General features: G+C 44.3%; 3 protein-coding genes across 8 annotated transcripts in view; 2 read left to right on the forward strand and 1 right to left on the reverse strand.

Moving 5' to 3' along the window:
- Positions 1-13,028: 13,028 nt before the first annotated feature.
- si:dkey-246i14.3 (ephrin A4) lies at positions 13,029-45,471 on the forward strand. Of its 2 annotated transcripts, XM_047599840.1 has the most exons (5): positions 13,039-14,197; positions 32,286-32,584; positions 37,921-37,989; positions 43,322-43,348; positions 43,635-45,471. In XM_047599840.1, exons 1-5 carry the CDS (start codon positions 14,073-14,075, stop codon positions 43,721-43,723), a joined length of 609 nt encoding a protein of 202 aa, XP_047455796.1. In that variant the 5' UTR covers positions 13,039-14,072; the 3' UTR covers positions 43,724-45,471. The 2 variants fall into 2 exon arrangements, with proteins under 2 accessions (XP_047455797.1, XP_047455796.1); XM_047599841.1 differs by lacking the exon at positions 43,322-43,348 and having other exon boundaries at positions 13,029-14,197.
- Positions 45,472-55,302: 9,831 nt separating this feature from the next.
- Positions 55,303-62,539, reverse strand: flad1 (flavin adenine dinucleotide synthetase 1). Its single transcript, XM_047598196.1, has 10 exons — positions 62,175-62,539; positions 60,764-60,852; positions 60,008-60,176; positions 59,109-59,486; positions 58,206-58,314; positions 57,425-57,608; positions 56,999-57,097; positions 56,713-56,902; positions 55,757-55,830; positions 55,303-55,666 (listed from the first exon to the last, which is right to left on the reverse strand). The coding sequence occupies exons 2-10, from the start codon at positions 60,769-60,771 to the stop codon at positions 55,531-55,533; spliced, it is 1,347 nt and encodes a 448-aa protein (XP_047454152.1). The 5' UTR covers positions 60,772-60,852; positions 62,175-62,539; the 3' UTR covers positions 55,303-55,530.
- A 976-nt stretch (positions 62,540-63,515) lies between these two features.
- shc1 (SHC (Src homology 2 domain containing) transforming protein 1) overlaps positions 63,516-71,560 on the forward strand; it is a 22,720-nt gene continuing 14,675 nt past the window's right edge. For 2 of the 5 annotated variants that reach the window (XM_047598226.1, XM_047598228.1), the window contains exon 1: positions 70,156-71,560. This exon is cut by the window's right edge and continues 4,047 nt beyond it. Coding sequence is in view for 1 of the 5 variants with exons in the window: in XM_047598229.1 (XP_047454185.1) it covers positions 67,730-67,741 (12 nt within the window). In the remaining 4 variants the exon portion in view is untranslated. Of the gene's footprint in view, positions 63,732-67,704; positions 67,742-70,155 lie in introns of those variants that run through there. The other 3 variants (XM_047598229.1, XM_047598230.1, XM_047598225.1) reach the window with 3 other exon arrangements.

The following is a 71,560-nucleotide window of genomic DNA, read 5'->3' on the forward strand; positions in this document are numbered from 1 at the left end:
CTTCTCTGTATTTAACCAAACCCTTAATATATACAGTAATAAGCCATTGGGAGTCAAGTATGTGACACCTGAGGAGCATGTTGGATGTTAGATGCTGGATCAAGGTGTAGGTGGACATGAGGGACCTTGAACCATAACCTCATCTCATCTCATCTCATCTGCTACTACCGCTTTTCCTCACTAGAGTCGAGGGGGTTGATGGAGCCTATCCCAGCTGTCGAACCATAACCTTATAATCTCAAAATCTGCCTCGGTAACTACTAGTCCACAGCTCCTCCTGCTATCCTATACTCTATATTATTGTTACTTCTTGGTAATTTGGGCGTCCTTCACATATACATTTTAATTTGTGTGCCCTCAAGCTACCAACGGTCAGCTGGGTCTCTGCCTGGGTCTACACCATCAATCTGCCCAGTAAAACCAGCACTGTGAGCATCACCTGGCTCTTTTTCCATCAATATCCATTGTGGCACATTCATAATTCCTCCTGGCCAGCACAACAGCAGCATGCTAATTTACTGTGAAACCAGCGTAGTGTGTCCCATCACTGCACCTCCTGTAATCCCTGCAGGTGAGAACGAGGGAGAGATGGATTCCTGAGTATCTGATTGAGCGGCTCGCGAGATGAATAATTGATATGTCGGTGCGCCATCCCAATGAATATACAGAATACACACAGATGCACAAACACCCACTGTCTTACAGCCCATGCCGTCACCGGTATCTCGGGCTAAACTAATCCTCCAGGAAATGTAATACGTGATTCAATTAGCAGCACCACAGAGTGCCAGCTACGTTCTGTGTATGACTTGGTAGAGTGTGTCCTTGTGTGTGTGCGTGTGTGTGTGTGTGTTCTCTAGGTACGGAGCTGAACTAAGTCCATCCATTAATGTAAAACCATTTATTAATATAAGGTGCTCTCCCACATCTATCCCAGATCCTCAAGCATGAAGAACAATTTACATGAAAGTACAGACACACACGCAGTAAATTGAAAAGTAAAAGGCCATCTAGGGAATGTAAATTCTAATGGCATGAATACTGAAACCAACTAAGTGATTTTAAAATACAGAAAATATTACCTCAAAAACTGATAGAAGCGCGAGAAGGAGTCTAGCAATGGTCTCAGGCTAATGTTCTCTCCAAATGATCCCTCTTTGCTTTTCCATTATTCATAATCTTGTTTTTTATGCGCTCACAGTTTTAAACGCTCACAGCTGCAGGACTGTGTCGCTGTCTTTCAAGTGTGTTTGTTGGGGTCAACTCCCGCCTCAGAACCCGCATTATACATATGCAACAAAAAGTGATAGGTTCACTGAAATCAGACCCAAGGGGGTAAACAGTAAAAGTGTATTCTGCTTTTAATTGCTCAGTATTTAAAGAAATAAAAAGTGTTGACTACAGACATTTACTTAATAAAACAAAAGCATTAATGTTTTATCACAAGTGACGTCGGTTTGTCAAAGTAGGGGTTTTAAGGTTCCATCAAACTTAAGTGTTTGCATGTCTCACAGTAAATGGCAGTCATGAACCAATGACAAATAAACCTGTACGTACTCATAATGGTATTTTTTGAAAAGCGGTTTAAAAAATGACAATGACTCATCCCGAACTCAAGGGCACGTACTCCTATATTGTGACCAATGAGTTTCTTTCTTGAATTTTCATGCGTCTGTCCTTCACACTGCCAGCTCCGGCTGTCGGTACAATGTGTGGTTTGCATCTGTTTACAACTTTGAAGCTGACCTATCAGAGCAGACTTGCATTGCTGTGGTTTTACAGGAAATGCACAGAAAGAAATAGCTCTCAGCTATGTAAGTCACATTTATGACCCATGACTGAGGTTTCCAGTCCCACCACAGTCTTGGTCTATTCGTTATATGCTGTTGTCGTTTTTTTTTTTTTTTTATCACCATGCCTTAAATTAGATCGCAGCAGGGCGATTCCTAAAGACTTCAACACTTTTAAACTACAAAGTGCGGCCTTTGGAGGAAGCTTGTGAAAAAAAAAAAAAAAAAATGACATAATTATTCTCAGTCCTGGCAAATGATAATGGCTTTTCTGTTTTTTAAAAAGTGTGTAGTGGAATACAGCCCATTTTATGGTCCGGTGAGGGAAGAGATGTAGGAGAGAGAACACGAGTGTTACTCTTTATTGCTCCATCTCTCTTTCACGCTTTCTGAATCTCTCTATTACCATGGAAGTCTCCTGAATCTCTGAAATGCACACACTAGCACAGTGTCCATCTGTGAGCGCGCCATAATATACGTGTAAATGAGAGTAATAAGTGTGTGTGTGCTTTCCAGTGTGTTTGTGGAGTTATGATTGATGTCTTTCTCCTCATGTTAGGCATTTAAAGACAAATAGCGTAGGGGAAGAAGGGGGGAAAAAACCCTGACGGTTAGGAGGGCCTCAACCATTTAACCATTTCACCTCAAAGCCCTCTCAATGTCAGGCTCAAAGTGGCTCCTCCGTCCTCTGTCTCCTCGATAATGCCTCATCTCAATTACACTTCACATCCACTTTATTGGCATGGGTATAATTGAGTATGGTATTTCCAATACAAGATTAATGATACAGAATTTAATTTAAACTATTACTATGCACCATAGGCTGCATTTGTACTATGGATTCATCCAATTTAATATTTTGTCCATGTGGCGGTGGAACGGACATGAATCCATATAATTAAGGCAAAGAGAAACTGTGTCTGTCACTAAAGTTACAGAAAGTTATTTCACAGCCAAGCAACGTTGGCTCATTCAACCATATGTGCCCCGATGCTGGCTGGGAGTTTAGTGACCCCAAAGACATTTCTGTTATGTGTGTGGTAATTAACTTTACCTTGAGCGGAATCAGTGAATCAAAACAGCAGGAAGAGTTAGCAAAGACTCGAAATTGAGGCAACAAGATTGGAATAGTGTGTTAAAGCCACTTCCTCCAGCAATGAATCGTGCCTCAAGAAGAAGAAGAAGAAGAAAAAAAGAGCTCTCAAAAGAGTTACCGTCAAGAATGTTTACACAAACGTAAGGGGGCTGCAAAGTAATCTCAAAGAGTTTAAATATTGATGAGGCCCCAGTAAGACACATTGTCTATCAATGGAGACATTCTAATAGTGTGGCTTTTCTCCCGGATAAAACCAGAAGGCTCACTGACGTGGAAAAGAACCCCAAAGTAATAGCTAAATGCTAAAAGGAATCTGTAGAGACGGTTTACATCGCTGTTGATTCGACCATACTACACGGAAGAAACCGCTTCTCTCTAAAGTAAGAAAACACTTCGGCATAAAGGAGGGTGCGATATAATAACCGGCAAACATCATCTCAACAGTGAAGCATAGTGGGAGCAGCATCATGTTTTGGGGCTGTTTGTTGCCTCTGGGCGTGGACAGCTCCCAGACATCACAACGTTTATCAGCTGTAGTTTTGTTACATTAAGCCTCAAACAAAAAGAGGTCAAACAAAAGAGCTGTTCCCACCAGACATCAAGGGAATGAGATGGAGCAGCTCTGTGTACAAAAATTGTTGTTTTGCCTTCACCTCCCGCTCTCAGCTCCTTAATATTGTACATCCTGAATGATTAGAAGCTAGTTATGAAGTATACACAGTCCACGAGCATATACATAAAAGAAATGACAGATCTTTGAGGCAGATTTACTGCAATCTATCACACAAATTAACAGGAGGATCACGGCTCCATGGCACGACACAAACTTTAGACAGCGGTGAGGTAGAAAGGTAATTCATACAGTATAGTACAGCTTTCTGTTTGTGTAAAATAGTGTTTATTTTTGGTATGTAACTGCAAAAACAAAAATAACTTAAACATTAATCAGCACACACCATATACTAGTGGGTTGCTAAGGGACCGAGCATCTGTTTCCTTTAGGTTGCTGTACATCCGTTTCCGCAAGTGTCTTGAAGGTGTTGGCGCTGCTTCATTTCTCTCCCACTATAGCTTCGTCTGGTTCAGATTGCATGGGCGATGTGTCCCGATGCCGTGTCGCATCCAGGTGATGCCGTCTGTTTTGCCGTCATCTTCCAGCAGTGAGGCCCGACGCCGGCTTCTAAGCATCCCCCACTTCCATTTATCAACACTTGGGCTACAAACTGTGGGAAAACATTTCTAGCTGCCTCGAAAATCAGCCACTCACTGACTGACTGATTTGCCGTGATGGTGAATTAACCCTGATTGGCCGGCCTGTCTGTCTGTAATCAAAGTGGATGAGGAGAGGGCAGGCATCACACCAGCCGGATGAGACTCTCATTATTTTCCTCGCTACTTTCTTCTCCTCTCATCCTCTACATCAATTTATAATACCTCTCTCTCATTGCGTCTCCTCTCCCTCCTTCCCAAGCCTTCTGCTCATCAAATCCCCCTCCTCGACTTATACATTCCCTATTTTTCATTTCCATGCTCTCTCTCTCCCTCTCTCTCCCCCTCTGTCTCTCTACTTTCTCTCTCCCTTGGATATTTAGTTTGATTTATTGCCTCTTGTTGGAAAGGTTGGCGTTTTAATAACTCAGCTCCTCCTCACCCCAACGAAGAGAGAGAGAATGTGCGAGAAGAAGAAGAAGAAGAAGAAGAAGAACTTTAGTAAGCACAAAATAAACGTGCAGACGGACAGCTGGGTTTTTCTAGTGCTTTCCTTTTATCTCCCCGGCACTCTGCGACTCTTTCATGTCTTCCGGTTCCTCTCACCGTCCGTTCACTCCGGCTGAGGATATAAAAGCTAAACGTGTGGCTGAAATGGATGTCAATTTGAGCTCCTCTCTGATCTGTGTGGAGAAAAATACACAGACGCGCACACACCCAACAGCTGTAATGGACCGAGGACGTGGAAACTGACAAGCGGATAAAAACGGACCATCTGGTGTGAGGTTTAGGGAAGCTCACACCCCCTCCAAAAAAAATATCCCGTATGACGAGGAACGGACATCACTGTGGCCGTGATACGCACTGAGATCACAGGTAGAAAATGTAGAAGTGAAGAGAAAGGTAGACGAAGGTGGAACAGGGTCAGTGGAGAGTTAACAAGAGTGAGATATAGATAGCAAGAGACAAAGTGGGAGATTTCTAACACCAAACAGAACCTTTATTTAGACGGTGATTATTCACGCTGGTCATTAGAGAACCATATCACTTTCCCTCATTTACTGAAAGACTGCGATAGAGGGGGGTGGGGGGGCCGAGGGGGGTGAGGAGAGAGACCAATCATTAGGAGGTATCGCTTTCACCCATGTTCTGATGAGGGGAAGAGCGGCTCGGCGGACAGATACAGTCAGAGACTCCACATCCTCGAGCAATAAGACAGTAACCAGCAATTAATAATTCAAATCACAAACCTCCAGTCAGTGGATCAGGAGTTACGAGAACCTGCTCCCCATGTCTGCATCGGAGGTAAATCTAACTGATCGCGGTTATTACAGTCTTAGCTATAGGCTGAGCATATTGTTTGTTCTTTTACAGCACCACTCCTCCAGGAGTAATTAAGTTATAGTGTGTGTAGAGTTAATTACAAAGCGCGAGGCGGGATTATTGGAAAACATGTGTGCGTTTCCCCATTTAATTAAAAGGTTTGCCGGTGTTTATTGTAAACCTGTCTGACGCTACAGTATGTTATAATGTAAGAACAGTAGAACAAAAAAAAAAAAGCTTTTTAATGATCCGCTCACAAGTCACTCTCACTCATTTTCTCTCTCTCACACACACACACAAAGCTAGTGTCTGATTCCGCAGTAATAACTCACAGGGAAAATCGTTGATGGGGAAAAAGTCATTGACAGGAACAAAATAAATAAATAAATAAATATCTGCATTTTATTTTTATTTTTTATTTTTTTATCGTCAGCCCCTAATTTTAAGTGGTCCGGCCCGCTTGAACATCTCCTCAGGGAACAATTAACTTGCTTTTAGTTCCTACCACATAAGCATGTCTGCCAAATCCCCATCAGATCACTGCCCACAAAAACACACACTGACAGACAGAGATTACAGACACCAACTGGAAAACATTTCGGCGTGCAGCCTTAATGAAGAGACCCTGCAAACAGCGGCGATACAGCGAATAAATGAGAGAATATACGGAGATTAAAACCAGTTTTGTTTGTATGGGTTCCATTTACGAACTTGGACGCTCTCAGACGTCTACTATTACGACTTGACAATGAGGTGCCATGTCACTGTTTTAGACCTTCCGTGTATGCATTGGCCTCCCTTTTCAAAGTGTCCTTGCAGCTGCCAAGAAAAGACTGATGTTCATTTACATTTTATTCTCTTATTTCATTCAGAGCCACATGACTGAACAGGTTAGGGATTTGCATCCTCCTCAAAGGCACTTTAAAAGAGCTTCAAAGACATTAATGAGACACTGGCTTGTCTACTCCGCTGTCTCCTCCGTGGTTGCGTTTAAATGGAAATACCTTCCTGACACTGAAGAGGATTGTTTGTTTTCGGATTTCAGAGCAGAAACCGTGGATGTCACGAGAGCACGGTGTATTGGCAGTGAAATAGATCAAGACGTAACCTTCAGTGCAGCGCTGGCGGGATGTCAAACTGCACAAACAAACAGTCTCGTTCATCTCAAAGTTAATTTGACTACAGAGGGTTCACTTGATCCATACGGGATGGACAGGGGGAGTGGCGAGTACAGTAGGGGACAGAAAGGGAGATGAGAAAGACAGGGAGAGGAGAAAATGCGGGAGAGGACGACTGCTGGCACACAGACGGGATGAAGAGGAAGCGAGAGAGGAGAAGGGACTGGTGAATAGAGGGAACAGAAGGACAGATGAATATGTAGAGGGGGACATGTGTCCTCTCCTTGCTTCCATCTGACTCTGCTAATCATCCGCAAATGCTGCATGAGAAAGAAATGAGAGCGAAGGAAGCGGGGAGGAACCTAATTGAGACAGGGTGTGAATGACAGCAGGTTTTGTACAAGAGAGAACAATATATAATAATGTTCTTCTACCCACTCTTCCTTTCCATTTACAAGAAGTCGGTAAAATGTTAAATGAAGCCACGCAAGAAGCCTGCAGTATCTAATTGTTTTATCGTATCATATTTTAAATTGCTGCCTGACTCGCTGTGCAATAGCAGGTTTTACCAGAATACACTTTGACAAGTTCATAGCAACAAAAGCTCAGGTGTAAATAATAAAAGGAATGCCGGCTGACTTTCATCCAGCTGCTTCAGTCTGCGGGTCCCAATATTGCGCCTGCTGACTCACCATCACACTAACGGGACTTAAGGGAGCACTTAAATGCAACATTGTTTTCCCTACTATGACAAGTCAAAATGTCCAAGGAAATCATATCGGTACAAGACAACACAATACAATACGGAACAATGAATACAGAAATACTAAATGAAAATCAACAGCTCTTTCAGCTATTTTGAACTATTGTTGAATATCATAGCCTGAAGCCAAGATTTAGCCCTGTTACACACCAATCATCCACAACATTAACACCACGTAGAGTAGAAGTAAATAACATTGACCGTCTTGTGACAATTCAATGTTCTGCTGGGAAACTTTTAGACCTGGAATTCATTGATGATGTTACTTGTAATGAACCACCCAGACTAGACCTAGACGCCCGGACTCAGCAGGATGTAGCCTGACACACACAAAAACATGAAAAACGGTGAAAGGTCTTGACCTGACCTCCAAATCCACTAGATCCCAAACTGACCAACTATATGTGGAATGCACTGGAACAAGCCTGATCCACAGAGGACACTCTTCAACCCAGAGGACTCAAAGACCCCAACAACATCCTGTTACCAGACGCCTGAGGACACCCTCAGAAGACCCATGTCTATTCTCTGATGAGTCACAACTGATTTGGAGGCACAAGGGAAACCTAAACAAAATTGATGGGTGTATTAGAGCACATTAATGTACCCAATGAACTGGCAAGTGAGTATATAGTAGTATTTTGATGTGTACTATCAACAGACGTACTCAACTGCAACCATGTTTCTACTGTGAAACTCTGTATCACAGTGAAAAGAACGAAGCTCCAGATTGGAAATCAATGATGCTTTTTTCCCCCATCATTTTTCTTGAACATTAAAGCGCATCTCGAGGACCTCGTCTCGTCTGGGACGTGGTTTAGGACGTGTCACTGTAACTGGGTGACCTACAGCAGTTGGACATTTCGTTATTAGCTGCCTTGTGTGTGTAGATTTGTTCCTAGCGCATAATGAGACACTTTGAGACGGGGGTAAACAGAAAAAAAAGAAAAAAAAAAAGAGAAAAGCCGATGGAGAAACAAAGGGGAGCAGATTGGACACCGTATCTGTGATGATGAGGAGAAAGAGGAGACACAATTGGATTGCTCAAATCTGAGTGTTGTATTCAGCGGGGGCCACTTACCGAGTCAATAGTAATGGATAGCACACGTCGTATCAGTACAATAAGACACCTTGCCTCTTTATCTGCTTACATGTAGTACATGGCAACAACAATAGCGGCGACCACTGCATTGAAAATCTATCCAGCATGCTCAGTCCTTTCCTTCACAAACGGCAACTATTAGTCACCAAAGAAGTTGAAGTGGCTCCCCAGATAACAAAAGAGAGGAACGAAATAAAGGACACAGATGACCACCAGCACATAAGAGCGGCAGAAATGAGCAAACACAAAGACAGACAGGTGGAGCAGAGGAAAAGGAGGGGATGGAAGGCAACAGGGTCTTGAGGGGAAGTAAGAAAGTGCGGCAAAAAGCATTCAATAAACACGTCTCTATAGTAACCAAGATGTAATTTGCCTGGTGAGAAAAAGAGAACGATGGAGATTGAGGGAGAGTGATGGAGAGAGGGGGAATAGAAAAGCATTTACCATCACTGCTTGAGTCCAGAGCTGTAATTACGGAACTGAGACGCAGCGACAGAGGGGGAGGAGAAGAGCGGCGGCACACAGCTGCACACAATGTACTTTTACAAAGGCAAAAGGTGAGGATGGAAAATACACACAAGTAAAGTGATGACCCCGTAAAATGGGCACCGCCGCAAACAAGTGTCGTGGGTGTGTGGAAGAAAAGGCGAGGGAGGGGAAAAAACAGCGGCAGGAAGTACAAAGTGGCAAACATGAGGGAGAAAGGAAAGTTTTGAAAAGGGTATCTTTTGTACGAATGCGTGTGTGGGAGTTCATATTTGTCACTCATTGTAGAAGAGGGATGGTAACAATTTTGTCTGGTCATTAAGTCACAAAAAAAGAAAGAAGATTAAATAGAGACACAAGTCTTCTGGTAGCAACGGGGTATTTAAAGGGATGAAGAGAAGGAAGATGTAGAGTAGACGAGAGCAACAAGCAAATATGTTAAGGAAAGATGTTTGAATGATGACTGATAGACAGGCTAACATTTGCATAATATGCAGGCATATGGATGATCAAAATAGCAAGAGACCAGAAATAGCGGGATTATGGAAAAGATAGAGAACGGGACCATTCCCACTCTGCGTGTGTGACAGAAAGAGTGATTGAGAAAGAGGAGTGTGCTCACGCTGTGCATGTGTCTTTAAGGAAAAGCGATGTGTGTGTGTGTGTGTGTGTGTACAGTATAGGGTAGCTGATTAAAGCTCTGGCGAGTGGCGTGGTGTCAGTCTGTGTGTGTGGAGATAACAGGATTAAGAGGCCACTGACACTACTGTACGGAGGCAACGGAAAGAGAGGGAGAGGAGAGAGGAGTGGCGGTGAGGAGAGGAAGAACGGCAACATTTAAATCGAGGGAAAAGGAATTTAAGGAACATTTCTTTGCCAAATGCCAGCAAAATAATGAGAAATGGGTTTCGGGAACATGCATGAAGGTGCAGAAAAAAATGTAGATAATTCCACACAGGGCGTAAGAGGTCACTTAAATGTTTCATGGGTAAATGCAACAGTCATTACAGTCACAAGATCTCATTCTAATTTATAAATGAAATTAATACCTTGTAGTATTGTAAGTGCCTTATTTCAGCTGAAAGTTTGGTGTTTTCCTTTCATTTTACACCTATCTGCACATGCGGCTGGAGAAAAAGCACCACATTTGATTCCCAAATGAAAACAGCCTTAAAATGATACATATAAATGTTTGGAGATGACACTAAAAACTAACTCACCTAAGGCAATGGAGAAAATCAACAAAGGTTTGGGCTGGAATTTGACATTCTGTATTTGTGAATCCCCTTCAGACTGGGTAGATTTGGTTTTAATGACCTGAAGTGACCTGACTTGATCTGTAATGGTCAGCCATAACATTATGCCCACTGTCGGGTGAAGTGATTCTCTCGTTATCAGAACCACATTAATTCTTCGTGGCATACTTTCAACAAGATGATGGAAACATTCCTCCGAGGTTTTGGTCCATATTGACATGATAGCATCACACAGTTGATGCAGATTTGTCGGCTGCACATCTGTGATGCCAATCTTCCGTTATACCACATCCCAAAGGTTCTTGGAGTACAGTGAACTCATTGTCATGTTTGAGATGATATGAGCTTTGTGACATGGTGCATTATCCTGCTGGAAGTAGCCGTCAGTAGAGGGTACACTGTGGTCATAAAGGTATGGACATGGTCAGCAACAACACTCAAGGAGGCTGTGGCATTTAAACCATGCTCAGTTTGTACTAAGGGGCCCAAAGTGTGGAAAGAAAATATCCCCCACACCATTACAACACCACCACCAGCCTGAACCATTGATACAAGGCAGGATGGGAAATCGAGACTCATCAGAGCAGGCAATGTTTTTTCAATCTTCTATTGTCCAGTGTTGTTGAGCCTGTGTGAACTGTTTAGCTTAGCTGATAGGAGTGGCACCTGGTGTGGTCTTCTGCTGCTGTAGCCCAACTTCTTCAACGTTCAACATTTTGTGTGTTCAGAGATGGTGTTCTACATTCCTTGGTTGTAACCAGTGGTTATTTGAGTCACTGTTGCCTTTCTATCATCTCCAACCGGTCTGCCCATTCTCCTCTGACCTCTCACATCAACAAAGCATTTTCATCCACATGACTGCTGCTCACTGGATATTTTCTCTTTTTCGGACCATTCTCTGTAAACCCTAGAGATGGTTGTGCATGAAAATCCCAGTCCCAAATCTCCAAGCAATTGAACAGGTGTATCTAATAAAGTGGCAAGTGAGTGTTTTTAAACAAAGTGAAGATTGGATGTCGGTGACTTTGTCAAACTGTGATGGCTAAACGACTGGGTCAGAGCATGTCCAAAACTGCATCTCTAGTGGGATGTTCCCTGTGTGCAGTATGCGGTATGCATCAGAACAGTGAACCAGTGACATCCAAGGCTCGTTAATGTACGTGGGGAGTGAAGGCTGGCCCATGTGGTCCATTCCATCAGATCCTGTAAATGTTTATGTTTATGTTCTGATGGAAAGGCGTCACAACATCTGACCTTTTGTGTAGCTGCCAATCAGTCTGACGGCAGTGGCCTTTTTCAGCAGGATATTGTACCCAAGCCACAAAAAAAAAAAATAAATAAAAGACTGTGACAGGAATGGTTTGAGGAACAAGATCAGAGTGTTAACTTGGCCTCCAAATTCCCCAGATCTCAATCTAATCGAGCATCTGACAGACAAGTCTGATCCATGGAGTTTGTGGCCCAACGTCTCAACTTGCAGGACTTAAAGGATCTGCAGCTAAAGGTCTGGTGGAGTTCATACCTCCACGGGCAAGGGCTGTGTTGGCAGCGTAAAGGGAATCTATGACACATTATTAGGCAGTTTGTTTTAATGGTGCGGCTGATAAGATATGCAGTCTACAAAAAGAACACTATTCCGCCTCGAGTCTTTTCCTGTTTTTCGGTACCTTTTCCTGTTTTTCTCCCTGGTCTTAACAGGGCAGCTTTGGGAATGTTTCATAACGTTTACTTCTAAGGACAGATCAAGGTTAGGGAATATTTCAGTCAAGCTATAGCCAAATTTAAATCAGATCAGTCCTTATGAAACAGATGAGTTGAACATTTTAGAGTTCAAATTGCAATTAGCAAAAGATACATTTCCTTTAAGTGTAAAACATATTTTAGAGTGTTACATAAACAAGAGTGTAATTCTGGGCGCAGGTATATGGGAAAGAAAAGCTCAGAGGATGTTTACTGAAATAAGCTGTGCCAAGAGACGGGGGGGGGGGGGGGGGGCACATATTTGACCAGTAATGAGAAGATCAATGGGAGTGAAGATGAGCATGGATGATGGATAGAGAGTGAGAGAAAAAGAGGAGGAAGATTTTGGGTAGAGCGCTGATAATGATGAATAGCAGACAGACAGGAGATGAAACAAATATTAAAGAGGGGAGAAGAGAGAGGGAAAGAGACATTTTTTGAGAGAGTGCCTGCGAGTTGATCTTTAAAACTACCGCTGGTGTGTGCAGAATTCATTAGCTGTGTAATCAACGTGGCTCTTAATGTAGTGCATAGCTCAGTCGGCGCTCCTAGCCTAATCTGAGTCGAGGGGAAATCTGGTCAATTTTTAGTGAGCAACAGATGCTGCAGGGCCACTGAAGACTTAAACTGTTCCGAAGACAATCCCCCAAACTGAAAGTTAGAGGGATTTTTGTTCAGGGAGAGGGAGGATAAAATTATTTTCCACAAAGCATTATCAACCCCTTGAACTCTTACAAAATTTGTTAGGAACTGTCTGGTTCTATGGATCAGTCAGCATGAGAGGGAGAGACCCCCGCGGAGTGAGTTACTCCTCTGTGGTCGGCCTCACGTTTGCTGAACGAGCACCGGCTCACCAGGGACAAATTAGCCACACAGGAGCACCGAGGCATCATGGGAAATTAATGATCAGGACCTCCAGGAAGTGAGCTAATGAGTTCCAGTGCCACACGCGCATGAACCACACACTTGCAAGGGATAAAAGATAGAGAAGGCTGCACCAGAGAGGGGGCCCTGGCAGGAAGGAAATAATCCAATGTGGAGTTTCTGCAGCTAATAACACAAAGCTATCAATGTAACTTTGTCTGGATGAGTGATAGCTCCAGAGCACAGGGTCAGTCTGACACACTCTCACACACAAGCACATTTAGAGAATCAGATAATTAGAGAGGACCACCACCGGCCTCCGTCTGTGGAGGCACAGTGATTACTGTCGCTACACCCTCCCCTGGGCCGGGTGACAACAACCACAGAATTAATACTCATCAGGACACACACACAGACACCTCACGCAGCCAAGTGTCGCTAAATTAAATGTGGTTCTTTCAGACAACAGTCAAAGTGCTGCTGTGGTCCCCTGCTGTTATTTTTTGCACCGTTTTATATATATAGTGTCTGCAGGCTGAAAGAAAGTTTACGGGGTTTTTTAACTGTGTGAACCCTGTGTGCTCAGAAGCACCTTGCTGTTGAAGTACCTGTGAGCTCCAACAACACAAGTTGTGAGTTCTATCACACCATACTGTAAATCACGCCATTCAGCTCCGGGTCGGTCATCTCTGTGAGGAAAAAAAAAAGTGTCAGGTTTTCCAGAAAAACAGCAAGAGTGACAGGCTGTCTCCCCACACCAGTGGGCGCACCTCACAAGGATTTAACTTTGCGCTACTGTAACATACATAACCACACCCTTGTGAACCCATTGGCCCAAAGTTTCCTCGGCACCGCCCTCGTCCGAACGCATCCGCCCTTCAGCGCTCCGCAGACTGTTGCTGCCAAACCAGCTGGCACTTTCAACTCATAATCTGACCTATCACTGTACTGGAAACCGTGACATTTAAACTCAGGCTTTAACTATTATTTTTCTTTATACTTAACAGTGAACATATCTCAGGTCTGAACCACCATGCGGAATGTGGACAAACTCTAATTAACTTTTCCCTGTAGGAGCGCACCTTCCACTAAAAAGACAGATTTTTTTCTTTTCTTTTTTTTTTTTTTTTTTTTTTGGAGCGACTTCAACCAGTTTACCTTCATGCATCATGCGAAACTGCAGTAGCGGATACCGCAGCAGTTTGAGCTTGTTCAGGAGTTGGTGAATCTGCAAAAGCTGTTCTCTGAGTTTCCTCTGTCGGGTCTCGTCACCTGGTTCGCGCACCACTCCCCTGCCGGTGCAGAAACTTTCCGCGGCGACCAGCATGGGCTCCCCGATGTGGACAGCGGGAGCTGTGCCTGTTTGGAAAGCCACAATTTTCCTCTTCAACATAATCTCAGCTGTTGTAGCCAAAAGACACGTCGTGTACTGGAATTCCACCAACGCCAGGTGAGAAGACTGTACGCTGAGTGATGCTTGTCTCCAGAGAAAGAAAAAAAGGGGACTTGTTAGTTCTTCTATCTGCAGGCCAAATAAGGGCTTAATGTTAACACTGAAATTAGCTTTAAGTCCTTTGAATGGAGCAAACATAGCTGGTCTGAACTTGCAGCCCCGCACTATTGCACAACAACCTCAATGATTCCAGCTAAATGACTCAGGCTTTGGTTGGTTCCAAGAATCTCAGCTATGCAGCAGATCACGTCTTTGTGTTCTTAATTGAAGGAGAGGTGCAGGGCAGGTACTGACTTTAAAGCTATCACAGTTGTATTTGCCTTGAATAAAGAAGCCTGAGCTCTGGGGACACAGTGGAACCCCAGGTTCATCTGACGCACAGTGGTCACGCCTTCTACCTGCTGCTGGTTATCTTTATCGCAATGACCACCCTCTAACCCTGGCTTTCCCCTGTCTGCTCCCGTTTGGAGTTAGTGATTATGCTCCTTATAGAAAGCCAGAAGTAAGGGTTTCTTCTTAAGTGTTTGTTCTGAATTGTGCCCTAGATAGCATTCTCGGGACACAGGTGTATATTAAAGTCTTAAGCGTTGCTGTGCATAAGCGAATATGTTGTCGGATAATGGGAAGGTGTGTGTGTTTGTGAGTGTGTGTAATGGGCTGATTGGGGCCATTAGCCGGGCAGAGTGAGGCTCACCTGCTGATCCAGGTGTTGCAGTCTGACTAATTGAGGGGTTGAGGTGGGAGACCTGCGGGGCCGGTAGGGTTACTGCCCCAAAAAAAACATCCAACCTTCCCTTAGCAGGTTATTTAAAGACTCTCTCTGCAAGGCCTGTTTCCCTCAAACACTGATTGAGATGAATGACCTTTTTACTTAATAATAGTTTGCCACAGAGACCTCTTTGTCTGTCACTGTTTTGCCTTGTATTTTACATTTGTGGGTGCACAATATGTGACGGAAATGTGACTCCTGGGGCTGTTAATTTCCCCGAGGGCTACTTTGTCAGGCCTGTAGGACTCCTCCTGAGCTGGAGTCAGCTAAGGTTATACCCAGTGTGTCCAGGCGAGTAAAACCCAGTCATGTAATTGGGATCCAACAAAAAGTGTGGCAGGGAGGAAGAGAGACGGGATTAGGAAGCACCTTCTTGTTCCCCAGAGGTTCAGGGATGAATGGTCACAGCTTGTGGCAGGGCCACACAGTTTGGTGCAACACCACACAATCACAATGCCATCAGCATCACGGTAGAAGGTAACCCACTGTGGTAGAGAATCGCTCTCATCAGCAACACAACCCAATCACAAAGCTATCAGTGGAGCCGCAAGGCTGCACCCAGGCCCAATCCCCCGGGTTTGCTGCTAGGACTCTCCTCTCCTCTCCTCTCCTCTCCTCTCCTCTCCTCTCCTCTCCTCTCCTCTCCTCTCCTCTCCTCCTCACTCTTCATTATCCCCCTTGTTACATCCTGCTCTCCATTTCATTTTTTTTTGTCTGCACTCCCCCCTCTCCTCCTTCGCCCCCTTTATCTCTCATGACTCCCTCCTGCCTGGTGATGGATATTGGCAGTGTGATTAGTTGAGCTTCAGTCATTTTCCCATACCATATTTTCCATTAGCTGCCAGCCAGACAGCCAGGTTGTCCCGAGGCCTGTAAACGTAGCCAGACGAGGGAAGGGGGAGCACGGGGACCTGGGAGTCGTGCTTTTGTTGGCTCGGTGCTTGGCTACAAGATCCAGGGATACAGATAGAAACCTAGATGACAGAATAACCTCATTTTACCTTTCGTTTTGTCTGACTGTTAACAATTTAGTGGTGATTCTTAAACACAGAATGCTGTAGCATCTACCGAGATGGCTCATATCTCCTAAGCTGTCTTTTGAGCACGATTAATGAAGAACACAAACCATCAAAACAAGTGTGTTGAATCCCACAAGGAATCGTTATCTGATTCTGGTTCTCCCCCTCTCACCAGTCTGTGGTGCCTTTTAGCATCTTTTGGTTGGAGATCAGCCTGGAGATTTCTCGTTTCGATTCATGTTCATCAGTTTCATCGGTATGTTTTCGTCATGAAATGGCTCAGATAAATCCCCGGCGTGCTACGTGACCGACACAAAAAAGCAGAGGCACAGAGTCAGTGACTGAGGGTGTTTTGAGATTTGGATTCACCTCATTGTGGGAAACACCGTTCAAATATCGTGTTCTTCCTTATCTATAACATTTTACCTAAACCAGAGCTGTGCAAGCTAACATCACGTCGCTGTTCATAAAAATCAGTGAATGTGGTTTTAAATATATTAAATGTGTTGGAATGCACTGGGAGGAGGCCGCTGATTTGCATGCATGCTTCCAGTCTTTCTTTTTTAATATATATAACTGATGCAGGAACTGATGGTTTTCTATGGGCGTCTGATCTAGAATTCTTTAAAAGCAAAGATCCTACGGATTGCATGGGTCCATTTATTCGTGTCGTCAGCTGGAGTAACAGCTAAAGGCTAGCGACGACTGCAGCCACAGACGTTACAACAAAGGCTCAAGTGGTACATAATATAATTGTAGCTGGCGAGAAAAGCGGGGTCTTTTTAATATGGATGACAGAAGACAGTCTCTGGCCGTCACCTTTCCTACGACATCTGGATTTATGGTTTTAATGAAGCAGGGGCAGTGAAGTGGAGACTGAAGGGCCTCTTTGCTCTGCTCTTCGCTGCGCTAATATGCTTGTAACAAAGGCTCAGTGAAACACTTTAACTGGCACACATTTAGCACCCTCAAGATTGAAAAATGGAGCTCTGAAACAGAAGTGATCGACTGACTGCAGGGTCAGTGTTGAACGTTGCGCAATCAGATACCCTAGCCCCTTTCTTTGTGGGGCTCAAGTGGTTCGATTGCCCTCTTTTATGACTTTATGAACAGAGTTTACGATCGTTCTCGATTTTATAACCGTGTTTCTCTCAGAGCAATACTTCCTTATTAGAAGAGAAATTATTCTTTACTTCCTGGAGCACTTAAAGGTTAGTAAAAAAAAACAATATCACCACAGTGCTCAAAGCTTGAGTGTGTCTATTTGTGTGTGCTGACAGTTTACCTCGGCTCTCCCCTGAGCAGCCGTGTATTGGCTTATTCAGCCCCTTTCTGTGTGCCGTGGTGTGCTTTTAAACCTGTTGGACCAAACACATTGACTGGCTTAGTTGCTGATACAACTGTGTCTGCTTCTTGTGCTGCATTCATCCTCATAAATCGGCTCAGGATCTGTCAGGAAGTTTACTCACAGCGCCAATGCTTTAAGGATTGAATTACATTTTTCTTTTGCAAGAGATGGCTTGAGAGATGCTTTTCCCATCTGTATACGTGCAACTCATACATCTGTAACAATGATAAATGTCGCCAGTGCCTGCGCCTTAAATCAGCGACTCCATTTCTTTGTCCTCTGACTTATTCTTGTTCTTGGCTCTCACCTGTGCTTTTGCTTCCTCTCGTATTCGCCGTGGGAGGGGGCAAACTTGTTGCAACAGTTCCTCTGGATCACAGCTTAAGCTACTCTGATTTTCAGCTGCTTTTCTTCCCCGTCCCACATTTTTTTTGTTTCTTCCTTGCAGGGTCTCAGATTAGCACGGTTTTAAACGGAGGTAACGGTGTTTTACCGTTCATGATCACAATAAGCATATTTGAACCAGTTTCTGTCACTTGTTTCCACGCTTGCTCGCATTTGAACCCACTCTGCAAGTTTGGACACAGACTCAAAAGCAGTTAAAGCTCCACAGCAGACCCCTCTGAACTCTCTCTGTCTTTCTTTCCTTCTTTATTTATCCCCCCCCCCCTCCCTTAGTCAAAGACTGCGGTTGAGATCCGAGCCAGTGGAGCATGTTTAAACGGTGCGTGAGGAGATGAATATTTGTATCGGCTCCCTGTATCTTTATTGAAAGCAGCCCTCATAAGTCCTCCGTGTAATCTCTGCTCTGTTTATGCATCATTTCCCTCTGTGTGCGCTTGTGAATGATCTGGTTTAAATACCAAAGTAAATCACATTCTGCATACCGTACGTTCACACGCGCACGCGCGCAGATCTGATCCGAGGGACTGTGTGAGCGCCACACATGTGTGGCAAAGTGAAGTCAGGAAGTGTTTTGTAATTGTGTGTCGTCTGGGAGTGCACTTTTTTCGTCTGAATTTTTTTTTTTCCCCTTTTTTTATTATGTCTTCACCCTGCAGTCTGTCTGCATCCACTCAGCAGTGCGTGTGGTGCGCGTGCATGCAAATGAATCTGTTTCTCTCACTGTCTGCTATCTCTTCTCTCTGTGTCTGTCTCTGTACTAATCTCCGTCTTCCCCTGGTAAATGATTAACATGGAGAACCTGGCTGAACTATAATCAACAAACCCACAGTGAGGTAATTACCACTTTATTCCCCGTCCTGCTAACAAAGCAATTTCTCTCTCCCTCCATATCTCTCTCTCTCTCTGTCTTCATCTGTCACGTAGGTGTGTCAGCGTCTCCCTCCCTCTTTTTTTTGTGTATTTCTGTGTCATTGTCTATTGTCTCGCTTAGAGACGCTGCGCCCGTGATCTGTGTAGAATCAGAGATGTGTTCGCGAGCCCAATTGTGTGCCTTATCTGTCTTTGTAAATGTGCTTTGCCTGTTTGTCCGCGGTGTTGAGTGTATTATCTGGAGGTAAACTGGGGATGAGTTAACGTTGTGTACACTTGAGCTCCTTCATCTCTGTCTGAAAACAATGCGGGGCAGTGATTTTAGTGATCTGTACGCCGGAGGACTGACACTCGGTGCCATTGTTGGTCAGCCTAAGTTCATATCGGGAACAATAGCTCCGTCAGGCAGGGGGAGTGTGTGCGTGTGCGTGCGCTCTTTGGAACTGACCCGCTGGTTTTTGCGTGAAAGGGAAGTCTTTGCTTCCTTGAGAAGAGATGGAGTGCGATAAATTTCAGTTCTGGAAAAACAAAACCCAGAAATGTACCAGGATACCCGGCCCTATTAAAACACTCAAAGTCCTGATTCATTTGTGGCCTTGTGATTCATGCGCTTTTGCTCGTTTTCAAACGCTCACAGCGAGTGCTCAACGAGGTTTTGCCTGGAAAAAAAATTCCGGCCCGGCGGTGTGCGTCTGTGGGAACATTTACCGACCGCTGCGCCGGCCTCTCGTCTAAATAGGTCATTGTTTTGTTTCCACTCGTTAGTTGATTTTAGGTGTGACAAAAGTGTTTGAGGGGAAAGGCGTGTTATTGCCTTTGGATGCTTGGGTTGTAAAGGTGGGGCATGCAGATAGAGTATTGTGCAACCGTGTCTTTCGCTATAAAATGTCACATGGCCTCATTTTCATGAACTATTTCAATCTTGAGAAAAGGCATTTGTAGGTGACCGCAGACTGGCACAGCGGCCTTCGCTTTTCATGCATGCATCGGTGTGAAATCACTAATCCTCCATTCCGCCGTTTAGTGATATATTACACCTTAGAATGAAGCCTGCGTAATCGTCGCACAACAAAAATAATCTTTGCAATTGAAGTGAAGGCTGAGATACACATGCACAGGAAGACTCGAGCACACTGTGTTGGAAATGAGGTTTGGGCAGTGGCCTAGCGGTGAGGATGTCTGTATTAAAATGGATCAGATAGTCACAGTGCAGCTTGGAGCCGCCGGAGCAGACATGGTGTACAGGCATGAAAGGACGGCCGCTCTCTCCTCCTGGTCAGGATATTTAGTCAATCGATACCAATTTAACACCCAGATATTATCGCTGGCTCCTCGCATTATCACTGGGCTGCATATGGACCTGTCCCTTTTCCCAATTTCTCTTTCCCCGCGCCGCCCCGTTTCTCTGTGTACACACATACATCAATATTAGGTTGCATTAAGCTGTAATAAGTTGTATTGTGCGAATGTCTCCAAGTGGGATGGAACAGCTGTGGAATGAAATGAGGTCCAGCGATGTCTGTAGCTCAGTTGGCACCGTGCAGCCCGGCTTTGGCACAAAATGGCTGCCTCGCTGTATGCGCCGAAGAGCGGGGTTACGGTGGTTGAGGGCTGGCGGAGAGCGCCAAGCGGGAGAGGGATTCATTCATTCGTGGCGCATAATGAGGGCGTCATTGTTGTAGGTGTCAGATGAATTATGTATTCCTTTGACATACAAAACAGCAATCAACTGAGAATATGCGGACTGTGGGAAACGCGCTCAAACTAATCTCGGCAAAAACGAAACTGCTCGCTCGATGTTTGGCCAGTGTGTGTGTGCGTTTTCACACGAACACACACACACACGTGAAGGGAGGCGCACACAATCACACGAACATTGAACCTCGCACAATTCTCTTCCACTCGGCTCTGAAATCCTGCCAAGAGGCAACCAGGGAATTCCCTGAGACAGAAATTGAATTAGTATTGACCCAGGCAGAGCAAAAGGCTGTAGCAGGAACCTGGATTATTGTACCAGACAAGGTCCTCGCTGCCAGGAGGACACGGAGAGATGTTTCCCATCGTACTTTCGCCTCCTCAGAGGTGCTCAGTGACAGTCACTCCGAAATATGTGCTTATTTTTTCTGACTGTTTGCTAAAAAACACTGCAAATAGTTCTCATATGCATGTACTGTTTATGGAATTTAGAAAGAATAATGTGCAGTGACTTTCTCGTTTTGTTCACTGAATGTGTCTGACTGTCAGTCCCTGCAGGGGAGGACACTAAAGGTTCCTGTGAATGAGTTAATCCTACGTTGTTTATCTGATTTGGGGATGCCTTTAAGTTGTTATTCAGTAAAGTAAATCTCTAAAAATCTGTTTTCGCGCTGTTCTCGCGTTAAGTAGTCTTGTAGCCAGCTGCCTAGCTGCAAGTTTGGGAAGTAAAATCCTAAAATTAAATGTCCACAGAGGTGATCTGCTTATCTGTTTGCGTAGCATTCAAATGTGTTGTCTTTAAAAGGGCCAGTGTGTCATATTAAAGCGAAGTCCGTTTAATTGTCATTTATTAAATATGTGAAGAAATGTTATAAAAGTACTTGATGTACCTTGTAAATATAATAATTATAATAATAAAAATAATAATGGGATCTGGCATGCTGCCACGGAGCTGCACAATGAAGGATACAAATAATCTGCCTTTAATTAAAAATGATTCTAATACGAGCCTGCGCCCCCCGAAGGAAAATGAAAAAAAAAAATGCTTAAATGGTAAAAAAGCAAAGAAAAGCATAAATTGTTTTGCTTATGTGAGCTGTTTTTGTTTCATCCGCCAACTCTTCACTTTTTTTATTTTCATTTTTTTTTGTCTTTCACCGCATATTATTTTTTGTACACATGGCAATATCATGTGTCTTGAGAGAGTTTGTTTGTATCTGGGCATCAAGGAGGTGCTAGACGTCACACTAGAAGGAACTGTATGCAGTGTAGGATTTTATACGTGGTGGTCATCCTTTGCTCTTTATCTAGGCGCAACAAAGCCACAAATACCTGACAGGGTGTGAACATGTGTGTGTTTAGAGGGTGTATATTCAGCGGTACCTCCTCACACCTGCGACAAAGGCGCTTAAAGTAACACCAGACAGTTTTTCTAACTATTGTCTTCATTATTATTATTTGCAGTTCCTAAAAATGCCTTTCATCGTGTGCTCTGGGATTCCCTCAAAGAGGTGGATCTCATGATAAGTCCTGCACCGCGCTGATCATTTTGAATCTGCTGTATGATTCTGGGGAAACTTTTCCGTGCTGGGACAAAAACTAATATTGTTTTGGCACTGCCTCCTGGAAGTATGGTGACACAGCCTGCTGTTCAGCCCGCCAAAGATGCGACGACACATAGTATGCTTCTGTTACTTTTTTGTTTTGCGTCGGCATACCACACACACCAGAAATGAATATACAAGCTTCCTCTGTGCCTTTTTTTTTTTTTTTTTTTTCCCTTCATCTGCCCCCCAGAGATAGTAAAAAACATTAGACCCTGCAGTGGAGGGGAGTGAGGGATGGAGGATGCGTTAAGAGGATGGTAGAGAAAGAGTCAACAGATTTCAACTCCCAAAACAGCTCAGGAAGGCCCCAAGGGATGGAGGGATGAGGAGAGAGGGAGAGAGGGAAGAAAGGATGTCAGCAGGTATTACTATCACTGTCACAGGCAGGCGTGAGGAGCGAACCCTTCCTCCACCCCTCCCTCGACGCACGCGCGCGCAGGGGCTCGCTCGCGCACGCACACGCACACACACGCTCACGCACGCTCTGTGACGCAGGCTTGTGTACAGGTGTTGTGGAAAGGCACACACTCGCGGCCGCCCCGGACCCTGGGGAGAGCCCGGGCGCAGGAATCGCACCCCCATTTGGAACTGACGGCGCTTTCCGATTTCGCCTTTGCCCGAGTTAGAGCCAAAATGAGATCATGTGCTTTTTTTTTTTTTTTTGAAGCACGCCAGCGCTCAGATTCTTTCACGCTTACAGTAAGGTGATGAGTTATAGTTTTGGTATGGGCGTACGTCTGCGTGCCAGTCTATTCAGATGTGTTATTCTTGTCGCAATAACCAGTAACACATGATTCCTGTGTGTGTGCAGTAATGTGCTCCTTGATGCCTTGATCTCCTGATACTTATTTTTCTCTTTCTACTTCCTTGTTCTCTTGTGTGCTGTTTCTTCTCAACACCTTCTATTTGTGTTTTTTTTTCTGCAGAATTACTGTGTACCTACACTAAAGAACCCTTTATTTATCGTATTGTGAGGCATCTATTAGTTTTCCAGAATGCTGAAGTAGCTCGTACCCACCCACTCACAGACTTCTGACAGGTCAGCGTGCACACTGTGTAGTGAAATACTGCACACTTTACAACAATATCAGGCAAAACACATTAGATTTGCTTGTTTATTTACTACAGCTGTCATTTTTCAACTAATTGGTTGCCGTACACAAGTGCGCTTTGTTGAGTTCATCACAAACGATCAGATTGTTGTAATTTACAGTCTGAGGGAGTAGTGTTTGTATTTTGTGCTGAATGGAGCAGGGGAAATAGCCTTGTCCCAAATCTCCATACCTATGGCCTTCCAGCAAGAGAACTCATGAATCTCATTGCTCTCCCATTCGGCTGGAAATGGAGTTCTTGTGCGCAGTGCACTTCTCAAAACACTGGAGCAGATGCTCCGTGTTTATGATTGCGGGATTAATCTGTGCGTTCTCCTAAAACACACTCCGTTACAAATGCCTAGTCATGAAAGCCCCAAAATCCCTTACTCGCCACATTTATTTTTTTATTTTTTTCAACATTTAAGGAGGTTTCCGTCCGCACCCGTTTGCTTTTACGAAAGAAATCTGTTTGGAGCGTTGTTTCTCTTTATCCAATCTCAAAGCATAAACGAGATTTGTGCATAGTTTGCGTCCAGTGCGTTTCCTGTTGCTGTTCAGAAAAACAGCCACCCGCGGTCGCACATACCGCGCCTCCTGTGTGCTAATCTTGTAATTTTGGGTCATTGTGGTTCATTACTTAAAGTAGCGACCAGTCATCTCTAATCCCAAATTAATCAGTTAATCCCCGTCCAGCGTCAGGCTGTTGTCAGCTCCACGTTAGGCCGGTGTCTGCGCCTCTACTCTTGACCCTCGCCACTTCCTTCCTTTCTGCTCCTAAAGCCACCACCCCCCCCACTCCTTCCTCCTCATTGTGTCTGAACCTTTCATCAGTGTTGTGGAACGCAACTTGGCTTTCTTAGAAATTCATTGGCATCCAGCTTCAAGGCAGCGAAAGCCCTCCAGTTATATTAGGTGTCAGAAGCATCAATTTGATTTCACACTCTTAAGCTAATGCATCACGGATGAGTGTATTGTGTGAAGTTCGGAAATGGCACACGCTGAATAACTTTCTTGAACTCTTACCAAAATGGGCAACGCCGATTTCTGTCCCCTTTTGATTGGTATTAGACATCAGTGTCCTACGTCTGGTATGAATGTGTGTGTGTGTGTGTGTGTGAGGGCGGGGAGGGGCGGCCGGGCGACTGTGCGTGACTAGAACAGGACAAAGCTGGCTGCCTTGAGGGGGGAATAAAGGGGGCCTTCCATACCCCCGATGCACGGAGCGATATGAATCTTAACTGTTGTGACGGAGAAAGATGGGTGAGGGAGAGGAGAAGCATGGATCGGCTGCGAGAGAGTGAGAGGGAAGGGGGCAGTTTAGGCTCCTGGGATTCCAAAGCAGTGACCGTGAAAGTGCTTAGATAAACAGAGAGAAAGACGGAGGGAGGGCAGGGGAGGGGAGGGGAGGGAGGGCAAAGTGAGTAAAATGGTGGTGGAAGGAGCAGTGGAGGGAAGAAAGGACAAGAAGGTGTGGGCACGCTGACTGGGGAAGGAAATGAGACCCGCCGAAGACGGGGTGAAAGACAGCAGATGGAGGTGAAACCGAGTATAGAAGTTTTTAAATAAGTTCGCCAGGAGTCAGAGGGACTGAAAGGGACCGGCTCACTCTATTTACTCCTTAACTCTCACACCTTTCCAATCTTTCTCTCTGTATCTTCTCCTTTCCCTCTCCATCCCCCTGTTTAAATAATTCAGGCCTGTTGGTTGTATTAGGGTACGTTTCCTTGACATGTCTTAACTCTGTGTGTGTGTCTGACTGACTGACTGACTGACTGACTGAAAGACTGGGCCTCCAACCGGCCATTCCTCAGCTAACAACCGCCGAATAATCAGGGAGGGAATGAACACCTGGGATAAATATTCTACACTGCCTATCCAGCGCTGACCTTCACATCATGCAGAGAGAGAAAGAGACGCAAACGGAGAGTGGGAACGAAGAGAGTGTCTGCACCATCAGATGTGTGACCCACTTAGTAAATGATGGATTCTCAAAGCCGGGTCTGATTTATTGGCTTTAGTGTGTTTGCTTTGCGTGCGCGCCTTTCACCAGAGTGAGTGTGTCTGAGGAAAACAGCGCGTCTGCGCGTGCGTGCCTGCGTTTTAAGGGGTGTTGTCTGCGTGTCCTCCTTAACCCACTTACACAGGTGGGCTCAAAGACCTGGGACACAGATAAGTGTGGTTAAGTATAGTTAAATAATAGATCAGTGTGTGCAGTGTATACCTGTAAGACAAACTCTGGAAGGTGAGATAAGGAATTAAATAAAAACGCACAGCAGTACACTTCTCGTGGAAACCGCGCCTCGCACCGCTGCAAAAGTGGCTCGTGTTTGGTTTGAGTTGCAGCTTCGTTTGCGAGAAAATGCACTTGTAGTCTGAAGGAGAATCTCAAAATATACAACAACCTGCGATACAAACGGAGAATAAATGATCCCAAGTTGAAGCTAATCGAGGTGGAGATGCTATGAAATGCCAGGGTATAGTTTGTTGTTTCTTTCTAAAAGGCCAAATTCTCTAAACATTTATACTGATTCCACTTTGTGAAGCCCATCCTTAATACGGCTCGTTTTTTTCCTAATTATCTTTCTCTAGACGTTTATTAGACGGAATACCTCTTTTATACCCGTCAATTGGCACGAACCGTATAAGTGCAACATTTTTATATAAAGCATTCATTTGTTTACAGCCTCCTTTCAAAAACCCGCCCGTATCTGTGTGAATCCGAAGGGGCCGAACGTTGGTACATAAACTACGGACAAATGAAGTCGCCTCGGTGGATCAGCCCAGCTGCCACTCCGTCGCAGCGCTTAGGTGGATTTTATAAATAGTTTGAATCATGGCTTTTTGCGTCCACCCATCATAGTTGTCGCTGTCCCCTCCCTCTCCCTAGTACGCCGTGCCTGTCACTGTTTGAGCGGCGAGGTACTGTAGCCGTATCCAAGTTTATGTATCCGAGCCTGGCACCTGTACAAATCAGCCCTGTATTTACACTGCAGCTCCATTTAGACTGCAGCTCCATGGAGAGCACTCATTACTCTGAGGTTTAGACTGTCCGACGGAGGGATGCAGGGAAAAGACGGATGGAGCGAACGACCGATGGGTGGGGCGTTGGCTTGGCATCAATCCCAGCTCCGGATTGGTCGTTGTCCTGGCAACGGCACGTCTGACCTTATTTACCCCCTTTGCACGCCCCTCTCGCCGTACGCTCTCCACTCTCGCCCATGCACATTTCTTTCGCCGCACACACGTTCCCCATCGCCCTTCTCTGCACGAGAGCTGAAACTCTTCACCGTGCGCCCCTCCCCCTCCCCCCTCCCCTCACACTAATCTTGAAAGTGTGGCCATTTCCACTCAGGGCAGGTGAGTTGAGTCAGGTCAGATTTTTGGCTTTGCTGGTGGGCTGAGGGAGCCAACATTTTGGCCTGCAGTGATTTTGGTCAAACAGTGAAAATAAAAAACGAGCCATGGAGTGTAAGGCTGCCCTCTTGTCCATTTACGTTGTGGACAGTAATTTCATACCTCCCCCCCAAAAAGAAGTCACTGGAAGGCTTATTTTTGGATCACACTAGACCACACATGGAGAGGAGTGCCTATGCATGAGAGAGAGAGCTGCCACAGAAGAGGATGATCGTTTCTGCAGACCTGCAGCCATATCAAAATGTTTCCGATGAATTGGTTACCATACTGATGGATCCTGTGGACCCGAATTGTGCAATTTTCTTCAGCTTTGCTGGCTGTAGCTATACATCTTGTTGTGCTGCTGAGTCCCACAGAACAGACACCCAGTGAGGAGGAGCTATGCCGTAACAGGCAGAAAATAGGGTCTGTCTTTATCCGAGTCTGAGAATCTTTTAGGCTTGAAGCGGCAGGCGCGTGTGTATGTTTGTGTGTGTGTATCTGTGTGTTTTATCTGTGTCTGTAAATTGATAGGAAATGTGAGTCCGTGGGGGCGCCTGCTGATCCACACAGTTTGAATGAGGAGTGGAGTGGATGCCCTGTGCCTTCTGGTCATTTAATGGAGCCTGCAGGGCAAGAAAGGTGCAACCAATCAGTTCATCTAGGTTACACACACACACATACATACACACACTGGTGTAGTGGCCAGCACTTATGCACTCAGTTGTTATCCTTGCATTGCATGGTGTGTGTCAATGTGTATTCTGCTGTCTTTGGGAGGACAAAACATTTGCCTTGTCTCCTGGCCCTGGGGTTCCCCAAGAAAATTGTTCAGCAGAGGCATGTAGATGCTAATGCATATTAATACAAATGTGAGCGCCCAGAACGTCTAACTAAGGAAAATCCACAGATGGAGAAAATGTGTGTGGAAAGCCCTACATACGTCCACATTTGGAGATTAGAAGCCGCAGAAAAGAAAGCAAAAGGTCTGGTGTGGAGGAGAGATACACTTCCTGCTGACCTTGAAGGAAGCAAACACACAAACACGCACACACACTCACACCAAACAGGAAAGAGTAGATAAGCCGACAGCTTGTTCCCCATAAGTCCCTCTTTGCTCTCCGTGAGGACCAGTTGATCACCGTCTTTGACCACAGTTTGATGACACAGAGAATCCAAAGAGGCGGGGTCTGCTGGGTCTTGAGGGTGTAAGGTGGGAGGGAGTGGTGTTGTAAAAGGATTTTTCAGCCAGCTGGGCAGGCGGAGTAGTGGGGGGCCCCAGATGGTCAGGGGTAGGGGGTGACATCCTTGTTTGTGCGCGTTGAGGGGAGTTAGCGCCAGGTTAGACACAACAGTGGTGTTTGGGTTCTGGGCACAGCACGGCTTTGTGCGGGTGTGGAGGGGGGCACAGCTAGGTGAACAAGAGGGGGTTGCCCTCATTCTGTTCTGTTTTGCATCCATGTAGAGAAAGACTGAATAGGAGCGAGGGAATGGCCTTAAAACTCTTAGAAGAAGTATTGAGTAGATGAAGTCTTTCTATCTGCCTCTCCTTCTCATGGTTGTATGATTCCTCTTTTCTTTTTCCCTTTGAAAGTAGGATAGCCTGTGGAGTTGGAGGTCAGTAAGGCTTTGTAGAAAACAAGAAAAGACTCGCTCTTGTCTGCCTCATACCCTCTTTTTCCTCCTGGATGATCTCTGGGCTCTTTTTGTCATGACTTCTCTCGTACTTTCCATCAGTTTTTATAAACCTGCTCTTCCCAAAAATGGCTTCCCGTGACTGGTTTCACTCACCTGCACAACTTTACACTTTATTTTGTTCTAATCATGAAAAAATGTTGCTGTTAAGGTGTGCTAGCAATTTCTTTTTTTTTTCTTTTTTTTTTTTTGATTTAACGTATTCTTCAGTCCCTCTTTAATCCTGCCTTTGTCAAGTAATCGTTTGCAGAAAGTAGCGCAGAGACAGGTGGGGTTGATGGCGTAGTGGGCAGGGGTAGTTGGCAAGATGGTGACTGGTGGAATAATCAGGATTATGGTAGCGCTTGCAAGCCTCTGCTGTTCATTCAAGAGAGTTGTTTGTGCCAGCGAGTTCAAACTCTGTAGCTAATGGAACAGTTCATACTCTGGCAGAATAGAGTTGTATTAAACTTTATGGTGTGGCAAATGCTGCCCTCAAATTGAGACCTGTTCTCCAGGAAAGTCGCATGAACAGCCCGGACTTGTGGTATTTATGACCTCATGAGTGGAAACCTTTGTTAAGGTCATGAGGTTTGCTGACGTTTGCAGAAATGGCAGTTGAGTTTGAGTTGATCTTCCCAGTGAACAGGTTCTATTCATTCATTATGTGTTTGCAGCATTCTGCTGAGTCGCTATGACCTTGCTTAGCAGTAAGCTAGCAGTGGTTTTCTCGCTACCCAAGGCTCATGTTAAAATTTGAATGCCTAGACGCAAGCTTTGTGCAAATTCAAACTCTACCCAACATCTTGGCAAAGTTATGTCTTTCAAATGATTCGAAATCTTGTTTTCATTGATGCTGATGCAGATGCGCGGTCAGTATGTTTTGTACGTCAACCTTGTTTCAGCGTAGAGACTGAAACTGTGTCATGCTACGCCAAGGCCAAGGCCAAGGCAGGGTGAGCACGACATGCTGTGCCCAGGCAGCGCTGTGTCCAGAGTTAGCGGTTACCCTGCTGCGATTGACCACAGAAGAACTGAGGCTCGACCAAGCCTTTTGGCCTCCCATTGCTCCTAAAAGAAACCAAAAGTCATTTAATCAGTGCTGGTTAGCGTACCATCACCACCATCAAACTGTAAAATTAGTGTACAGAACGTATACATCCCCTGTATTCATTTGGGACGCAGCGTACAGTGGAAGCATGTTATAAGCATTTTTATTGTCGTAGAATATTTTTATCCCTCCGCTGTTTATGTGCAGTGCATTTGTTAAGCGCCCCAGTGTATTCAGGATGCGTATTATGCAGCTGCTGTGCGCGATCAAGTATCTGTTCTGTATTCCTGAAGCTGCGGTAGCAAGATTGTTGCTCCTTTAATTATTCTCTCATATTAAAGGATCAAAGGTCTTTACCACAGTCAACCCCCTGCATTTCATTATAGCTGTACACACACCCCCCGAGTGCGCGTCCGTGTGCACACGCACCACACTTACATGGACACATCTGTAGGATATCAGCCATGTTCAGGTTTTTTTCGATTCTGCATGCGATTTCCCGTGATTATAAAGGGATAAATGTTGGCCTTTTCAAGTTCCCCACTGAAGAGCCCGGCGTGTTATTTTTGATTTGGCTGCTTGGTGAGATTTTTCTTTATCAGCCACAAGCGTGCACCAGTCCTCAGAAGGGTGTCACTGATCACCCTGTGGCAAAAGGGATAGACCATGTTTTATTCTCCTGAAGTACTTTCATGTGCTGGTGTGTGTTTGTGTGTGTGTGCGCGTTGTTTGCCCTCTCCAACCGCTCCGACACTGGACCCGACCGATCCTCTTTGTTGCTTCCAGAGGATTCCCCCGCTGATAGGCTGCTCCAGCACTCTGTTCTCCGACACCCACCGCTCCTCCGCGCTCCCATGATGCCCCGTGCTGTCACCACTCTGCCGCACGGTGGCTGGCAGGAGGGGAGGATGCCGAGTGTAATTAGGGCGTACCCAAGCCTACCAGGGCCGGAGAGGGGGGAACGTGAGGAAGGAAGGAAGGAAGGAAGGGAAGAGGAGCGAAAGAGCTGACAGTTTGACATCAGTACAGCACACTGGCTCTGTAATTGCTGGCATGAATATGGTGCCAGCCGTGGTTGGAGGCTTGTGGAGGGGGGTGGGGGGGGGATATAGGATAGAGTCAGAAATAGGAGGGCAGAGTACAGGGGAGTGCAGTCTCAGAAGCAATAGGCGAAGGAAGAGCGCATGTCATCCAAAGTGGGGAGAAATGAGGGAGGAGATGGAGTGGGAGAAAAGGGGCGAGAAGGAATGCAGAGCAGGGATGGGTGGGGAAACAAGACCTGAGCAATGAAGAAGTAGTTGAGGTGAATGACATGTATAGCAGGAGGTGTAGCGTGTTGACACAGCACGCCTGTCATTACATGCACATACACACACACACATATATATATATTTATGCCCACACACACCTCAACAGCTGGTGCACCTAAGTAAGCATTTCAACGCCTCAGAGAGCCTTAGGAAGCACCACATGTAGTATGACGAGCAAACAAGCTGCTCTGTGTGTCTCTGTGTTAGCGCTTACACTGGATTACATGCTTTAGTGTTCTCTTAACCAGACAGTCAAGTGCCTGTGTACGGCTGTGATTAACACACACAGGTAATAGAGCTATCGGACATGGCCGAGCACACACACACACACACACAAATTCCGTGGATGGTGTATTGATCAGAGGAGTGTGTGTGTGCGTGTGTGTGTCCTGAGCAAAGCATCCTGATCGATGGTGTCCTGTCCTGTTGATAGATCGCTAATTCTACACAGCCACTATTGAGCAGGAAGCAGCTTTGGTGATAGCTACCTCTAGGGTCTCACCTGCTTCCTCAAGACACACACACAGACTCCAGTATCTCACACAGAAATATAGACACACACACACAGGTTTAAAATCTCCCTTCCCTCTATCTCACTGTTCCATGTGCAGATTTTCTGGACCTCCTTCTGCTGCTTCTATCGGTTTCATTTGTGTTTTCACCAGCTCTGTCTCCTCCTCCTCCTCCTCCTCCTCCTTCTCAGCGCTCATTCTTCCACCTATTTATTCTTTTGGTCTCTTCTCTGTCTGCCTATTTAACTCCAGACTACTCTGCCGTGCACCACCACCACCACCCCCTCCCCATTCCACGCTCCTTTTCCCTCCCATGTTCCCCTTCACTGACTACCCAGCGCTCCCTTCCTCTCTCCTCCGCTCTGTCACCCCTCTATAAAGACTCCCAGTGACGGACCTGAACCTTGTGCCCAAGCCACATTCCGCCCCTCGTTCTTTTCTCCCGCGCTCCATGCGAAGAGGAGACCAATTAAAGCCCGTCTCCTCTCTTCCTCCCGTCCGTTGTTCTCGTCTCCCTGTGTCTGCGCTCAGACTCTCTGGGGTCGCTAATTAAAACGCTTTACTTTCTTCTCTCTTTACTCCACTTTTTTTTTCACCTGTTCATCCAACTGCTCTTTTCCTTTGTCTCCTTTCTTCAGCTTTTTGTTCCACCTCTGCTTCCGCACTTCTGCCCCTAACTTTATGTTCATCAGTCTCCCTCTGTCGTCCCGTGTGCCCCGTCTCACGTCTCGATCACTCACGCCTGCTCCCTCCATTTGTCACACACCTCTCTCCTTATTTTTTGCCTTCTTCCTTATCCTGTTATTCATAGCCCTGTGGTTTTTTCCCATGTTGGATTTACATCTCTTACTCTGTCATACATCTACTCTCTGTCTTTCTCTCATCCTGCCTTTCCCCCTATTAGTTTGTACATGGGTAACTCTTTATACTGTGGTTGACAGGAAGTCAGAATCTGTGTGAAAGAGCATACATTATGCAGCTCTTCTGTTCTAATGATGCTGTCTTGTCGAGAGTTGTTGTTATGCCAAAAGCCAGTCAACCCTGACTGACATGAATGCACATGCACATCCACTTAAGTTTGCACACGCTTGTGTCTGTGTGTACTGTGTAGCGGGAGAGCATAGGAGTCGAGCTGATTTTACACAGAACTCTCTCAGCGGTCTTTATTAGCTTAATTTCATATTTGATGACCTGCACAACTTGGTTTTATCGCCCTGTGTGATTGCCGCGCGTAATGTCGATGATCCATCTTCTGGAAACTTCCACGCTCTGCACATCAGTCATAATCAGTGTTCTCGTTATGTGAAATGTTAACGTGGGTGTCGTTCTTCCTTCCAGGTTGACAGCAGGAGATCTGGTCGTCCAGATGAACCTGAACGATTACCTGGACATCTACTGCCCCCATTACTCCAGCACAGAGACCCTGGGCTCCAGGCAGCCGGAGTCGCTGGCCCTCTACCTGGTGGCAGAGGAGTCTTTCCAAGGCTGCGTGGAGACCAGAGGGGCCATCAAAAGATGGGAGTGCAACACCCCCTACGCTCCGTTCGGACCAGTGCGCTTCTCTGAAAAGATCCAAAGGTTCACACCCTTCTCACTGGGGTTTGAGTTTCTGCCAGGGAAACACTACTACTACAGCTGTGAGTAGAGGAAACGTGTGTTTCTGAGTTTTGGTCACGATTCATTTCGCAAAATGTGGTTCCCGTTAGTTCCTTGATTTGGGGGTTGAGATCAGGTGGCATCAGGAGGTACCTGACAAATCATTGTATTGATTACCAATTATGTACACTGTTTTTTTTTTGTGTGTTCAATTCTTTATTGAGATAAAAGAGAAATTACAACATACAAACAAGGACTTTCAGTTTTTAATACCAACACCCCATTGACGACAAAAACTGTTTTCTAAAGAAAATCTTAGAAATATTTATTATCTAAATATGGTTTGAAATGTAGACTAATCTCGAAAATACAATACTGTCAAATAGTTTTTTGATTTTTTTTTGAAGAAAATGTAACTTTAAAATATAAATTAACTTGCTATAATATAATATAATATAATATAATATAATATAATATAATATAATATAATATAATATAATATAATTGAAAGCGATGTTTTTAGATACCGTTAATTATGATTAATAATTATTAGGATTGAATTATAATAATATGGACATTATTATTATGGCTTGATATTGAAAATAGTTTCTAATAACAGCTCTACAGTTTACATTATGACATTGTCACAGGTTGATTCCAACATGTTGATTCAGTATGTTGTGGATTTTTAAGAAATGTAATTCGGCAACGACTGCTGCTGTGGAGAAAGCGCGGTGAGCTGTACAATTTAAGGCAGTTTAAGGCGATAAAAAGTTCCACAGCGCGTTTTTGTGAGGCAGTAGATGTTGGCAAAGTGCAGCCGAGGCCATTACTGTTTTCCATAAATTAATGCTAAATGACATTTAATATGATGTTTTCACAAACCTGTAGGTGGTTACAAATTTTTAGTGATGGTTTCTCCGTGACACCCTCCTTGTATTCCCTCCCTCCACGAGCCACTGGAGAAAGAAAAGGGAGGGAGAAGATGGCTGACATTTTTTTCTTTTTTTTTTTTTTTAACTTTTTGCAACTTCTGATGTCGGACACATGAAACAACGCAAAGAATGAAAGAGTCAAATGAATGCATAGCGTGGAAGAGGGACAACAAAGAGACGAAGGGACAGCGAAGTGTAGGAGGAAGAAATGGAGATCAATACGGGACGACAGGGAGGGAGGGGGAAAAAAGGCAGGCAGACAAGCAGACAGAGGTAGAGAAGCGTGGAAGAGTGACAGAGGGAGAGAAAGAGCAAAAGATGGACACAGCCTGACAGTATGGTGGAGGGAGGAGGAGGGAGGTGAGGGGGAGGAAGGGATGAGAGAGGATGGAACCACAGTGAAGAGAGAGAACAACAAAAGCAACAGAGAAAAGGGATGAGATGAAGAAAAAAAAAAAGAATCTTTACATAAATTACTGTTGCGGTCTGAGGGACAATAGAGCATTGTGAGGCCCTGAGAGGGTAGTCTCTCATACACCCACACACACATACATACTAACACTAACACGCATGCATATATGTACACAAGCACTCCGGGCTATTGTGGTTGTTCATGCCAGTTCACAGCGAAGCAACAATAGGTCCCCCCCCCCCGGTCCGACCACGTCGGGCTCAGAGCGATTGTGTGTGTTTTGTCCACATCAAAGATAAGGCGTAAAGTTGGTCCAAATGTCTGGCTCTGGGGTTTGTGCACTGAATGGGCCCGCAGCACTGGAGACTGCATAATGGCATTAGCCCGGGAGAACAGTACAATAGTATTAGAAACACTAATGGTATTAGTTGGCTAAGTCTGAGCTGGGCTCAGCTCTTCTCTCCCACAGACTATGACACTGTCTCTCAGCCTCTGCCCCACTGCCCAGCCCACTGACCCACTCCCACTAGTCCTCCACGCCTGGATCCCCACAAACAGGAAACACCTTGACATCCTCTGATAGTCAGCTGCTCTTAACATGGAAACATTTTAGGGGACGGTAACATCAGCAAAGACAGCTCAGGGCTTTGGAACTTCAGAAATGCACTTGTGAGAAATATGAGTGGACAAAAACAAATCAGCGGAACGTCTGTCTCTGCTACGCAACTGCTGCAAAAACAAAACAAAAAAACGAAACCTAATTGGACAGCACATACAGTAGAGCACTTTAAATAGGAAAATTATAAACAATCTGTCAGAAGGCTTTTTTATTCTATGGTGCAGGACATTTCATATTCTACTGTCCACTATGTAGTGTCTTCAAAGACCTCAAATGAATGTAAAAAGTGTCTCTAATGAACTGTAATGTACACAACAGTTGAAGGTGGCACGAACTTTATATCTGTGTATGTTTATATCCGTGTGCTGCATATGCACATCTCCTCATATATAAACTGTTCAGGTTGAGCAGACACCCATGAACATCATTCATGTCTCCATGCGGTTTACTCACATTTCTACATTTTGGGCTCAAGGAGGAGGAACGTTGTCCTGTCGGTTGAGTCTTCTGGCTTTCTGTTGCCTCTCCTCATACATTATGGGATAAAATAAAGTATTTATATGGCTCTGCTAAATGTCACTGGACCAGTTGTACCATAGTCTGATACTAAAAAGAGTCGTTTTGCAGGACTTGATTTAAGAAGGTTTCAGCCATTTCTTTCCAGGCGATTGAGCAAAGGGAAAATACTTTTTGGGTCAGGTTTCATCAACAAATGAATGCAAACATTTTACTCCACACCGATATCACTGCGCGGTCCACTGCCGTTCTGGAGGGCGTGATTGTTTAACATGCACCGATGAGTCTCAAGTATCAGCATTTACTTACTATGTGTAAATTACCTATTACCTAATTATCTATTAATTAATTAGCAATGATTCCACAAATTCTGTTTAGCTGCACAATGTCACGGCCGTGGCTGAACCTGTCATGTCTTTCTGGGACACTTGAATAGAACCGGGAATTGTTCCCTCCTCGTGATGGATCTTAGATGTTAAGAGGATTTTCTACCAACACCCTTAAACTTCTACACCCATTTCCCATAACAGCACTTAAGAGCACTCACACGCCATTTAGCTCTTCCATCCATGGCGCTGAAGAAAAAGATGGATGGGTACATTGTAAAGGAATGACGGCTGTGTGCTCTATGTTAATACATAAATCACAAAGCGCTGCGTTGTAAATGCCACAGAGAAACGTTCACCAAAATGATGCCTAATGTACACTCATAAGTGTACAGCTTTCCACTTGCCGTCCTCAATGATTAATGTTGCTAAGAAGTCAGTTGAAGAAAATAAACTGACTTGTGCAGCGACAGATTGAGGGAGATGCTTCTCTGAGCAGACCAAGGTGTTTGGTGAAGACGAAACAAAGGAAGGACTTTGGACGAGTGTTACTTGCCTTTAAATCAAAGCGAGTTTTACTTAACTCCACCTGTACTTCACTTCCAACTCTATTTCACTTCATTAACATGAAATCGATGTAGACATAGATAATAACATGTTTTAGGTTACAGAAATGTTTGGAAAGTGGTAAACCTCGACAATCTCTAGATGTGAGTATGATAATACGTACAGGGTAGTAACGGGTACAGTGGATTAGTTTTGTGAGGTGGTTATGTGTGTAGAAGAAATACAGGAGAAGAGATGATTTAGATCATAGGTCTTCAAAAGGGGGTCCATGGCACGGAGGTACTGCAGGGGGGTGGTCGCAAAATCTTTGGTTGATTAGACATTTTTTATACATATATATTTAATTTTCCCGCTCAAACACCCTACTGTTATACGTATTTGAAATAAAAAAAAATGAACTTGTGTATTATTTGAATAGCTTCATAATTTCAAACATTAGTTGTTCAGTTAATTTGTGCGGACATCAGATGTCACAAATGGTAATTACGAAGGCCGACTCAAAGGTGCTCTTGGACACAGTGTGCAGACTGCAAGCGGCAGCCAGAAAGGAAGTAACTCTTCTGTGAAAAGAGTTGGAGAGCCACAATTAACTGGGAGGCTAGGGAGAGAGCTGGTCTGTCCTGGATCATGCTGATCTCAGTTGGTTTATTTATCCTGGACGATCACGTTGTTCTAAAATTATTAACGTGTTTAAACGTTGACATTAGATGGAGATGTAAAACTGGAAACTATGTGTCCTTTGTATTTCATCATTTTGTCACTTCAGTTTACACACGAACCTAATGGGCTTCTGACTTCTGCGTCGGTGTTGCAGGACACATTGGGAAAAACCAGAGTCGCAGACACACACACCATCAGCCTAACACCAGAAACAGGCAGGCTGCCCTAAAGGCACAGCCTTAAAAATAAAATAAAAAAACTAGAAAAACCTAGATAGAATCCATAGTTTATGATTCCTCCTGCAGGCTTTTGAAATGTCTATAGGCTATTTCTAGCTTCGGCATCTTTCATTTTGTAGAACTTCTTCGTTTTTTTTCTGGTAAACACACTTTCAACTTGGCGTAAGATGGATTCACATGACCGTCTGAGGGAATCAGGGCGTCTGAGCCATCATTAAGGGCACTAACATTTCCTTTTGTGACGAGTTGAAACGGTTGCCCCGAAAAAAAGCAGCACAAAAAAGAAATGCGAAGGTCTGTTCTCGACTTTTGAAAAGTTCGGTTAAAAGCTCATGTTTATTAAGCGGACTTTGATTTAAGACTTGTTTAAACATCATTATCTCGTTTTCAGGCGTCGTTGACGAGCGACCGGCTTCAGTCGTCATTCTTTAATATCAGCCGTCATTGAGCTCACTTACGTTGTGTGGTATATTTCCTCCGTCACAGATATTGCCCAATTCTTCAGCCCCATTGCTATTGAAATTATGGATACAAAGTGAGACGAACTGCTAGCGATCCTACACTCTCGCTTGTTCGGTGTGTCCCTGTTGAGTTAGCATCTGTTTGTGAATTATTCAGATATAAAACGCTTTAACTGCAGTTCCCAGACACATTTGTTTGGTAAAGGCAATGTTAACCTGACAGGTAATACAGCTGATGGCCGCCGCTCTCCCATGTGAGCCGTGGTCGCTATCGATATTGGTGCAGTTGCGCTCTTTAATGGCTGCGCTCTCGATTGTGTATATGCTTTTTATTCGGTTGTGTAGATGAGAGCGATGTGCGGTAGTGACACGGGGAAATAGCGCAATCCCTCACGCTGATATCATGAGGTGTTGATATGGCCGAAAACTGGAAAACAACTTTTGTTTTTTGGCTTCTCTCGTCACGGGAATTCTCCAGAAGGGGCGCGAAAGTTCTCACAGAGCAGACTCCTCAGAAGGATTTTTTTCAGCAAATGCAAATTTCTCTTTTTCTCATTTGACACGTTAGCATCTTGAATGCCAGCGGGTTGTTGGGTTTATTAAGTAAGCCGCTTATTTACACGTTTCTTTTCTTCTTTCCAGCTCTACCCACGGATGAAGGCCCTCCTCTGCCATGTATGAAGTTGCGTGTCACAGTGTGCTGTGAGCCTAGTGAGTACACTCCTCTTTTCATCTGTTCTTCCTTTCATGCCTCCTCTTTGTACACCAACAGACTCTTCTATCTGCCTCTCGCATTTCTACTATCAAGGCTGGGTGGCGTGATGTTTAGACTGTTACTTATCTCCACAACCGTGCTTTCTGCTTCCTCCTCTCTTTTTTTCAGTGATCCTCCGCCATTACCAGTGAAGCTAAATGCATCTTTACTCATTTTAAACTCCACTCTCAGCTCCACGTTGGCTTTTAAACGTAATTGGATTTAGTTTTTTTTTTTTTTTTTTTTTTACCCTCTTGTCTTTCTCATTCTCCCACTCTCCATCTCTCTGTCCCAGTGTGAAATTCCCAGAGTTGATCTAATCCAGAGCCCGCCTGGAGTGATGTTAGTCTTCCAGTCCAGTGAGCTGCCCATTCCGGTTGGGAATGTTGCCCAGTCACTGTGGGAATTCCTGTACAGTTGTCCCGGCCTGTGCGTGTTTGAGAGCATTTTTTCTGTGTGTGTGTGTGACAATTTTTCTGTGTCTGTGCACTTTGTGTTTTTGTGCGTTCCTGCATGAGTCCGCGGGCCTTTGCGTGCGTTCTTTTGGCGGTTTAATTTGTGCCAGTGTGTGTGTGTGTGTGTCTTTGTGTGTGTGCGTGTACGCCCCAACATGCGTGTCTGAGACGTCTGTCCCAGTTCCCATCCCGGTGTTATCTGCAGGGGGGCTTGTTGTGCTGTCCCAGTCTAATCTAACACGGCTTTTCCCACTGGTTGCAAGGTTTTCTGACAAACTCGCGGCCTCAATTATATCCATCAGTTTCTCGTAAAGGGATAAAATAAATTACAGAAACGACAACAAAAAAAAAACAAAAAAAACGGAACAATAAGAGCCTCATTCGTCTCAATTGAATCCTTAAATGCCACCGCTGTTCCGGTGCGAGACACGGAGTAATTTGCTGCGTTATTACCAGACTGAAGGCTGGCGAGTTTTTTTTATATGCTAATTATCCTGCTGCCATTAATTAGAAATACTGCAGATAGTTGTACAGTGAGAAAATGCTAATGTGGCCTTGACCTTCTGACAGTATTCCCTGATCAGCCCAAAATAATCAAAATATTTGAAATCACCTGAGCGGCGCCTGCTGGGAAGACGCACACACTTGACTCTATGGCAGCGAGAGTTCCACCCACAAAGAGACGCGCACATCCGTACAGTTTTCTTTTGTTGTCTTTTTTCCCCCTCTTTTCCTCTCATCCTATCCCTTAACCAAAACTAATCCCGACTAAATTTCAGGATCTCCGTTCCCTTCTCCCCCCACCCCACCTCCCCTCTCCTCCTCTCTAACCTCCCGCTCTTTCTTTCTTCAGTCTTCTGTCATTCCTGAAGTGGCACTAATCCCCCCCCCTTCTCTCTGTCTCTTCAGCTCTCTCCTCCCTTCCTCATTTTTTATGATCTTTCGCTACTGGAGCAAAACTAATCTAGGCACCATCCATGGCAGTCTCTTACACATCCTCCTCCCCTCCGCCTAAACGCCAGACCCACCTCCCCCCTCGCCCCCGTTTCCTCCACCTTCCCTGTGTTTTTACTATCTCTTTGTTGTATCTCTATATCTGCTATACAGTTACTCACCGACTCCCCTCTCCTCCCCCTCCTCCTCCCCCACCCCTGTCGCCGCTGCGCGTCCCTGCTTCGCTCCATCTCTGTCGTGCGCACGCTGTGCAGCGAGTGCGTGAGGGTGACTGTACACGAGGGCCGGAGAGAGGAGGCCGAGCGAGATGGATGAGGGAGGAGATGAAGGAGAGTCGGAGGGTCTCTCTTTGGCTGTCCATTAGCGGAGGTTTACCACAGCTGTTGTTGTGCCGTCCCCCGTGGTAACACCTCACGTAGGCTCCGGTTCCTTCCTGCTCAGGCTGCCTTTTATCTGACAGGTAGCATGGTAGCAGGGCGCGCCGTGCCTGTGTACTTTCCGAGCGCGTGTGGCCGCGGGTGATGGCAGCTCCTGTCCTTCAGCTACATCTCTTATCTAAACTTCAAACTGCGCACCGCCCTCCTCTCTTCTTCTCTCCTCAAACTTTTTTTTTTTTTTTTGTCTCCAGAAAGCAGCCTGATTAAAAGGCAGTTCCATGTGGGGATGCCCTGTTGTGGCGTTTCAAGAATTAATTATCGGCACACGCACACACACAAACACGCGCGCACGTTGCCTCACACTGGTCTGAAGGACAGAGTGGTGACAGTGCAGGGTCCATCAGGTACGCTGTCATTGCTCCAAGGTCAGCCACCGCTCACCAGTCACCTCCATCTCCTCCCCGGTGTGCGTGAATGTGTGTGTTTATCGCCTTAATTTAACCGAAAGAACGCGAGCAAACAGGACGGGACAGAACGGGACGGGACGGGTGCGCCGCTCGGGAGGCTTCTAATGACGTCCAGCTCATGCGTGTCCTTTTTACATTTTGGGGTCTTTTTTTTAGGTTTTCTGTACGTCTTTCAGGGTCGTGGTGCGGTGTTGACTTGAACGCACCACAACCGAATCACACCACAGAAAGGGTTTTTTTTTTTCTTTTTCTGGAAGGTGCTTAAGCCCGTGTTGCGTCAGAAAACAAAGCTCTGAATGGGTATCGGCAGACTGGTGTCATGTGAAATCTCTGGCTCCCTGCAGCCCTCTATTGCATCTTTCACTGGCTCGCTTCGCCTCTTACTCCATACTTACCTTTTTTTTTTTTTTTTAAACACTGCAACTTCTCCATAAAACTCCTCCCGTTGTGTTTATCTCCCTTGTTCTCCTCGATGCTCGGCCTCTCCGTCTTTCTCTTTTCCAGCCGACCCACTGTGAGAAAGCATTACAGACCAACTTCCCTTTCTCTCTAATTGATTCCCTTTCTCTCTCTGCCTCTCTTCCTCTTTTTTTTCTGCCGTCCTCCCGCTGTGATCAGTCCATTACATTCATTTCAGTTTGCAGAGCTTCACCATTTTCCCCCACTTTCATTCTTCCCCTTTTTCCAGCTGTTTTTTTTTTTTTTTTTTTAATGTCTTACATCACTGCCCTCCTTAACCCCCTCCGCTCTTGCCCAAATACCTTTGTACCCTCTGAACTTGACACACACGAAGACGAAAGTCGAACACAGACATACACGGAGCGCTCCCCCAGCCGAGCTCCCTCGGATCCCGAACTCGAGGCTCAGAACGTTACTTGCGCCGTTTTCAGCGATTCACGTTGTTTCCGTTCTCCGGTTTTCCTCCTTTCGCAATATTTGCCTCATTTTTTTTTTTTCGTTGTTTTTTGTTTTTCGCCCTGCGTAAACTGTTAGCAAGCAGAGTTGGTTAGCATCAGCTCCCGTGTGTGTAAAATGGCGGCATGAGAGGAGAGGTGGGATGGTGGAACATGTCTGTCTCTGCAGTGGGGCGTTCTGCCGACTGAAGACGCACGCACGCGCCAGCACCCACACACACACACACACACACACACACACACACACTCTTAACGTGGTTGTGCGTGTGCTGTTACACATGCAGCAGGTTTCTGACTGCACTGCAGAGAACACAGTGTTCCTGCACTCACGCCACCGTTGGACACCATTTTGTGGCAGCGGCTCGCCACGACCAAAATTGCGACGTTTTACACAAAAGGGAGTCCTCGACGTGAAGCACTTGCACAAATGATGTGATTAAAGCCAGATCAAAACACGCGTGTCACACACAGCCGGGTAAACGCGAGGCATTTCGACGCGAGCGAAAATTTAACGTCCAGGTTTTTGCCAGCGAGTCACGCGCGCGCTGATTGTTTTTTTGTCCGAAACGGTTTCTCGTTAAGCGGGTGGGAAAATAAAAAAATTAAGGAGTATCAGGGAGTGAGAAGGTAAAAAAAAAAATAATAAGGAAAATATTCTTTAATTTTTAGTATTTTTACGACAATAAATAAGTAATCGTTTGGATATGAACGTGAAACGTGAATATGTAAAAATAAAGCTTTTGGGTTTGTTTTGTTTTTTTCTCGGACAATTTAAATATTAAATTTTGCTGAATTAATAAATAATTGCACATTAAACTGAAATCAGACTTTTAATTTTTTTTAAATTGAAAACGAACCCAGAGTCATTTTCATGATTTATTTATTTTTTCTGTATTTAATTTCACGCAAACACCGTAACACCGCAACAAACTACAAACTACAAACTGACCCGTTTCTTGTCCTCACTAATTTTCTCCTACAAACACAAAGACACACAGCGAGCCCGGTGCGAGGCCCACACACGGCAATGCTATTTAATGCTTCGTTAACCCCTAGACGCTCATGGGTTGTGCAGGACCTTGGAGTAATTTACTGGCTCCCGTCTGCCAGAGCGACATGTTGTACAGTCGCACCGAGGGGACGGGTACGCGGGGATCGTATTCCTGCCGCCTTCCGTACGCCCCTCGTGCTCGTGTGTGTGTGTGTGCGCGTTGTGAACGGTTGTGTGTTTTATGTGTGTCTTATGAGTTTTCAGGGTTGCAGTGTCAGAGGTGGGCTCAAGGCCGTAGATCGATTTAATAACACCTGCAGTTGTGCAGCCTCATCCCCGTTTCCTGACCCTCCTGTCCTCTCTCTGCCTGGTATTATACGGCTGTTCTCTCTCTCTCGTTTTTTTTTTTTTTTTCTCTCCCAGTCCCACCACCTGTATTTTTTCCTCCTTCTCTTTAACCCCTCCCTATCCCTCCATCCTGCCTTCCCTCCATTCTTCCCTCCATTATTTCCTTTTAGTCTCCCTCCTGCTGAGAAAGTGACGCTCAGACACAAACACCCCCTTATCCCGTCTCTTTCTCTCCCTCCCTCTCTCTGTCTGACCTTGTTTCAATCTTTCCAACCTCCTTTTTTCTTTTTTTTTTCCCGCCGTACTTTCTCACTCGCTCCCCTCTTTCATCTTCTGTCCACTTCTTGGTTTCGCTCTGTCGTTTTGAATTTTCTCGTGTTTTTTTTCTCTCCACCCCTTCTTTTTCATTTCCTGTACCCCCTCTGTATAATCTCCATCATTCTTCCTCCTCCTCATTTACATAACACTATCTTTTCCTGTTGCCGTGCTTCTCGGGCTCTTTTTTTATCCGACCTTTAAGAGAATTTGCATAGGGGACATATTTAGGGTTGCACAGGCAGTCAGTACTCATTTTTCATGGCGTTTGTCTTTGAGTAATGGTAAATAGCTTCCCCTGGTCATTTGTCTGTTTCTTGCTCCTTTTGTTCCACAACGCAGTGGCTTTATTGAGAAAGTTAAGGATGCAAAAATGACTAATCAGCATCTTGTTTCTTTGCCTCAACTTTATCTAAATCATCTCTCTCTCTCTCTCTCTTCCTCCCTCCTCTTGCTCGCCTGTTACAGCATCAGAGGGTTCAAAACAAATACAAGGTGAGATGCAATATCTTAATCTTTCTACCATGACCTGCCGGCCTAATATCTTTGATAATAACAAACATGTCATCTGTCTCTGCCGCTCATATTTTTCAATTAAATTCCAACTTGAAACACGATTTAACAGAAACATGATTGTGATTGTTGTCTCATTCCAAGTTTGTGTTAATCCTTAATCCTGAAAAACAGCTCCACATGAAATTAAACTCCCGTCCACATACTTTAGGCCATCTGATGTTTATCGGACGTCCACGTCTCACACACGTTTCCGTCTTTGTTTCAGAAACTAAACCTCTAAGCAGCGTTTCCTCACCGAGGACGGCGTCACTCCCGCTCATCCTCCTCCTCGTCCTCCCCCTGCTGACCACCTGACCCGTCCGTCCGTCCGTCTGTCTGTCCGTCCTCATCATCGCTGACCTGTTTTCCGGGGGACTGGGAATTGCTCATCAGACGTTCAAATGCTGAATGCAGCCTGCGCTCAGACAGCAAACGGCACAACTCAACACATGCTAAGCTATTGTAAATGACTGGTATCACCTTACCTGTGAAATTCCAGGAAGAATCGGATGTCTTTTCCAAAACGGGGCCACGGTGACTCAGGGACTGACTCGCTGGATCACAGTGATTCATTTCATGTTATTTTCCCCCCTCTTTCCACCTGTTGTGTAAGTGGTAGCACGGTATATTGTGTATGCAGCTAGGACTAGTCATAAGCGTCATATCCCCACTCTGATGCCAGAAGAACAATAAGTCCGTCAAGACCTCTTCGCACAAAGTTTTTTTCACTTTTAATTTCTGGTTTCCTGCGTATTGTTTTGTTCCTCGCGTCATCTTGAGAGACTTTCCTCCAGTTGGAAAGTGACCAAATAAACACACACTACTGTCCCGAGTGGCTCAGGTTGGAGTTCAGTCAGTTTGCTGGTGACTTTTTTTTTATTTTTGCTGCGCGTGTGGAGGAGCAAATTACTGCCTCGAAGATAAACGTGTTTTGTGACTAATTAGATTTTTGAAAATTAAGTAATTTTAGGAGGAAATGAGGGAATATTCTGGAAGAGTGAGACTGGGCTGCTGCGCCCCCTGCTGGGATTGAACTGGTTGTACTGGAGTTGGACGGGGTTGGCCATGAATCCAAATACTGGACACTAGATTCTGGTGCTGAATGGAAATGATGGGACCTGGGACAGAGTTTGTCCTCCCTCGTCGATCACCCTGCTGTTCTTGCCTCAACGGATTCTCTCTGCTTCAGAACAAAGTGCAGAGCAGAGGGGTTTATGGGTAAACGGAGAGCATCAGCACAATTGGTGGATTCTCCTGTTGGCGTACCAGACGTGCAGAAATGCATACAAGCTTTTTGTTTGTTGTTGTTGTTGTTGTTTTTTAACGCAGGTTAAGGTTAAGGTTTTCCTGTATAGTTAATATATTCTGAAAAAATAAGGTATATTAACTACATAAAGCCAATGTTTTAGCAAGAACTATTTAACTGCAAAATCGGGAAAGGTTATCCATTTTTACGAACAAAGAAACTCTGATTTATTTTCTGGATATGTTTGTGTTTACTGGTAAATTGTCCATACGCTTTGTAGAGTGTCGTTTCGCGAGTTAAAAATATTTGAATTAATTACATTTTTGCCAGTTTCCATTTTTCAAGAAACCATTAAAAATGGCAGACATTGATTTACACAAAAAAAGAAAAAAAAAGAAAATCAATAACTATTTGTCTTAGATTTTTCAAAAATTTTAATTAGACGTAATGTATTCTTCCTTAAAATCAAATATGAAAGTTTACATATTAATAATGTTTCCTAATTATTTCCCCTTAACATCGGAGTGACTTGTGTTCAGAAAATCTATCAGTTAATTGTAAAGTTTACTCTAGCTTTAAAAACTACGTTGTTAGCGCTTAATATATATCTTTTCGTGAAGCGTTTGGGTGTCAGGATGCTGTAAATCACACCGGTATTCTCATATTATTATTATTATTTTTATGTTAATTTCCAAAATGGGTGATGAAACCAATGTTTGAAGACGTGTTAAATAATTCTGTTGGGTAGAATCTCTGCGGTCATGTGCTACTAGGATTTTGTCGTGTTATGTGCGTGTGTGTGTGTGTGTTTTAACGTGTTCCGCTTTCACATTTTAGTGAAGAATGTAGCTTCTTCTGTGAAGAGCCAACTGCAATCTGAGCCTCTTTTTTTTTTTTTTTTTTTTTTTTTTTTAACGTGGCAAGACAACAAAATAAATATGATTGCATTTAAGCGGACTGAGTCGATGATTATTTTTCGCTTGGACATATTGATATTTCGCGTGCCCGCAGGTCTCAGTGACAACGCGTGCAGCTTTATTTGTGGAACGCACACATTCGGTGAAATACACAGGGGTATGGAGATAAGGAGACTTTGGGGACTTGAAATGACCTTGTGGTGTGAGAGGCCGTTGTAATGTGAGCAACCTAGTGGAATATCGAGCTGAGTTTTTATCTATGGGCCGCCAAAGCCTGATAAGACTCAGATACCCAATAGACTCTCGGTATTAATAGACTCAAGAGCATCATAGCTAATATATCGACCCTCAAGTAGTTCTTTTCAGAGACTTTTGTTTTGTGTTTTAGGTAAAAGTGAACATCCAAATAAGCTGTAAAGGCATTATCATTTATAAAGGCTGTAATGTAGAATGCCTTGTGAAGCCAGGGAGGCAATTTCCTGGATAATAGGGCTAATGCTCCTATTTCATGGTTTATGATCTCTCCTGATGACATGTTGAGGCGTGTTGCTATGACGTGGCTTTGATTTTGACCTTCACACATAAGTTTCCAAAGCTCATATTTTGCTTTTATTCTCTTTCCATTGTGGAAAAAAAGTGAGGCCACGGAAATCGGCGTGGGATACGTTTTAGGCTGATTTACAAGGGAAAGGACTTTAAAAGAGGCTGTAAACCGGACGGCTGTTTATTCCAGGAAATCGCGCACAGTTTGACTTAATCTTTGATTTCACACAGGAGCCAGTCTAAAATTTACTCTTCGGACACAATATTTCTTTGTGCTCGTGGAGCCCGTCGCGTGTTGATGTACCGGAGCTGGAATTGAACTCGACCTCCAAAACAAACTTCATAATTACACACGTATGTTTCCGTATTATATAAATTTAGAAGATCATGAAAGGTCCGCGTCCAAGTTTCCTCTGAGGTTTCCTCGGGGGATTGCGATCATAAACATTTTCTGCGGCGACAAATTTAGTTTTTTAACTATGTGTCTGGAAAAACATGCGCCTTATTGCATATCCATAGTGCAGATCTCCACAAATGACACTGTAATTACAGCAGATTACGTTGGCCTACGTTTGATTGCAGCTTGGCTGAAGGTTTGAGGCTCGGACTGTTGATTATATGTTCGGGTGGCTGTTAATGGGAACAAGCGGTGATAATTTTTCTCCGCAAACGCGCAACAATTAATGTGCATTTAAATACTCGAATGAGGACGCACGGATTAATTAGCGAATAGTTAATGAAATATTTTAAAATACATATATTTCAGTTAGAAATAACTCAGTAATAATAACAGCGGTTTCAAATTATTCTGAGGATTCTTAATTTTTCAGTAATGCCCTTGTAACCCTTTCCTGAATTTGGATGAATGTTTTTTCAAAGTGAAGAGCTTCTCAGCATGTAATCAACACCTTCATCAGCTGCGACGCCGACCAGTGCATTTTTCACATGTTTCAGATCCAAGGTGAGCCGAGGTGAGAGGAGAAGGTATCAGGAGTCTCATTTACCGAAGTCCTTGAGAAAGAGAAAAAAAAAAAAAAAAAAAGGAGATTTTGATATTCGGCATCGTTTATTTTATTTTATTCAAATCAGGGCATTCATTAAAAAAAAAAGTTCATAGCCTCCTCTGGGAGGTGAAGAGATGCAAGGTCAACGTGGACCAAGTGCCTTGGCCATCCTGTCTTTGGAAACCTTCACTGTGTAGGTTTTGGCTACGAACTTTGCAGTTTGATTGCGAAGAATATAAAGCAGCCGGCACTGAACCTGTAACTCCAATCGGTTATTTTACATTACTGTACATCTCCGCTCAAAAGTCGGTTTTGGTGTTATTTCCCCTCGGATGTTTGACCTTCACTCTGCAGACTGACGTACTGTATGTTCAGAGTTTGACACTAATAGACTGTTGTCAAATTCACCTGAAGGTGAGAGTGGAAAGTTTCTCTCCGCTCTTTTTTGAGAGAGTACAGCTAGTTTGGAAAACAATCCTGGTCCAGTAGGCAGCTTTAACTAGTGTGACGTAGAAACTCATTATCCTGAAAAAAAAAGTGAAACATGCTTTGATTAAAATTTTTCAATTAGGGAGATGACATCAAGAGTTTGCAATCAAGTCATTTAACTATTTTTACCTAAAAAAAAAACTAAAAAACAACAACATTTCAGCCAGAAATTATTATTCAAAACTGCGTATTTTAAGCATATTCAATCATGTCTGGGATCTTCATGTGACGCTGAACCCATTTTGATGGAGCTGTAAAAGTGATGTTTCACCACTTCTGTAATTAAACCACCGCTTCGGAAGCTTTCTGTGAGACGTGTTGGTGAATGCTGTCGGTGGCTGGAGCCACTTAGAGATTTCATGAGCTCCACTCATATTTTTCCAGTTCACCAATCTGGTGGTAATCTTTGGCCGTCATCTCTGCCCACATCGGCCAGCTTCCAAACAGAATCACCTTCAGGAAATGGGACTGAATCACAGTTTGAAATCTCCCGACCTCTCAATCTCCGGACGTGAAACACTGCAACTTCCAGCATGCGAAGCTTTTCTTGGATGAGGAATCATGACGCCGCTCCGCAAGGGGGGGAAATCTTTTGCTTTTGGGTGCACGCGTCTGTAAAAAAAAAAAAGAAAAAAGAAAAGAAAAGTTATTTATTCCTGAATGAAATGCCCCAGCTGTGTGTGCTCTATTACGCTCGTGCAAAACAGCTTATAACGACATCAGAGTCGAGGACTGTTTTAACGTCGTTGACATCTCTTGCACATATTGCACTGACGTTTTCAATGCCGCTTAATCAGATACAGTCAACAGTGTATTTCCCAGGGTAAGTATCAGACCCCCTCATGCAGTGGAGGGTAAAAGACCTAAGAACTTAAATCTGTGAAGTGGGTTATAACAAGCAGGTCCTCTGCTTGCATTCTTCAGAATTTCCTTTTTCCTTTTTTATTTCGGGAAGGTTCTCCTTTAGAGAAGTTTCACTTCACTCATTTTTCAAAATAAATTTTCTTTTTCAGTGGCGCTCAAAGCTGAGCAATAGTTACTCCACACCAGACTTTTTCTTAAATACAGTTGTCTGTAAAAGTGTGGGCAACGTATTAAATCCTGAAGAAGATTTATTTATTTTATGAAGAAATAAGAAGTTAACGCCCTGCAGCAAACAGACATGAGAGTCAAATATTCCAAATGTTAATTTTATTTTTATTTTTTAACATAAAAAAAAAATAACTGTAGTATAGTTTTGCGCAATACTCTACTTGTAAAGCCTCAGATCCTAATTTACCCCTTAATTGACTCATTAGGACTTGTGAGGCAGCTCAAGAATTGTCATTAGGAATTGTGAGCCCACTCTTCAAACCTTGTGGCATCGCTCAACAGCCATGGGCGGAGGAACTGACTGAGCATCGGAAAATTAAACTAATTGATGCCTACAAAGCAGGGGGAGGCTATAAAAAGATTTCAAAGTGCTCCCAGCTTGCAATTTCCACTGTCTGAAATGTCATTTAGAAATGGCAGTAAAGGGGAAATGTAGAGGTCAGGACGAGATCTGGCAGCGGAGCTCTCTCCCCAGTCAATGCTGTAGGACTTCATCCTGTCCCATTCATACCGTTCTCAGTCCAGCTGTACTAAAACTCACCTTTCTGTAACATGTAACTGTGTTTTATTCATATCAGTGCTCCTTATTTATCCTTTCTGTGCATATAGTCTATAATTACTTCTGTTTCTATTTTTATACATTTGTACATATGCAAACCTTGTGTCATATTAATTTTATTTTATTTCATTTTATTTTTCTGTTTGCTACTTTACTTACTTTTAGGAGTATTCATGTGCAGCTGAGTGACAAAGCAATTTCCCTTGTGGATCAGCAAAGTCTATCTAAGTCCACGTCTAAGACCAAGAAAACTTTCTGATAAAGCGGTATATCTGCCGGGCAGGAATGCAGAGAAGCCCCACATGACTGTAAAGGTCCTGCGGAGCGTTTTAGCTGACGCAGCAATGGCAGTGTAAGATTGCGACCTCACCTGCAACCTCATCATAAAAGTTAATGTCTGTAGTCTGCTACACAACATCTGGATAAGCCGGGGCTGCTCTGGGGAGCAAGTGCGGTGGACTTTTACACTGAAGGCTTGGACGGTAAATTTAAATCATGGATGCTAATGTCATGCAGTCATCTATATCCACACTTCTGAAAAATGGAAAATAAAAAAGTGATGTGAAAATTCCTAAATCAAGAACGGAAACACCCTGGGCAGGGCAGAACTTGGGCTCACAACTAGTATAATATGAACATTATACAGCTGCTTTATATGTGACAGCGGCTGCAGATGCTGGTATAACCTCCTGAGATCCTGTGTCCTCATATGGGGACATTAAGTTTCAGATTAGTTACTGCTTGATTTACACCTTTATCCTCTTAACTAGATACTAGCTGGTCTAAAAACACGAGTCATTTATTCATTCGGCAGCTAATCACGTAACAGATGTGAACAAGGTACAAAACCTCATCAAATTTTACAGTTAAAACTTCTTTATTAATTTTCTAGTTTAATATTACAGGCAAATTCTATCAACAGTAACGAACTTCACCAATTAGCAAGTACTCGAGTGAGGCCAGTGGGACTCCATTATTTGCTTTTGCACACCCATGTTCAGAAATGAAAATTAACAGTTTTATATTTTGTTACCTATTATAATATTCAGTAAAATAATCCCCACTCACACAGAAGGACATAATTTTTTTCCCCCAAAAAAACTACTTACTGTTCAAAGACGATGCTTAGTTTTTTATAGTTCTTAGGTCCTACTGATCCCAAATAAAGAGCAATGGACAAATTGAAAATGCATAGTGAGCAAAAGTTCAGGTTTCAGGAGGTTAAAAATAGGAATGGTACTAAACAGCCAAAAGGTTTCTTCTGATCATTTACAAATTACAGATTGAAAATGTCACCTCAGATCACAGGCGAGTAAATCATTTCAAACAAATAAGTCCACTGAAATAACACATTTGCATTTACAGGCTCATTACTGAAGGCGCCACGCAGCAGTACATCCAGACGCGTCTGCGTTTCTGGGCACAATGCTTTTTTTATTTTTGTATTTACTGTAAATACAGTATAACTTGATTTTCTGCATTATTTGCAATAACAGTTTTTTTGGAGGTACAGAAACTTTATGTTGTGCAATTAAAACCCCTGAGGATTACCCCTGAATACTTATGTAGCCTTGATGAGCCTGTGCACTATTTAATTTTCAACTTGTGAATAATAGTCAGACCTTTTGTGTCCTGTTTGAAAGCAGGTTACTTGTTTCTAATAAACTATGCTTATAACATGCACTTTTTCACGTGCTCTACACCTGTCAAGTAGCCAGAGACAGTATAATTACTGCTGCCGTGTCCTCACAAGGGAGGTTCCTCCAGGAGAAATGGTGATAATTGTCAATGGGCCAGATTATGACAAAAGAAGAATAAAACGCATTAGGTGTTTAGTTGAAAACACAACCCATCAAGTGTAGCTTATCCCGTGGACATTGTTAGCTGTGTGATATAATTGGACACTTAACAGTGCTTACAGATATAGGTGATGTGTTTTATGTGAAGGGCAGCTATTTATTTAACAAACTAATGGCTACATGTCAGAATCTTAAAATAAAGTGCACCCTTGGCCCCAGAAGATGGTTAAAAATAGCTTGTTGTAGGCGTCTTGCATGATCGTGCTTCAGTCCCTGACACTGAATTTCTGAAGTTTTTAACCACTGTTCATTGAAAAAATCCATTCACTTGCAAAATGTTTGAGGGTTTTTTCTCTCAAGTACAGCTTGTTTTAAATAACAGCTAAACTGCTGACTGACCTTGGTCAGATCCATTATCTTTCTGAGTTAGCCTTCGGTAGATTCGTCAGTGCGCTTAGCATGATTATCCTGCTCACGTGTCCATTTCCTGCTCAACATAAACATTATCTCCGGCCACTCTTTGATATGATGCAGAATTCGTATTAGAATCAGCGACTGCAAGCTGTGCGGCCCCTGAGGCAGCGAGGCAACTCCAGACCATAACATTTCCACCAGCGAGCTTCACAGATTGCGTCGCCTTCCCTTCCTGAAAAACTGTCTGCAGAAAATATGTCTGCTGTTACTTTCACCAAATAACCCCATGTTTAATTCATCTGTCCCGAGCAGGTTATTTAAAAAGGCTGCTTACTGACAAACCATAGTTATGCTTTAATGATCTTTTTTTTGGACAGCAGATGCTTTCTCTGGAAGGCCTCTCTTGCAGGTCAAGCGTGTTCAGCCTCTTTCTGATGGTTGAAGCTACGCTGATGACTTCTTCTGGCATCAGAAGCTCTTCTCTTGGAGATGGTGCGTTGGCAAACTTCATTGGAAATCTTACAGTGCCGTGGCTTATTTCAGAATCGGGCATCCACAACCTTTTTAAAGAGCTCAGCTTGAGGTCACCACTTACTCCAACAGCAGGGAATACCTGAGGAATGTCAGAGGTTTGAATAAAGCAGGTCCCATCTGTCAGCTTCTGGATGAATCTAATCACTGATAACATGGACACATTTTTCATTTTGTCTCAACTTATTTTTTTTTTTTTAATTTATGCAAATAACTATACAGTGTATATATCACCACTATCTGTAGCCACTGCTACAACCATTTCTATGTGTTCCTTTTACCTATGACAGTAGACGAGCTTACATAATACCCTGTTACCAGTCACATCCATTCATTTGAAAATGTGTGCAAGAGCAACACATAACACAGGTGAGCACAGATAAACGTGATACTGATCAAGAGATTTTGAGAAAGTTTAAAATCCAATTCCAATCTATAAAAACAGGATTCAACTAAAAGAGGCCAGGACAGCCTGCACCATGTTTAAGTTATGGCTGTTGAGTGCAAATGAGCTCCAGCCGAGTTGAGCTGAGCAGGATTTTTCTCATCAGTTTTCAGCGTGCCGCCTGAAGCTTCACAGACCCCGGCCCTTTGGATTAAAGCGAGTCTGCTGTATGAAAGGCATTTCTGAATCCATCACATGTGTGTGGATATGAGCAGGGGGTCTCGGTTCTGTGTACCGGACTGAGAGCTGTGACAAACTTAGGATTATGAGACTGGCTTTTATTTGAACGCACCAAAACCAGCTACAAATGAGCTAAGTCAGTCACACTTCACGTGGCACCAAGCGAAAGCAGCCTCCCGCCTCTTTCTCCCTCCCAGTCCCTCCCTTCCTTTCTTTCTCACTTACTTTCATCCACTTTTAATGTGTGACACTTTGATACTGAACATCCTATTTCGCGTGTTCTGGTCGGTTGGCTTTACATGCAGATGGGCTGGTAATTTGCATAGACTCAAAGGTCCTCCTTCTCTCCTGATGCTTACTGACAACGGAATGTCTATTCATCCTCCGTGTTAAGCATCCCTCCTAGGACACTGCCTGAACTGCTGTCTCATGGTGCTTCAAGTCTCGTTTTACACTGCAGGAACTGCTGAGGAATTGGATTAAGAATATATTCCTTTAGAGAAAAGCATCACAGTCACCAAGGCATCAGATGGATGGTGCACTCTGATATCAAAGCTTGTCACATATTTTTGTACAAAGTCACCCCAAGTGTGATTTTAAGGCATGCTGAGTCCATATCACACACACTGTTAGCTGCGTGGATTCGGTTATACCTCCGTCCCACCTGGGAGATATGAAGAGAAACGCTGAAGTGAACCCAGAGAGCAGCAACATTAGCCTCTTATCCTCATGACGCCGAACAAAAGCCAACCAAGAATGCGTCTTTGGAGAAGCAATTAAATTTAAATACGCACATCAGGGAAAATAAAGAGCCACTTTTTGATCCACTCTGTCTTATAAGGCACAAAAGTCGCTGCATCTGAATTTTATTTGTGACTTTATTTATAGTTTTGTAGATTTCAAACAAAATCCGTACAAAATAAGATATTCATAAATATACAGTTGAGGACCACAAAAAAAGACCCATCACAGTTAATATTCATATCCTCCCACTATCTCACCCAGACGCTTTTCTGACTCAAGTCTTCCGGCCCTAAATCAAAGCATCATTTTAACATTCATAGGAACGATGGGAGGGGGAACCCAGAGTCATAATACGCTGGAAAGGCAGAGAGGAAGAGATGGTTTGACGACTGAAAGATAGTGAGTGGATGCAGCGAGTCTCTCTTTGGCTAGTGAAGCCAAAACAAACATGAAGGATGAAACGGTTAAGTGAGAATGATGGAGTGACATCTGAAAGCGGATGAAGATGAAATTGGAAAACAATGGAAGAAAAAGGACAGCGGTGATAGATTTTGGAAATATATCATACAAATGTCAAAATACCTGCAGTCACTGCAGAGAAACAACCTTTATCTTAGTAAAAGTGCCAGGACCTTAATATTATAGAATAAATAATAGAGGTCAGGCATTTATTCTGAGAAACTTTGAAATAAGACTGGAACAAAAATAAAAAGGTCATGCTGCACAAATGTGTATTATTTATTTTCTTTAAACGTTGTGTGTGAATAACGGATTATTTTGTGATTTTCATATGTTGTTTGAACACAATTTGTAGAAGTAATACATAAGAAAAACTTAATTCCTCAAAAGTATTCTCCCTCTGGCATCTTCACTTATTCATGGAAGATGATCTTTTAATATGTCTTTGTTCTACCACACATTTGGTTAAAGACTGTGAACCATCAGCTGATCAGTGTATAAAAAACATAAATATACACTTCTGCTTTGAATGCATAGTGTCTGACATAACGGGGTTAGTTTGTGGTGTGCTTTTTATCTTTATCTAGAGTTGGTCAATATAACTTGAATTTTAGATTTTCTACGTATATAACCTGCATTAAAAAAAAAAAAAAAGTTTGAATCACTGTCCTAGTCTCACAGTCACATTATGAGGCCATAACATAATTTTCTTCCACACAAATCCAGTCAATGCCCCGGTGTGTTTATCCCGATACCAAAACACACACCATTACATTTCTGCAGTGATTATGAAGCCTCTGCTCATTGCCTCTTTTATTACTGTTATTATTAATAAATCAAGCAAGCCGTGAAGCCCGGACAGATAAGTTAGGAGGTACGGGGAGGAGAAGGAGGGAGGGGGGGACGCAGGGCTGCCTAGAAGTGGTAATTGCTGGTGTAACAGTGTGTGCAGCCCCGCGGTGGCCTCGTAAGCGACCCGCTTTATTAGATCGGCCGGTATCGATCGTCGCTGCGCCGCGTTGACTAATCTCCAGGCGGGGAAGGAGAGAGAGCGCGGATCGATGAGCCTGGATTCAATCATGTCTGGAAACAGAGAAGGTAATTTATTGTAATCACGGACGCTAAATGGAAAACGTGAGAACAACGCGCCCGTGAGGTGCACAGGGAGAACTACAAGGAGCAGGGGGGAGGCTGTAGTTCACTGAGAGACAGATTAATAATTGTGAGCCTGCTGGCTGACCTTCAGCCGTGCGTCAGCGCCGGTGCACACGCAGTTTCTAAAACCTTTCTGCATTGTTTACCGAAACGTTCTGATAAGTGGTGGTCCGTCCGTCCGTGTTTTCTGTTGTTCCCGGATTTAAGACAAATGGATCCATAAATAAAAGAAGCCGAGAGCTATAGTGGCAGTGGCTCTCCATACGTGAGAGCTCTTAAAATAACATAACAATAGAGGAAAAGAAGACACAGTCATGTTTTATTCAGCAGCACAGAAAGCCTTTACTTCAGAGTCACATAAACGAACAAGTGCCGTAACACACTTTCTACACACGCACGCACTTTCCCTGCCGCCTAACTCTGATGTCGGACATCTTCCGCAAACGCTCACAAGAGGACTAAACTACCCGTAAGCTAGGAGGAGTGAGACGCGGCCAGACAGACAGCTCCACGAGCGACAGGTGACGCAGTAGAAGTGGGAAACATCAGGCACGGAAGTTGCGCTCCTCTTCTTCATTCTCCAGGAGGTAGGCCGGCTTGTAGCGCGTCACGCCCCTCTCATCCACCACCTGCAGGGCCTTGTTTCGACAGGTGTTGTCCATACTGCTGAGCGAAGTGTACCTGCGGGTAGGTTGACAGAGAAAATTAACACCAGCGAGGCGCACCAAATAGAAAAAACATTTAAATAAATAAATACAAATAAGCGCTTACCCTTTATCATAGAGTGTACAGTAGGGCAGGTATAACGTCCTCAGGAACGTCCAGATGTCGTGATACGTCCAGTCCTACGGAGAGTTGGAAAACACAGAGTGCAATAAGCGTTTGAGTCACTTATTTCAATCTAGGATAACTCGTCCTCTGGAGTCCTCTTACATGCGCTCGTGTGATGAAGGGCTAAATAAATTATCGCAAATTGGGGTCAACCGCTAAATGTACCTGTGCTTCCTTGTGCGTTTCATTAGTCGTACAGACGTCACAGCACAACCACTGACATTTTTAAATATTTTAAAATAGAGTAGGTGAGACTGCATTTGTGCATATGTAGTTCTATTCTTAAGAGCAACAACATAAAAATTCTCTGTGTAAATGCCTTCACACGGTGCGATGCAATTCAGCACGAAAGCTGTGCAACAACTTTAGGTGATGATTTCCAAGTTAAGCTCTCGGTGTGTGTTAGAGCTGCATTGCACAGGTGCACTCAGAGTGTGTGTGTGTATGTATATGAGACAAAAGTTAGGTATGAAATATTGTAATTAAAAACTTGACAAATGCAGCACTACTACTAGAGCTGTTGGACTGAATTCGACCATGCAGAGGTTGCGGTTACACTGTATACATCTGCATTTGGAAATATTTGGTCGTGATGACAAATAACAATAAGCATAGTGAGGGATGTTGGCCTAGCTTATAAGGACACAGGGATATTGAGGCAGTACTACTTTTAGTTCTAAGGAATGTCTGTGTCTTATTAGGGAGGGTAATTTTCAAAAGTCTGTTCCTAGAATTTCACAGGGAATACTTCCTTCTTGGTATTTCCCCTTTTATTTTGACAGATGAAATCTACAGAGACTAGAAATAAAGACAAAGAGATAAAGAGAATCAACTGAAAGATGACGCTGGTCCTAAACCCTCTATCATGATACAACTGATCTGTGTGTCAGTCTCACTAGTAATGGGTTGACTCTCATGTACTCTGGCCAGCCAGGATCAGTGGGGCACATCGGCGTCAACGTGTGCGAGTAGGGGTCACTCCTCCTGGTCCCCATCAGGACGGCTTTCAGCTCTGGCCTCTTTTCCTGCAACTCGTTCAGGGCCTGTCGAATGCTGCCCTCCACGGTGATCAGCTCCAGGTCGTATCTATGGGAGACAACCAAGGAGATCGACTGAAGTGCGTTTATTAAAAGGAAACATTTGTGTCTCAAGCAGTGTCGTGTTTGGACTGATGGAGGTCACCTTTTTATTGTGTCCTGGAGAAACTGCTCCATTTCTGGGAACGGAGAGCCAATACGAATATACAGAGCTTTCAGTTTGTCTTTTGCATCTGGATTCCGCCTGAGAGTGTCAGAAAGAGAAAAATAGGGTGAAAAAAAGAATATAAAACACATGCGCTGCAAGAGATTACATAAATGTTTGTCCTTCTTATCATCATCTCCTACAGTCTATCCAGTACAAGTCAGAAAAAGCCCAAAATGTAGTCGGTATTTACAACAGATTGTCTTTTTCCACTTTCCCACTTGGGATACAGTGTGCCAAAATCCGGTGTGCTCAAACGCTACTACCCTCCCGTTTTTGATTTAAATTTCCCTCGGGTCTTTTTTTTTTTTTTGTCCCGTTTAAACCATTCAAAATGTTCTCGCTGTCTTGTCCCCCTCCTGTTACCGTTTCAGTGCAGCATAGCAGAGATGCAGCAGCGCCGTGCAGTCCTTCCCTCCGTTGAAGCCGACACAGACTTCTTCTGTCGGATACTGATCCAGTGCAGTTTCTATTGTTTTTAGAGAAGACATAACTTTCTCGCCCAGCGCTGTGCCTGTGGGAAGACAAAAGACAAATGACTGTGAATTTACTCAGCGTTTGTTAGGAGTCAAATAAACAATGCTTCATTATGGTGACTGAAATCAGCGTAAAGACGTCTGCTTTTCATATTAGTGATTGATGATTCACTCTTTTCTCTACCGAGTCTCATGTAAGTTATATTATTTTTTTTTTACAATCCACTATGCTTTTACAGCTGTAATTACTTTAATATTATCAATTCCTCTGTTGGTCCCAGTCTCTGCGTAAAGTGTAAGGGGCCTTTTATATTAGGAATCCTTCACTACTCCCCGAACCCTGTCTCTGCTCACCCTTTGCCAATGTTAATCGTAAGGCTGGCACTGTCTTTGAGAATGGCTCACAGACCCTTGGGCAGCCATGCACACTGGCTTTGGTTGCACACTTTCCCTGGCTGTCCGATCCAGAACAGCTCTGACTTTGTATAGTTTCAAATTCATGGAGCCGGAGTCCCTAGCCGCCATTCGCTGAAGTTGGTCAACATTCATATTGCGGTCACCTGCGCCACCCAAACACCTGAAGATAGATCTTTGGTTGCGTTTATTTTGGAAAACACTAAGGTATCTGGTGGATTCATTGACACGACTGGGGATTTATGGCGTTACCTCACGAGTGTGAAAAGTGGTCCCTGATCCAGCGAAGAGTTGCTCCAGTCCGGCAAAGGCCCTCTCCATGAAAGTTGGGCTCCCAGGAAAGATATATACATTGCGCACGCTGACCTGGGAGAAGGAGGTGGATGCATCATACGGTGAGAACAAATATGGGTCACAGTGTCTAAACAGCTCAATATGTCTGTAAAAGAAGAAAACGGATGATTCAATTATCGATCCTGCGTGAGGAAACTCTTTCTCTGCATTTGGCCCATTCATTCATTGACAGATCCATGCTACATATATGTTCATACTAACAGTTATTTGTTGGACAGAAAGTTGGTTAGTTTTTTTTCTCAATATCGGTTAAAAATAATGACAAAACCCCAATGTTGTGTTGCCAGACTCATATTTCGATAAGAACTGAGTATGTGCAAGTGCCATTCATTTAACGACAGACTTCAGTTTTGAACAGGAACAAAACATATATGCATCTCCAGTTGAAACTAGTTGAGCGCATAAGCGCCAGACACATCAGCCGTACGGCGTACTACAAAAAGCAGTCAAGAAAAAAAAAACGTCGATATGCGGTGATTTCAACAAACTGCAATTTCACTGTGTGAATGCTTTTCACTCTTAGTGTCTCCAAGTGTTCAATGTAATTGTTTTGCCCATTGTGAGCAGTTGTTGTCTGGTTAGTCTCAAAAACTGTCTCCAATAATAACCCCGAGACAAGATCGAACCGACAGATTATTATGCCATTTGAGTGACCATCACCCTGAAATTACTGTTTACCCCAAAAAGAGCACTTAAGGCAGGACACAGGACACTGCATCAGATGTTTGGGAAGTTACTTTTGAGGCAGAGTCATGCCTTTCAGCTTGAGTATCATTTCATGTCACCTCTGTGTGAAGTCCACTCACCAGCGGATAGAGGAGCCGTTGCCCGGTCTGTGGATCAGTTCCGTAGTTGAGTTTGGCCGAGCGAGGCACCATTGCCATCTTCATCGCAGCGCTGTTTTTGTCCTTTGCCCCAAAGAACTTTTCAATCACCTGTGTGAGCTCTGGGTGGGGGTAAACCTCTTCTTGGAACGCCATGGCAACGCTCTCAAAGGTGAGGTCGTCGTGCGTGGGGCCTATCCCCCCCGACGTGATGAGGTGCGTATACTGAGGAGAGAGGAGCGCCACCTCCTTGGCGATGACCTCCTGTATATCTGGTATGACTGTGATGCGCTGCACAGACACTCCAAGCCTCCTAAGTGCTCTTGTCAGAAAGCTGCTGTTGGTGTCCACTGTGTGGCCCTGAAAGAGAAGCCCAGCGAGTTTCAGTGTAGTGTCAGCACCCTAGCTTGGATATCACATTCAAGGACTTCAAAAAACAAAAAATAAAACCCCTACATGTTCCTGCTTGATGAAATTCAAGGACTCCAAATGAGCATCTTTTGAGGGCAAGACGTGACATTGGACAAAATCAAAGACTTCATGTTTAAATCATGATCATGTCAAGTCGAGAAATAATGGTGAACTTGTCATTTTAAAACCATGCACTGCTGCCACATCAAATAACCATCACAGGGTTTTCCCGGGGTTATGAACTGTGGATGCGAGAGTGGATGGAGGTCTGAGAGTGTCCAGGCATACTGATGAGGATGTATATGTTAATCAAATCAAAAGCATTCGGGCCCACACATTTATTAGAAATAAGAAACCCTGGTTTATTTTGACTTTCTACATTCCACAAACTCCCAAGGATTCTCGGTGGGGTGCTGTCAGCCACACAGAGCCTAAATACAAGGCACGGACATCTGTCAACTCTAAATCACCTTGAGTATCTCATCTCCAATGATGAGGATGGCTGCAGTGGGAGCCACCCCATTGGCTGCAGAGGACGGACTGGAGACCTGGTGGTTTGTGGACATGGTTGATTTGCAGAGGTGAGCTGTCAGTCTCCTCACACGCTCCACTGCTCTACTCAGCTTAGGAAAGGAAATCCTGGGAGCCATAGAAAAAAAAAATTATAATTAAACACTGTTTATTGAACATTTGCTCTTTGCGCAGATCTCTTAGCTGCATACGTCTGTGCAAGTATCCACAGTCAAAAGTCTATTCAGCCAAGACCCCACACAGAAAATACTTTGCATGTTAAATTGTTGATTTTACAGTGACACACCACACTGATCAACCACAACATTATGACCAATGACAGGAGAAGTAAATAACATTGACCATCTTGTGGCAATACATTGTTCTGCTAGGAAACGTTTGGACCTGGCATTTGTGTGGATGTTATTTACCATTCACAACACGATTCAGTCTGACACAGACACTTACACAAAAATAGTTTAGGAACAACTGAAAAAAAAAAACATATGACCCAAAGGCCCCCACTAACAATATCATAGTGCCAGATGCCACAGGACACCCTCAGAAGGCCCACGTCCATTCTCTGATGAGTCACAACTGTTTTGGGGCACAAGGGAGACCTAGGCCAGGGAGAACGTTCAGGCAATATTAGGGAGGGGGTCATAATGATATGCCTGAAGGGTGTACATTCTATGAAGACGAGAAATGATTCTTACTTCAACATGAATCCATATATAGGGTATCCCAAATGTTTGAGTACAGCTCAGACCCTCTTCTCCATCATTATTCACCGACCGGGGAGTATCTAGGAAGAGCAGAAGAGACATAGGTTTCAGGTAGAGATGTTAAGAAACAAGTCTTTTCCTTCCCAACACAGATTTTTGCATTTCAGACAATACAGAGTACTGCTCCAAAACTGCACATTTAAAAATAGATGATCCTAATCTGAATGGGTGTATTAATATTTCTAAGCCTTGACAGCTGATCATCTGCACGTCATTTATGAAATCCCCATGTTCCCATTCCCAATTTTACATATCATTCCATGAGCCTATGAATCATTAAGTTGGAGAATATACTTTGACATACACCGATCAGGCCTCCAAAAACAGTTCTAACTCATCAGTGAATGGACATACGTCTTCTGGGGGTGTCCTGTGGTGTCTGGTAACAGGATGTTGTCAGTGGGGGCCTTTGGGTCCTAGGGTTTGAGAGGTTTGGTTAGTTGATCAGTTTGGGATCTAGCGAATTTGGAAGCCAGGTCATGTTTTGTTTTGTTTTTTTTTGTTTTTTTTTAGTTGTTCCTAGACCGGTTTTGTTTGTGTGCCTGTGTCAGGCTGCATCCTGCTGGGGATGGCTGCTGGCTGGGGCCTTTCACAGACAACCTCCAGAGAAATTACTGACAAATCAGCCAGCAGGACAACAGAGGAAACAAATGTTCTGGGGCAGATTGAGTGCATTTGCACCAGCTGCCATGTAACTGCATGTGATTTACAAGCTGTTGAAGATGATAAGTGGTTATTTTTAATTCAAGGTTACAGCACACCGTGCTCCAGGAAGGAAAAATAACGCGAAAACAGGCTAATAAATACGACAGACAAAATGTCTGGCTTAGAGGCGGCGGCGAAAAATGACCAATATGTTAGAGGAAGTGGGTAAATTAAAGGAGCAAAGGTTACGAGGACAGGTGCTAGGAGAGTTAAACATTGAACAGGTGACAGACACACAGTTTGGGACTTTAATCTACATCCCATATCGATGCCGTAGGCTAATTCCGTTAATTTTTGGGATTGTGTATATAACTGTAGACACATGTTTGCCCATTGTAATTAGCGCTACAGTGTAAGTTTGCTAACGGGCCAAAAATAAACTGTAACCGATCATTTACCTTCACTACAAAGAGAGGCAGAATATTAATGTGTAACAAATGTTAGCTTCCTCGTTTTACTCTCCTAAATTATTGAATCAACGGCACTAGCAACAACCATGAAGGACACGTACGTAGTTATGTCATCACTTTCCGTCCGTCTCGCCTGTTATATACTTAAGAGAAACACATCGCGTACTCTACTCACAGTCTCATAACAAAAGTCATCAAATAAAAAAAACAAAACAGGACAAACTTACTACTGAGCCGCTTGTGTCCTCTTTACGTATCCCGGCGTTCGTTCACTCACAACACGTGGTGAGCCGTCCAATCACAGAGGAGAGAGTGTTTGCTCGAGACGAGCGGCAGCCAATCAAGTTTACGGATGTGAGTCTTCAGGGTCAGCGACTTTATGGATGCGGAAGTAACTGGAATACTGCCATGATATGTCCGAATCAGTGCAGCTGGTGGCAAACGGCACACGTTGCTTAGTAAATACGATAAGTATTAGATAAAAGTATCCATAAGTTATGCATCTGCGTGGTGGCTCTTTCTTCCACTACCGGGCAGAAGCCGAAGGAAGCGCTTCTTCTTCGTGTTCTGCCCCTGCTTCTTCCTCTTCTTCTTCTGTCCTGATAAAGAGTGGCTTCCGGTTGTAACTCGTGAGCCCCTGCTGGCTGGAAGAGCTAAATAAACCCAAGTACATGCAATACAGCACAGTCCATGGTACCACACTGTCTCTCGCCTAAATTGTAATATTACTTTCTTGGCCTGCGGGTGGAGCATGTTGACACGACTACACCAGTGGTTTGGCATTTGGCATTGCAAATATATTAAACATTTATCTTATATCTGTCGGTTTGTACTGACTTATAATACATTATTAAAGGTATCTGTTAGAATGAAGACGCATCCATTTAACGCCCCACTGCACTTGACGATTGACCAGTCAAGTGTTAAGATAATATTTCCACCTTGAGAAGAGCTGTTTTGCGTATTTTATTTTTATTCACAAGTATGGCTTTGTAGATGACGGAAGGCTATAGGAAACCTATTCATGGGAGAAAAAGGACAGTTTGTACCCATATTATAACATATACCGTGTTTAAAACGAATTTTGATTCAACATATTTAATATAAGAGACACTTCAGATATCAACATTTAAACTGCAAATTACATCTTAGTAAATATATGTACGCCGTGTATTATTTGAGGAAACTAAAATGAAATGATGAAACCGGGGTGTGTGGTGACTAGATGCTTTGTGGATGAGTAACGTAACTCAGTTGCGGTCAAAACCAAAACTTCCAGGGAAGACAGCTGTTCGTCGGTGGTAAACGTTTTACGGTAGGCCTGAAGAAGATGTAAAACTGCAAAACTGCACGGCGTTTGGCTTGCGACCAGGGATTTTTACATTTGCGCAACAATCTGCACTGAAGGGTCCAGGTGCAAAGTAGGGCGGCACGCACACACGCACACAACAACGCGCGCGCACTCACACACACTCACACCGACACACACACACACACACACACACACACACACACTCAGGATCCGTAGCCAGATGACGTTGCCATTTGTTCGCGGAAGTGGCTTCTGTCGTGACCGTGGAGGGGGAGGCAGGGGGTGGAGGAAGGGGAAAGGCAGAGGAAAGAAGAAGTTTAGACTCATCTCTTATGAAGTTTATCAAAACTGTAGGAAGCCCGACGGACAAAACCATCGACTTCGTTAGGTGAAACTAAGCCGAAGTTTGTGCAGCAACAGATTGGTGGCCAGAGAAAAGGGGGTCGGTCTCGGGAAAGGAGGAACGGAGCTGGTAAGTTACTCGTTAAAGTTGACCACACTCTTTTTTGGGGGGTTATGGTTTGGACCGTGCGTGCTGTGCGTCGTGGTCCCGCAGTTGTTGTACATGTCAGAAAAGTTTGAGGAAATGGCTCAGCGTACTATCTTTAAGGTGTCTGCGGGGAGGCATTGTTCTCCCTGTGAACAATCCACTGTTTGTGTTATATTAAGATGACTCGCTGAGGTGTAGCCTGTCGGGTTACTGAAAAAGTGTGTTCATCACACTAGGGTGTGCATACATTCACTAAATGGTTAACCTGAATTAATGGTTGTCTTGTCAGAAGTTTTTATTTTTTATTTTTTATTGTTTGGTCTTAGTGTTTTGGGCATACTATACCGTTAATACTATTCTTTGTTGAAGTGAGTGTGAGTGTGAACTGAGACCCCTCATACAATAATAATAATAATACTTTCTTATTTACGATGCACTTTTTATCTAGGGATCTCAGAGTGCTACATATGTGTTTATTGTTCTATATACAAAAGAAATATTTCCAAATTAAGTTACAGCTCAAAGTTGTTTAGTCGCTACGTAGAAAATTCACTTAATTTTGTACATGATAGCCAAATAATAGCTAGGAAATAGCTATTAGAATTTTAGGAATAGCTCTTAGAATTTGAATATGTTGCCTTTGAGGAGCTCTGATTTTTCACTTATCTGTTTCATCAAGTGAACAAAATGATTGGAGGGTCCTGGCGGTGTCAGAGTGGAGCTGAGTTGCTTTATTGTTGTAATCATTTGTCAGTGAGATAAGTTGCAGAGCTTATCAGTGTACACACACACAAGCACAAATTTGTAAACAGTTGGACCAAAAAAAAACTTACAGTGATGTTCCTCTGTATTAAGCGTATCCATGGAGACCAGTCACCATAACACACCTCAGATGTGTTTAAACAGGGTCCCTGTGACAGAGCTAAGTTCACCGCGAGTGACTGAAGGACAGACAGACTATTATGGAAGGAGACTCAAGGGTACGAGTGATGATTGAGGCGACTGAAACCAGTGGTCTCTGCTCTCTTATCAGGGTCAGCCACACAGCCCAGACCAGCGGCCCCCCTGACATGATATTATATGGTGGGAGTTATCTCCACTGATGAAACGGAGGCGAGCGGAAAGTCCAATCAACAACCGATCCAAAGCAAAATGGCAGATTCTGACACATGTCAGGAGCCAGACGAATAAGACACGTGCGGCCGTGCACACGTACACACACACGCGCGTGCGCGCAAGGACAAACGCGGCACAGACAGAAGGACAGTTCGAGACGCAATCTGTCAATCAGAGCCGAGCGTCTCGGCCGCTCTGTGGCAGCGCTGGCACAGTCCAAAATCCACTTGATTAAAATTGGATCTGTCTGCTCGAACCGTATCAGCCGCCAGTGGAAGCTTTAGCCCTGACTGATGGGGCAGCGTGACACTTGATTGTTACAGCTTCACTTTGACAGGTGAACCCACTCGTGCTCATAGCCACTTACACGGACACAAATCTGGAATTAAGCTTTGACTGTTTGCGAGCAGTGTCGAGTCCAGCCCTGAATTAGTCTTGCGATGCTCAACATAGCTATTGATAGCTGTTTGATAAGACAAAGTGGCGAGCGGAGCTGTCGTAAACACGTCGAGGCTGTTGACAGGACATACATTTGTGTGGGTGCCTGGCATGTGAGAATTTGTTTGTTTGACGAGTTTGCTGTCTCTGGTGGTGGTGGTTTGTGTGTGTGTGTGTGTGTGTGTGTGTACTGAGTTTGTTTTTTAGGTCGCTGCATGTGGTCGGCCGTGGCTACCTTCCTACAGTGGGACTGAGTCTCAGCTGTGTTTCCTCCTGTGGTGTTCAGTGCAGCGTGCTCCGCGTTCATTGCACCGCATGAGCTGCAGTTTGATTAAAATCTCATCCTGTCAAAGGGCAAAAATGAAAAACAGATTGAAATTGGGCGTAAACAGCGAGACACAAGACGCGCTAATGATGTTCGGTGGTGTTTGTTGGATTTTCACATTGGAGCGTACATCGTGGCACATCGAGAAGCGCCCCTCTGTCTTTATCATCGCCATTGTCCCTTCATCTCTTCAGAAAGTTGAGATTGCGATTTTAGAAACTGTGTCTCCTTGCAGATCGGGGCTGCTATATCCTCCTTCAGATAAGCAACATGTGTTGAAGGCGTGTTTCAACCAAAACAAGGCAGACTTTATGTTCAGATAGATTAATACCTGCGTTGACTTCAGACGTCAACACATCGGGGCTGGTTATCGCTACTGAAGTCATTCAATGCCAATTCATTATCAGCTGATTTAGAGATATTTCTGTCGCACAGACTTTCACCAAACTAATGCTGTCGCCAGGTTTCAGAGGTTTGTGGTGTTTCCAGAACGTTTCACGTCTAGCTGGCACATCTCGCATGTTTAATTGATTTGCATTGTTTAGAAAGAAACAAAAAAAGGTGACTTGTGTGCCGTCTGAGGGCATCTGCCAAAAACTCGTGACCTGGAAAATTGTTTGACTAACTTGTTTTTCGAGCTGTACTTGAATTAGATAACACAATCTAAATGGACGAATGAATGAATGTCCTCAACCTGGATGGGAATTGGCTTCAAAAGTCCCCTCGCTTTTAAACATGCATTGATTTGGTTTTGGAATCAAATACCTAACAGAAATGGTATGTAAACGAGACCCAGCAAAGCCTTACATGCAAATGTCGTGCGTCGACACTTTCAATTCTTGATGTCACTGATGCGTTGAATTTTACAATCAGAACGTTTTCACTGGGAACTTCAGTGAAGAAATGACTGCCCATGACGAATAAAACCGTTACAGCGAAGGGGGAAGTTACGAGCTGAAGTTGCGACCGGACTGAAGTAGAGAGTGCTTGCAGGCAGGGAATAATAGAAGGAGATAGAGATGTGGGAGTGTGGTTGGAGGGGGCGGTGGAAGGGGCCTGGTGTGACCCAAAATAGCCAGCTCACATGTTTTGTGTGTGCGTGGTGAGCTATGAGATCGACTGAAAGAACTCCGGCTGAATGTCTGGCTAATCTAATGTTCACCCTCTGCCTAATTTTTGAAAAGCTAATTCCCTGCCTACCTGCGCATGTGTCGTGTTTGCACGTGAGCCTTTTCGCTCGCCAGTCGCGCTTCCTCTCGCTGTTCCGTCTGCCCTCCTTGTCTTCGTCAGCGTCTTTCTACGTCTCCATAATGTGAACTGATGTTAAACAGTGTCTCAGATTGGCAGTAGTCCAGTAGGGAAAGGTCAGCGTCTAGGCCGCTTACTCATCCACGCTCATTTCTTTTGGCCTGTCGTACGTAAAGGGGGTGAGTGATCCGGGTCAAATCAGATTACACACACACACACACACACACGTACACACACACGCGCACGGACACATACATAAGAGCAGGCAGCAGATTTGGCCCTGAAGCGTGTGCATTATGTCCAGAGCTCTGTCTTAGTCCATCTCTGATTGTTTCATCTAATAAATACAGACTAGCCGCAGCTTCCACAGACTTCCAGAAACAAAATGCACAATTGCTAACTTGCGCTGGGCAAGCTAAGACACAAACATCCTACACATCCAGTCCTTAAGAGCTCAGTTAATACCTTTCATTCCACAGGTTGTGTTCCAACACGCAGACAGGATGATTGCCTTTCTCCTATCACTCTCGCTCTCTGTCGTCACTGTCCGTCGCTCCCTCAAACCGAGCGCCGCTGCATCCCTCATGTCACGCCTGACGTACATGTCGCGTCTTTGTGTGCTTGACCGACTGGGGCCGTTGATATGGAGGAGGTCCCGTGACCCCCCCCAATTCCCACAGCTGATCCTGGGAGCAAAGCATGCTGGAAGCCGCGGAAGCTGCACGGGCGGCATTGGAGCACGCTGCTGCAACTTCCTCCTGGCGTTTTTGTGTGTCTGCATTTGTGTGTGTGTACTGTGTGTGCTCATGTGCACTTTGGTGTTTTTAGGGTTACAGGCATCCTGTGTTGGCCAATGGATTATATGGTAAGACATTCAAATGATACGAGCAATCTAATCAAAAGCACATTGGGACACAGTGGCGAAGGGGTGGCTTGTCGTGTCTGATGTGTGAATCAGCTGAGAGATTTATGAGCGGGTCGGAGGGTGGGTTGAGGGGACGGCTCCAGGTGAGGTGAGGTGCTCACTCGGAGTTGCTGCCTACGGGGGATGGCGGTCGGCTTCAGTATGGAGAAGCAGACAGGAGCAGGACAGGCAGTGGACTCGTGTGGTCAGGGTCGGCAGCAGCAGAACCTCCTTTAGCCTAAAATCGATCAACGTAAGTGTGTGCTATATTTAGAATATCATCACAGCTCAGACATATTATTCCACTGTGCCTATAATGCTCTTATCAATGCATTGCGACCATGATGTTGTAACACAGGAGTTATTTCCATGTGTCGACACATCTTAGTCACACATTAACACCAGCCTGCCAGCGGAGTAGACCAGAAACTCCAGCGTTACGAGAAGCAAAATAACTGCGTTTGTCAAAGGAGACGGGTGACTTTGAAGAGAGCGCGGATCAATAAAACAGCTTCAGTTCCTTAACACAACCGTCTGATGGCAGGGTAAATCAGTTAGAATATTCTAAATATAGCGCGCACTTAAACAGATTTTCCTTTACATGGCTATAGTACGTTGTGGTGCCGAAAAACCTTCGCCGGTTCTCCTGTCCCGCTCCTCCGACCTGAAACTGGGCACCGTCTTCTGGACGGGAGCCTCGCGCTCCCCCCGATTCACGAAAAAAACAAACTATCCCTTTAAAGTGGGCGAGCCCGCAAGGAAATCATCATTTGTCCCACTTCTTTTCAGGAGTGTGGAAAACTGATTTTGTTAGTTGATTTGGTGTAATTTCAGGGCTGCACGATTACAGCAGAGTTGCGTCAAATCGCTTTATTTTTCATTCATTTTAAATACGCGATGAAACATAAGGACTCCTTAAAATGTGCCTTTTCTGTTTTCAGTGTATTATAATTCGGCTTTATTAAAGTGTGATGTGGAGTGTTTCTTGGCCCAGTTAGTTGGGGTTCCAAGGAGCGTGTGCTGCATAAAACAGGAGCATTATTCATCGGATTTTGAACAAAGCGCAGTCTTATGAGAAACAGTACAGTATGATACATTATATGACTCCTTTCCCGAGGATTTCAGCAGAAATATCTTTACTGCACATTTGGCATGCTATATCGTTTAAAAGTTTCCCCCTGCAGCGGTCTAAAAGAAGCAGTTCAATATCGCTGCTGTTTTTTTTTTTTTTTTTTTGTGGGAAACTCGGAGGCGAAGTCGATGTGTAATCATGCAAAAATGATTGTGCGGCCCTGTCTATGTAAATTTATTGCAGTATGATTTGGATACACTGTATATTTTTAACTATACTCAGCTGGCAGCGTGTTTGTTACACCCAGATCAAATGACCCTCCACGCCTACCTCCGTGGACGGAAAAGTTTGCTGAAACTGCGTCGGAGGGATGTTGATTCATGAAAGAATTATTCGCGGGGTTATTGCGACTATCGCGGCACGAGGCTGTTTGATTTGGGTGCATCTAATGAAGCGTCAGCTCGGGAGAGCTTAAGATACAGCATTCATCATTTATTCATTGAAATCCATGCTTTTCTTTAAAGAACCCTGAGCCACTGTGTTCCCCCCGTGTTTCACTGGTTATGGGAATGGTGCAAGCTATGGGTGGAGGGCGCTGTCTTCACCAATCACACACACTCACTGACGATCTCACAACTGTGTGCGGTGTTTGACGTCAACCTGAGCGACACTCGAGTCCGGTTGCAGTTTTGATCCCTCACATCCCCGAGTGCCCTACTAAAACACGTGTAGCGGTGAGACGCGGTACTGCAGGGACTCTCTGTCGGGGTGTCATTTGAGGACTCCTATGCTATCCTCTCTGCCAGGTTCCTGTGACACTGTACGGGTGGTTTCCCTCCGCTTTCCGCAACGCTGCCTTCTCATCGGACACGCTCGAACGTCGAGACCAAATCTCTGGGATCTGTCTTCCTGTTCTGTCCCCTAGAGTGCTGCAGTCATGTAGTAACATAGCAAGTGTATATTATTATGTGAATTCCAGTCTTCTTCCTTCCCTTCCCTCTTTTTGTGAGTTTGTTCCCTTTTCATCAAGGTTACACAGAGTGACCTCGTGTCACACACAGAGCCGCGGTGAATCCTCTTCCGCTATCCGTCTCCATCTCCATCCCCTCTCTCTTCCTCTTTGACTCCGTTTCTCAGGTTACCAAACGTGAATAAGGGAGGAGTCTTGCATAGTCAACATGAACAGCCCACCCTCTGTACACATAAACACACACACATCCACCCCCCCTCTCACCCCCACCCCCCCCCCCCCCCCCCACTTCCCTTCCTCCGCGCTTTCCCATCTCCCCTCGGAGCGCGTGCATTAACGTGCAGGAGTGCAGCATCTTTTCTGTGCATACACATGTGCACCGCTAAATGACTCTGGCTGCAGAGAGGAGGTGGGGGGAAGGGGAGGAAACAGGAAGGAGGTTGCATGGGAGAAAAAGGAGGTGGGGAGGGCACAGGCAGCGGCGCGAGTGAGTGTGTGAGTGTGTGTGTGTGTGTGTGTGTGTGTGAGATAGAGAGAGAGAAAGGGAGAGGGAGAGAAAATGGGAGGCAGCATCTCCCACCCAGACGGGGAGGAGGGGAGGACAGACAGCGTGCTCGTCCCTTCAACAGACAGAGGTGGAAGGAAAGTGGGAATGAGAGTCAGACGTTGAAGGGAGAAGAGGAGCACAATGAAGGAGTGCCATTGTCCATCCTGGAAGCACTGCCATCCCACCATCTGCTGAAAGAGAGGCAGAGAGAGGCAGAGGAGGCGGCCAAACGGAGGAGAGGATAGATGGAGAGGAGCTGCCGGCAGTGACTTTGTGAATTAATCGAGCGGAAGAGCGGATCAGAGGAGAAGCACGTTTTTCGGGGAGTGGACGAGAGGAAAGCCAGAGAGGGGAAGGAAGGAGAGGACGACTGATGGGACAGTCTGTGGCTGTTTAAACATTAATGTGGCTAACATGTGAATATGAGACCCAGCTTTAGATGAGTCGCCATGGATTATCAACTGCATGCTTTCTAAACCAAAAAGAAGGAACTACTTACGTTCTGCCATTCATTAAAAAGAGAGAGAACAGCTTAAACTCACTTTATACAGAACCACGTTGATGACTTTTTCCTGTAGATATAGACTCCCTTTGTGACACCTGATTTTCTATTCTCTGTGAGCATAGGGTTTACTCTGCAGGATGTTATACAATCATTATCTTTGTTAGCTGCTGCACAGAATATTCAGGTTGTTTTTATGCAAGTTTTCTAAAGCATTCATTGTCTTTTAGGTGTGAATGTGCGGTGTAATTGTTGTTTATACAGTTATTAGGAGACAAATTACCTTTCTTTTGAAATAATTTCAGTTTCCCCCCTTCCCCGGTCGGAGTCAGTGCATGCAGCCAATGTGGGATGTCAACATTGATTGGGTTTTATGGCTGGCGAGATGCCGGTCAAACTTTGATCATTTCCTGAACCGTATTGATCTTTCTAGCAGCCTGTAGTTTATCCTCTGGTTGGATGAGAAAAAAATGCTCTGATGCGGAGCCTTGAACGCAGCGACTAATTGCTTACCACATGGTTCGACAAAGCAGTTATCTCTTTGTGTGAAGAAATCTGCTGTTGTTGGGACTTCTCGGTACACATCCACCGCAGGCATCGTTTTTAATGTCTGTTGCCATAGCAACGGGCGACAGCCGCAGACAGAAGAAGATGTAAAGTTCTTTCTCTTTGTCTTATCTCTTACAACT

Source organism: Mugil cephalus, chromosome 11 (assembly GCF_022458985.1).
Source record: "Mugil cephalus isolate CIBA_MC_2020 chromosome 11, CIBA_Mcephalus_1.1, whole genome shotgun sequence".
Lineage (NCBI taxonomy): Eukaryota > Metazoa > Chordata > Actinopteri > Mugiliformes > Mugilidae > Mugil > Mugil cephalus.

Bases quoted from the DNA above. Each gene is read 5' to 3' on its own strand.
- si:dkey-246i14.3 (XM_047599840.1), top strand. From the start codon at position 14,073: ATGGGCTCCCCGATGTGGACAGCGGGAGCTGTGCCTGTTTGGAAAGCC. The intron at 32,585-37,920 runs GTGAGTAGAGGA...TCTTCTTTCCAG, and splicing joins GAAACACTACTACTACAGCT to CTCTACCCACGGATGAAGGC. The intron at 43,349-43,634 runs GTGAGATGCAAT...TCTTTGTTTCAG, and splicing joins GGGTTCAAAACAAATACAAG to AAACTAAACCTCTAAGCAGC.
- flad1 (XM_047598196.1), bottom strand. The intron at 58,315-59,108 runs GTGAGTGGACTT...TCCTTCTCCCAG, and splicing joins AACGGCTCCTCTATCCGCTG to GTCAGCGTGCGCAATGTATA. The intron at 57,609-58,205 runs GTGAGGTAACGC...ACAAACGCTGAG, and splicing joins AGGGACCACTTTTCACACTC to TAAATTCACAGTCATTTGTC.